Here is a 72,089-nt window from a genome sequence, read left to right on the forward strand (position 1 = left end):
CAATGTCTGGCTTTTTTGAATAAGATCACCAAGACTTTTGAAATCTTAGTACAGCATTTTTTTTTTAAGTTTTCAAAATAAAAGCAGCAAAAGTTTATGCAGAATCATCGAAATTAGTGCTAAATATTGACTTATATGTCAATATTAAGTCAAAATTTGACTTAGTATCTCCATGTGAATTATCTCTAGGTAATTCAGAGATGGGTTGGGAGAAATCCTCAAGGCTGTGGTAGCTGAGCAGAGACTACAACTTATCTCTCTAGATACCCATCTTGTACCACACTCTTCTCCCTTTCAAATAATTATTGACTGTCCACTCTATGCCAGCCACCATCCTTTATTCCATGCATTAAAAAAAAAACAATGAAAACTGCCATTTCTACAAAAAGAAAAGGAATTACCACACCATAATAAATATTTTCCAGCCATGGAAAGGTAAATAAAATCCATTCTTCCTTTAGAATGTCTTTAAGAACTCTTAAGTGTTTGGTTACATCAAGAGCAGAGCAGTTGGCTGAGTAACAGGAAGGGCCAACCTGGCAATCTGCTGGTGAATTTGATCAATGTGGACAAAAAAATTGAATCTTTTCGTGTTCAAAGTATACTTGGGACCCAAAGAGATTCAGGTCAATGGACCTCATTGATCATATTAGGCTGGGCTTTTCATGTGACTAAACACTGATGAAGGAGCCCTGGTGGTGCATTGCTTAAAGATGCAGCAATCTGCTTGCATAAAGATTTACAATCTTTGAAAACCTAAGTGGCAATTCTACTCTGTCCTATAGGGTCGCTTGAGTGGGAATCGACTCAATGGCAGTGGGAAAACTCTAATAAGTGCTGCTTTTCTCTCTAGTTTTATGGTCTGTGAATGTAGTCCTGATCTTAGACATCCAACTATCAGCTTAAAACAGGAGGGTTTGTAAATAGGTAAACTTTCTACCAGCTAGTCATCTGTCAGTTTGTACTACTGTGGTGGCTTGCATGTTGCTGTCATTCTGCAAGCTTTTCCGCCAGTATTTCAAATCCCAGTAGGGTAATCCAACGTGGACAGGTTTAGGTGGAACTTCCAGAGTAAGACAGACTGGAAAGAAGGATGTGGAAAATGCTTCTGAAAAAAATTGGCCTGTGAAAATCTTATGGATAGCAACTGAACACTGTCTACATATAATGTCAGAAAACGAGCCCCTCAGGTTGGAAACACACTTGAAATGTGACTGAAGAAGAGCTGTTTCCTCAATATTGAGTCAGCCTTAATGATATGGATGTAGGAAAGCTTTCAGGACCTTCATTTGCTGATGTGGCGCAACTCAAAATGAGAAGAAGCAGCTACAAGCAATCATTAATAATTAGAGCTTGGAAGGTAAACAGTACGAATCAAGAAAAAATGGAAGTTCTCCAAAATGAAAAGGGATGTTTGCAGATCAATATTCCAGACATTGTTATTGTTAGGTGCCTTGAGTTGGTTCCAACTCATAGCAACCTTACGCACAACAGAACGAAATACTGCTGGTCATGCACCATCCTCACAATTGTTGCTATGCTTGAGCCCGTTGTTGCAGCCACTGCGTCAATCCATCTTGTTGAGGGTCTTCCTCTTTTTCGCTGATCCTTTACTTTACCAAGCAAAATGTCCTTCTCCAGGGATGAATTCCTCCTGATAATATGTCCAAAATATGTTAGATGCAGTCTTGCCATCCTTGCTTCTAAGGAGCATTCAGATTCTACTTCTTCCAAGACAGATTTGTTCGTTCTTTTGGCAGTCTGTGGTATATTCGATATTCTTTGCCAATGCCACAATTCAAAAGTGTCAATTCTTCTTCAGTCTTCCTTATTCATTGTCCAGCTTTTTCATGCATATGAGGTGACTGAAAACACCATGGCTTGGGTCAGGCACACCTTAGTCCTCAAGGTGACTTCTTTGCTTTTCAAGACTTGACAGTGGTCTTTTGCAGCTGCTTTGCCCAATACAATGTATCTTTTGATTTCTTGACTGCTGTTTCCATGGCTGTTGATTGTGGATTCAAGTAAAATGAAATCCTTGACAACCTCAATCTTTTCTCCATTTATCATAATGCTGCTTATTAGTCCAGTTGTGAGGATTTTTGTTTTCTTTATGTTGAGGTGCAATCCATACTGAAGGCTGTAGTCTTTGATTTTCATCAGTAAGTGCTTTAAGTCCTCTTCACTTACTGCAAGCAAGGTTGTGTCATCTGTATAATGCAGGTTGTTAATGAGTCTTCTTCCAGTCCTGATGCCCCATTCTTCTTCATAGTGTCCAGCTTCTCAGGTTATTCGCTCAGCATACAGATTGAATTGGTATGGTGAAAGGATACAGCCCCGACACACACCTTTCCTGACTTTAAATCATGCAGTATCCCCTTGTTCTGTTTGGACAACTGCCTCTTGATCCATGTACAGATTCCTCATGAGCACAATTAAGTGTTCTGGAATTCCCATTCTCCACAATGTTATCCATAATTTGTTATGATCCACACAGTCAAATGCCTTAGAATAGTCAATAAAATCTGAGCTTTCCATCTGACATCTGCTATGATATCCCTGGTTTCACATCCTCTTCTGAGTTCAGCTTGAATTTCTGGTAGTTCCCTGTCAATATACTGCTGCAGCTGCTTTTGAATGATCTTCAGCAAAATTTTGCTTGCATGTGATTATTAATGATATTGTTTGATCATTTTCTGCATTTGGTTGGATCCCAGGCATTAGTAAACTGAAATAGACTGGTATTGGCCATTTTGAATTGGACAATCATGTGGTCTACTATGATAGGAATATCAAATTGAAGAGGAACACCATTGCATTCATCATTAAAAAGATCATCTCAAGATCTATCCTAAAATAAAACACTGTCAGTGATAGGAAAATATCCATATGCCTACTAGAAGACCAGTTAATTTGACTATTATTCAAATTTACACAGCTACCACTAATGACAAAGATAAAGAGTTTGACCAACTCCTTCAGCCTGAAACTGACCAAACATGCAATCAAGATGCATTGATAATTACTGGTGATTGGAATGCAAAAGTTGAAAACAAAGAAGATGGAAGAGTAGTGGAAAATATGGCCTTGATGACAGAAACTGTGTGAGAAATTGCATAATAGAATTTTGCAAGACCAATGACTTATTCATTGGAAATACATTTCAACAACATAAATGGCGACAGTGCACACAAACCTTGCTTGATGGAATACGCAGATATCAAATCGAGTACATCTGTGGAAAGAGACCGTGTAAGAGCTCTATATCATCAGTCAGAACAAGGCCAGGGGCCAACTGTAGGATAATGGTTCATATGCAAGTTCAAGCTGAAGCTGAAGAAATCCAAAACAAGTCCATGAGATCCAAAGTATGACTTTGAGTATTAAAAAAAAACCAAAAACACATTGCCATTGAGTAAATTCTGACTCATAGCAACCCTATAGGACAGAATAGAATTGCTGCCTACAGTTTCCAAGGAGTGCCTGGTGGATTCAAAGTGATGACCTTTTGATTAGCAGCCAAACACTAATGACTACACCACCAGGGTTTCCTTGAGTGTATATATCCCACCTGAATTTAGAAACCGTCTTAAACTTGACATACTGGACACTACACCAGACAAATTGTGAAATGAAATCAATGACATCATTCATGAAGCAAAAGGTCATTAAAAAGACAGAAAAGAAAAAAGATCAAAACAAATGTCAGAAGAGACTGAAACTTGCTCTTGAACATACAGTATCTAAAGCAAAAGGAAGAAATGATGAGGTTAAAGAGCTGAACAGAAGATTTCAAAGGGCAGCTTGAGAAAACAAAGTAAATTATTATAATGAAACAAAGACCTAGAGTTAGAAAGGAAAGAACACACTAAGCATTTCTCAACCTGAAATGACTGAAGTAAAAATTCAAGCCTTGAGTTCCAATATTGAAGGATTCTGTGAGTAAAGTATTGACCAACACAGGAAGCATAAAAAGAAGATGGAAGGAATACACGAAGTCACTGTAACAAAAAGAATCGGTTGAAGTTCAGCTATTTCAAGAGGTAGCATATGATCAAGAACTGATGGTATTGAAGGAAGAAATCCAAACTGCACTGAAGGCACTGGTAAAAAATGAGGTTTCAAGAATTGACAGAATACCAATTGAGACGTTTCAACAAATGGACGCAATGCTGGAAGAGCTCACTCAACTATGCCGTGAAATCTGGAAGAGAGCTAACAGACCAACTGACTGGAAGGGATCCATAGTCGTGCCTATTCCAAAACAAAGGTGATTGACAGAATACACAAATTATTCAACAATATCATTAATATCACACACAAGTAAAATTATTAAAGATAATTCAAAAAAGGCTGCAGCAGTATATCCATAGGTAACTGCCAGAGGTTGAAGCCTGATTCAGAATAGGATGTGAAACAAGGGATATCACTGCTGATATCAGCTGGATTTTGGCTGAAAGCAGAGAACACCTGAAAGATGTTTACCTGTGTTTTTGTTTTTTTCTTTCTTTTTTTTTTTTGACTATGCAAAGGCATTCAACTCTGTGGATCATAACAAATTTTGGATAACATTGCAAAGAATAGGAATTCCAGAACACTTAATTGTGCTCATGCAGAACTTGTACATAGATCAAGATGCAGCAGTTTAAATAGAACAAGGGGATACTGCATAGTTTAAAGTCAGGAAAGGTGTGCGTCAGAGTTATATTCTTTCCCCATGCTTATTCAATCTGTGTGCTGAGCAAATAATCCATGACGCTGGATTTATAAAGAAGAATGTGGAATCCGGATTGGTGGAAAACTCATTAACAACCTGTAATATGCAAATGACAAAACCTTGCTTGCTGAAAGTGAAGACGGCTTGAAGTGCTTACTGATAAATATCAAAGACCACAGCTGTCTGTATGGATTACACTTCAACATAAAACAAAACGTATGGCCAAGATGGCGGAGTAGTCAGACATTTCCTGTGGTCTCTCTTACAACAAAGACCCAAGAAAACAAGTGAATCCATTAAATATAACAATTTAGAAGCCTTGAACATCAAAGACAAAGTTGAGGAATTGGACTGAGCGACAGGGGAGGGTGAGACAGTTCAGAAGCTGCCAGGAGTTACCAGACCTGATCTGGCCAGAATAGGCATGAGGCAGGCTGGATCGGCTGGTGCGAGCAGTGAGGCAAGCAGTGATGCTCAGGACCTGTTTTCTACACTGGGACCAAGTGAGCAGCAGAGAGTCTGCTTAAACCTCCAAAACCAGGGAGATATGGCACTCAATAGGAGAAAGATAAGTACAAGTGTCTAACCTACTGCACACAAATCAAAAAAAGAAAAAGCAAAACCCTTTCGGGAAGTAACTCTCTCCCATTTACCTGCACCCTCCCTGCTCTGCTCCGATTCCGGGTCTGCTTCAGTGATTGGTGGGCCCCCTGGGCCAAAAGTAGAACCTGTCATGTGCCCTGAGCCTTTCTGTTGGCTTTGCAGAGGGAACAAGTTAACAAACAGGAAAAAATAATCTGCCATCTCCCCTAAGCCGCCGGGAACTCAGGGCAGGCATAGCTCTTTTGCCTAGGCACAGGTATAAGGGGTCCATAGACTTTGAATGCTTTTCACCCTTGAATAGACCTGGGTGGGCCCCTTTCAACAGCATAGGCCCTCATTAGCACAGTATAACAGGGTATATACCTAAAGCCTATTTTCATTTGTATCTGCTATAAGGGGGAGTGGTAGGTTTGTGATATTTGACACTGCCCTGCCCATTAAGCAGAGTCTACACCTACTTACATCAGGCCTCAGGACTCGTGGCTCCACCCACTCCACCAGGCCACCCACAACAGTGGTCCAAGAATAAGAGGTGTCTCTCAGTCCTTACAGCCAACAGCACTGGATGCCCAAAGCTGGCTGCAAAACCCACCTACCTACATACTCTAGGGAACAGGGACATGCCTTCCACCCAGACACTCAGGGGCAACAGTCTGCCCCCTGCCTTGATCAGCACTTGACCACCTACTGCAACTAGATACCTGTGACTACTCCAATCACCCCTGCCTGTCTAGGACTATAAGTGAGAGCCTGTCCCACATACTCTGTGATTGACAACCTGGGCACCTAAGCTGAATCCACATAAAAAAAAGTAAATGAACTCCTGTGCTCGCATACCTATTAACAGCTCTAGCCACCTGGAGACAGGACGTGAGAGTTTCAAAGATGCCAATAATCAAACTAGTTCACATGACAAGCTTACTGGGGCATATCAAAACAAAACAAAACAAAAAGCTAGGACACAGTAAGCAAACATTAAATAAATAATATAATAAATTATTGATGGCTTGGAGACAACAGTCAATAACAAATCATATAAAGAAGCAGACTATGATGACTTCAGCAAGCCACCAAAACAAAGAATCAAGAAACTTTTCCGGAGGAACATAACTTCTTGGAATTACTGGAGGTAGAATTCAAAAGACTAATACAAAGAACTCTTCAAGAGATCAGGCAAAATGCAGAAGAAGCCAAGGAACACATAGACAAAGCAATAGAGGAACTGAAGAAGATTACACAAAAGCATGATGACAAATTTAACAGGCTGCAAGAATCTATACAGAGAGAGCAAACAGAAATCCAAAAGATTAACAAAAAAATTTCAGAATTAGACAACTCAATAGAAAGTCATAAGAGCAGAACTGAGGCAATGGAAGTCAGAATTACCGAGATTGAAGATAAAGCACTTGACACCAACTTATTTGAGGAAAAATCAGACAAAAGAATTAAAAAAAAAAAAAAATGAAGAAACCCTAAGCATTATGTGAGACTCTATCAAGAGGAATAACCTACGAGTGATTGGAGTAACAGGAGAAGATAATAGAGAATACAAAGAGAATTGTTGAAGATTTGTTGGCAGAAAATATCCATGATATCATGAAAGATGAGATGATATCTATCTAAGAAATCATCAAACCCTGCACATAGTAGATCTCAAAAGAAAGTCACCAAGACATGTTATAATCAAACTTGTCAAAACCAAAGAAAAAGAGAATCTTAAGAGCAGCTAGGGATAACCAAAAAGTCACCTACAAAGGAAAGTCAGTAAGGCTAAGCTCTGACTACTCAGCAGAAACCATGCAGGAAGGAAGGCAATGGGATGACATATATAAAGCCTTGAAGGAAAAAAAAAATTGCCAGCCAAGAATTATATACCCAACAAAACAGTCTCTGAAATATTAAGGTGAAATTAGGGCATTTCTAGATAAACAGAAGTTTATGGAATTTGTAAAAACCAAACCCAAACTATGAGAAATAATAAAGAGAATCCTCTGGTTAGAAAATCAATAACATCAGGTAACAACCCAAGACTAGAACACAGGACAGAGCAACCAGATATCAACTCAGATAGAGAAGTCACAAAAATAAATCAAAGCTAAAATGCTGAAAATAGGGAAACAGAGACATCAATATGTAAAAGATGACACTAAAACAAAAAAAGAGGGACTAAGAAATGTAATCATAGATGTTTCATATGGAGAGGAAGTCAAGGCAATATAAAGAAATAAAAGTTTGGTTTAAACTTAGAAAAATAGGGGTAAATACTAAGGTAACCACAAAGGAAATTAACAAACTTACACATCAAAATAATAATAAAAAAAGAAATACATAAGGATTCAGCAAATATGAAATCAATGACAATGAAAAAGATGAAAAGAAAATACATAAAGAAAAACGACTCAGCACAGAAAATTAAATGGAACCAAGAAACTGTCAACAACACATACACACACACAAATATATCAAAATGACAGCACTAAACTCATACCTATCAATTACATTGAATGTAAATGGACTAAATACACCAATAAAGACACAGAGTAGCAGAATGAAGAAAAAATATGATCTGCCTATATGATGCCTACAAGAGACACACCTTAGACTTAGAAAAAAACCAAACAAATTAAAACTCATAGAGTGGAAAAATATATATCAAGAAAATAACAATCAACAAAGAGCACGAGTGGCAATATTAATCTCTGACAAAACAGACTTTAAAGCAAATACACCAAAAAAGGGTAAGGAAGGATACTACATAACGATTAACATGTCAATAAACCAGGAGGACATAACCATAATAAACATTTACACACCAAACAACAGGACTCAAAAATACATAAAATGAATTCTAACAGCATTGAAAAGAGAGATAGACAGCTCCACAAAAATAGTAGGAGACTTCAACACACCACTTTTGGTGAAGGACAGAACATCCAGAAAGAAGCTCAATAAAGACACGGATGATCTAAATGTCACAATCAACCAACTTGATCTCATAGACATATATAGAATGGTCCACACAACATCAGCCAAGAATACTTTCTTTTCCAACACACATAGAACACTGTCCAGAATAGACCACATATTAGGCCACAAAGCAAGCCTTAACAGAATCCAAAACATCAAAATATTACAAAGAAACTTTCCTGACCATAAAGCCATAAAAGTAGAAATCAGTAACAGAAAAAGCAATGAAAAAAAATCAAATACATAGAAACTGAAAAATACCTTGCTCAAAAACTACTAGGTTATAGAAAAAATTAAGGATGGAATAAAGAAATTCACAGAAATCAATGAGAATGAAAACACATCCTAGCAGAACCTTTGGGACACAGCAAAAGCAATTCTCAGAGGTCAATTTATAGCAATAAATGCATACATCCAAAAAGACAAAAGGGCCAAAATCAAATATTAACACTACAGCTCAAACAAGTAGAAAGACAGCAGCAATAGAAGCCCTTGGGCACCAAAAGAAAGGAAATAATAAAAATTAGAGCAGAATTAAATGTAATAGAGAAAAGAAAAACAATTGAAAGAGTTAACAAGACCAAAAGCTAGATCTTTCAAAAAGATTAACAAAATTAATAAAATCATTGGCTAAACTGACAAAAGAAAAACAGATATGAAGCAAATAACCCAAATAAGAAACGAGATGGGCAGTATCACAACAGACCTAAAATAAAAAGAATCACAACAGAATGCTATGGAAAATTGTGCTCCAAAAAACTTGAAAACCTAGAGGAAATGGACAAATTTCTGGAAAAACGCTACCCACCTAAACTAAACAACTAAATAACCCTGTAACAAAAGAAGAGATTAAAAAGGTAATTTAAAAACTCCGAACAAAAAAAAACCCTGGCCCTGACGGTTTCACTGGAGAATTCCACCAAACTTTCAGAGAAGAGTTAACACCACTACTACTAAAGGTATTTCAGAGCATAGAAAATGATGGAATACTTCCAAACTCATTCTATGAAGCCAGCATAACCCTGATTCCAAAACCAGGTAAAGACACCACAAAAAAAGAAAATTTCAGACTTACATCCCTCATGAGCATAGATGCAAAAATCCTCAACAAAATTCTAGCCAATAGAATTTGACAACATAACAAAAAGTAATTCACCACAACCAAGTGGGATTCATTCAGGTATGCAGGAATAGTTCAACATTAGAAAAACTATCAGTGCAATCCATTGCATAAATAAAACAAAAGACAAGAACCACATGATCTTATCAATTGATGTAAAAAAGACATTTGACAAAGTCCAACACCATTCATGAGAAACGCTCTCAGCAATATAAGAATAGAAGGGAAATTCCTCAATGTAATAAAGGGGATTTATACAAAGCCAACAGCCAACATCTGAAAGCATTCCCCTTGAGAATGGCAAACAGACAAGGAAGTCTGAAAGCATTCCCCTTGAGAATGGCAAACAGACAAGGAAGTCCTGTATCACCACTGTTATTCAACATTGTGCTGGAGGTCCTAGCCACAGCAATTAGGCTAGATAAAGAAATAAAGGGCATCCAGATTGGTAAGGAAGAAGTAAAAATATCCCTATTTGCAGATAATATGATCTTGTACACCAAAAACCACAAAAAAATCACAAGAAAACTACTGAAACTAATAGAATAGTTAACAAAGTATCAGGATACAAGATAAACATAAAAAAAAAAAAAAATTAGTTGGATTCCTCTACACCAACAAAGAGAACTTGGAAGAGGAAATCACCAAATCAATACCATTTACAATAGCCCCCAAGAAGACAAAATATTTAGGAATAAATCTAATCAAAGACATAAAAGAACTATATAAAGAAAACTACAAGGCACTACTGTGAAAAAACAAAAGAAACCTACATAAGTGGAAAAACATAGCTTGCTCATGGATAGGAAGGCACAACATTGTGAAAATGTCAATTCTACCCAAAGCAATCTACAAAAGCAATCCAATTCCGATTCAAATTCCAATGATACATTTTAATGAGACAGAAAAACAACTCACCAACTTCTTATGGGAACCAAAGAGGCCCTGGGTAAGTAAAGCATTACTGAAGAAGAAGAACAAAGTGGGAGGCTTCACAATACTTGATTTTAGAACCCATTATACTGTCACAGTAGTCAAAACAGCCTGGCACTGGTACAACAACAATTACATAGGCCAGTGAAATAGAACTGAGAATCTAGACGTAAATTCATCCACCTATGAGCAGACGATATTTGACAAAGGCCCAAAGTCTGTTAATTGTGGAAAAGGCAAATGGTGTTGGCATAACTGGATATCCATCTGCAAAAAAATGAAACAAGACCCATACCTCACACCATGCATAAAAACGAACTGAAAATGGATCAAAGACCTAAATATAAAATCTAAAACGATAAAGATCATGGAAGAAAAAATACAGACAACAGTAGGAGCCCTAATACATGGCAGAAACAGTATACTAAACACTATATATTTCTCAGAAGAGAAAGTAGATAACTGGGAGCTCCTAAAAACTAAACACTTATGCTCATCCAAAAAAAAAAAAATTTTTTTTTTTTTTCCATCCAAAGACTTCACCAAAAAAGTAAAAAGATTACCTACAGACTGGGAAAAACATTTTGGCTATGAGAAATCCAATCAGCATCTAATCTCTAAAATCTACAAGATACTGCAAAACCTCAATAACAAAAAGACAAACAACCTAATTTAAAAATGGGCAAAGGATATGAACAGGCACTTCACCAAAGAAGACATTCATGTCACTAACAGATACATGAGGAAATGCTCGCAATCATTAGCCACTAGAGAAATGCAAATCAAAATGACAATGAAATACCATCTCACCTCAACGAGGCTGGCATTAATACAAAATACACAAAAAAATAGATGTTGGAGAGGTTGTGGAGAGACTGGAACACTTATACACTGCTGGTGGGATTGTAAAATGGTACAATCACTTTGGAAATCAATTTGGCACTTCCCTAGAAAGCTAGAAGTATCATATGACCCAGCAATCCCATTCCCTTGAATATATCCTAAAGAAATAAGAGTTGTCACATGAATAGATATATCCACATCCATATTCACTGCAGCATAGTTCACAATAGCAAAAAGATAGAAATAACCTTGGTGCCCACCAATGGGCAAATGGATAAATAAATTATTCACACAATGGAATGCTACCCAATGATAAAAAGTAATGATGAATCCATGAAACAGTCCATAACATGGATGAATCTGGAAGTCATCAGGCTGAGTGAAATTAGTCAGTCACAAAAGGACAAATATTGTATGAGATCATTATTATAAGAACTCATGAAAAGGTTTAAATACAGAAGAAATTGTTCTTTGGTGGTTACTAGGGTGGGAGGGAGGGATAGGGGAATTTACTAATTAGATAGTAGACAAGAATTATCTTATGGACAACACAAAATACCAGGGAAGTCAGTGCCACTGGACCAAACCAGAAGCTAAGAAGTTTCCTGAACACAACCAAACACTTCGAGGGACAGTGTAGCAGGGGCAGAGGTCTGGAAACATGGTTTCAGGGTACATCTAGGTCAACTGGCATAACAAAGTATATAAGAAAATGTTCTGCATCCCACTTTGGTGAGTGGCGTCTGGGGTCTTAAAAGCTAGTGAGTGGCCATAAAAGATGCATTGCTCCAAACTCACTTGGAGAAAAGGAGAATGAACACCAAAGACACAAGAAAAATATTAGTCCAAGAGACAAAATGTGATAAACCAGAGACTCCATCAGCCTGAGATCAGAAGAACTAGATGGTGTCCAGCTACCATCAATGACTGCCCCGACAGGGAACACAACAGAGAGTCCCTGACAGAGCAGGAGAAAAGTGGGGTGCAGAACTCAAATTCTAGTTAAAAGACCAGGCTTAATGGTCCGACTGAGACTGGAGGAATCCCAGAATACATGGCCCCCGGGCCCTCTGTTAACCCAGAACTAAAACCATTCCTGAAGCCAACTCTTCAGAAAAAGAATATACTAGACTATAAGATATAAAATGATACTTCTGAAGAGTGCTTCTTAGTTCAAGTAGATACATGAGACTAAGTGGTAGCTCTTATCCTGGGTGAGATGAGAAGGCAAAAAGGGATAGGAGCTGGTTGAATGGAGACAGAAAATCCGGGGTGGAAAGAAGGAATGTGTGGTCACATTACAGGGATAACAACTAGGGTCACATAATAGTGTGTGTATAAATTTTTGTATGAGAAACTAACTTGAGCTGTAAACTTTCACCTAAAGCACAATTAAAAAAAAAAAAAAACTCACAACTACACCAATAAGCGACATCATGATAAATGGAGAATATATTGAAGTTGTTAAGGATTTAATTTTACTTGGATACACAATCAATGCCCACTGAAGCATCAGTCAAGAAATCAAGCGATGTATTGCATTGGGCATGTATGCTGTAAAAGACCTCCGTAAATTGCTAAAAAGCAAAGATGTCACTTTGTCATTTTGAGGACCAAGTTGCACCTAACCCAAGCCTTGGTATTTTTCAATTGGCACATATGTATGTGCAACCTGGACAATAAAGAAGATTGAAGAAGAATTGGTGCATTTGAATTACGGTGTTGGCAAATAATGTTGAATATTCCATGGACTGCCAGAAGAATGAACAAATCGGTCTTGGAAGAAGTACAACAAGAATGCTCCTTACAAGCAAGGATGGCAAGACTTCGTTGCCTATAAGGAGAAACCAGTCCCTGGAGAAGGGCATTATGCTTGGTAAAGCAGAGGGTCAATGAAAAAGAAGACTCTCAAGGAGATGGATTGACGCAGCGATTGTAACAATGGGCTCTAACACAGCAACAATTGTGAGGATGGCACAGGACTGGAGTGTCATTCTGTTGTACGTAGGGTTTCTATGAGTTGGAATCATCTTGATGGCACCTAACATCAATCATAACAAACTTCTACTCATGAATCAAGATAAACAGTACTTTCTAAACTTGCTAAACCAAAAATACATTATATTCTTCTGCCCTTAAGGTATTAAGTCATAATTGTATTCATTTAAAAATACTCACACTATAATACTAAGTATCAGTCAAATTGTTGTAAACTTCAGTTCAAAGAGTGAGTAAAAGCAGCCATGCCTCCTGGGTTCATAGAGCTTAAAGAAGAACGAGGAGACAATACCTTATTTTTACAGAAATAACTCACATATTACATTTTTTTTTTTTTGCCAACTGCAACCTCCCCCCTTAAAGTATTTTTATAAGCACACTATGCTAGTCTTTTTACAGCAACATATAAAACAATTAGCATAGTTTGCCTACAAAAATACCTCTGGGGAGGAGGTCATGTTTGGCAAAAAAACTCTAACACATACACCATTTGTGCAAAATACGGTAATCAAGTATCAAAGTAAAAAAATTAAATCGAAACTGTGATAAGTGATGTATAGCAGAAATGCAGGAAATGATGAGAACACATCATAGGGCTTTTTATTTTACTTACTTATTTTTACTGCTATAATGCCAATACCTATGACAGTACTTGGCACATAGTGGGCACTCAACAAATACATGCTAAGTGAATTTCACCTTGTCAGGCATGACCTGCCTAAGAGAATACTGCTTGATTTGAGGATGAAAAGAGTGAATTAATGGAGCAGTGACGTAGAAAAACGACAGCAAAAAGGTCCTCTGGGTCAAGAATTATGGTGAGTTTGAGGTGTGTGTGTGCATGTGAATACACTCACACACATTATATAGATTATTTGGTTATAATCTCCCTTGACTATGCTGGGATACAGTTTCTCTTTCATTCAGAGACAGACCGAACAGAAGAGATAGGTAGGAGTAAGACTGCGTGGGGCTTTGTAGGCTATATAAAAGGAAATTATCCCAAAAGTAATGGCTAGCTTTGGAAGAGTTTTAGAATGGGGTGGGAGTAGGCGACATCATCAAAATTCTCTGTTTTTTAAATTAATCCATGGGAATAAAATCCTATCTAAACTTCTAGCTTGCTTAAAGTGACCACTGCTCAGTGATAAACTGATATCATTCTGCTCGCTGATAAACTCTTGAAAGTGACGACTAGCATCTGTGTTCTTATCTTCAACAAAGGTAGGTCTTTTAGAAATGTTAAAAACGTCTCAGGAATTCTGTAAATAAGTATCAGACTGCTATTAGCTTGAGGCATTTAGGATGAAAATTGGCAGGCTAAACAAAGCCTGGACTCTCCAGAAGAAAACTTGGTCCCAGACAAGGACTGGTGAATAAAAGACTGAAGGACAGATGAAGATCATTGAGGAACCGTCGGAGCAGAGATGGGGGAAAACAGGTGGAAGAGGTAAAACAAAGGGACGTCGATGCATAGATAGAAGGATATACCCTTAGATATGGAGATTTGAGGAGCTAGGACTAGATGAATACGCATGAATGGCTACATAAAATGGAGAATCACAGACAAAATCTTGATGCCAGCCTTGCTTTTATAGAGTGGAGGATAGAGAAAGAGGCAATAATTGGATCAATTCAGAACAAGAATAACTATGGGAAGAAGATAATGAAAGAAAAACCTGGGCAGACTGGGCAATAGACCAGAAACATATATCTTCAATTGTAAACAAGCATAGTCACAAATAATACAGCCAATTATTAATAAATGTATTCGTTAAGAGTATTATTGAATGCCTAATACGCACTGGGCACAGTGATAAACTGAACACATTTCTTACTCCTAATTATTATACACTGCAGTAATCTCTGATTTTTTAATATTACCATTGTATTGAGAGTAATACCCTTTAACAGTCAAACTAACAAGCTTTATTCTATAGAACCCTGACAATGCCACAAAATCATAGAAAATGAGAGGTCTAAAACAGCCTTTTTGAGTAGGCCAAAACTGAACTCTAGGCACAGCCACAAGTCCCTGTCTCCTGTCCTCCTATGTTGTCCAAGTGTCTACCATCAAGGACCCTCTTACTTTACCCTTCTTCTGTTACGGTTTTTTTTTTTTTTTTCCTCTGCGGGAATGCTATGGCCCCTGCTTGGAAAACTCCCTGTTCCTCTTTACCTTTGTAGCTTCCACTTGTATTTCTGATGTTACCTTGGACTTTCTCCACAAAGCCACGACTCGGTTAAAAGAAAGTGTCCCATAGCACCATCTATGACCCAATTGTCGTGCTTATCATTTTTTTACCTCTCCATTCAACTTTACCTTTTAGGTTACTATTTACTTCTTTGTAAACCCCATTTTGAGAACGAGGACTCTATTATCTTATTTAACATTTTATCTGAACTGCTATTACAAAGAAAAAAAAAAAGGCAGTTGTCATGGCAAACCCATGTATGTCAGAGTATAACTGTGCTCCACAGGGTTTTTAGTAGCTGTGATCTTTTAGAAGTGGATTGCCAGGTCTTTCTTCTGGGTGAATTCGACCCACCAACCTTTCGGTGAGTAGCCGAGCACCTAACCAATTGGAACACCCAAGGACTCCAAACTCCTATTAGTAGGCCCTAAATAAATTTGTTGATGTTTTGAATAGGTTATATCGAATAGATTATATAGGTACAGATATACAAATATCAAATATTTGATCAGCATGAACTCAGTAATTACTAATATACTTTAAGACAAAAGAAGTATAATGTTTATTAGTTTTGCTCCTGATGATAAAAATAGTGATGTTTTAAATAAACTTTCAAAGAGTAGAAAAGAATCCCTAAAGTTATGACTGCCTATGTGGTGGCGTAGTGGTTAAGTTCTACGGCTGGTAACCAAAGGATCGGCAGTTCGAATCCGCCAGGCACTCCTTGGAAATTCTATGGGGCAGTTCTACTCTGTCCTATAGGGTCACTATGAATCGGAATCGACTCAACGGCACTGGGTGCTGGTTTTACGTGGAGCTTAGGATCCCAGAAAGCCAAGGTGGAAACCCCTGGATCAGCCAGGTCTCAGTTCCCTTTTGGGTACAAAAAAAATGCTGATGTTATCTTTATATGAATGAGTACTTCAAATATTTTTAAGTGTAATTTATGGGGGGGGGACAATTTGTACGTTTGCTATGTTTTTCAATTCTTGTAGTAAATTGACAAGAAGATGGTAAATATCTGTAGAGATTGTTTATGTCAATTTAAAAAGACAGTCTGCTTAATAGCTTCCCCTCCTCATAGTTTCAGTATTACACCTGGATAGTGCCTTTGCTCTTTTTTCTTTTTTGTGTGCTTTAGGTGAAAGTTTATAGCTCAAGTTAATTTCTCATTCAAAAATTTATACACGCATTGTTTTGTGACATTGGTTGCAATCTCCATAGTGTGACAGCATGCTCCCCCTTTCCACCTGGGTTCCTTATGTCCATTTGTCCAGTTTCTGTCCCTTCCGGCCTTCTTGTCCTGCGTTTGGACAGCAACTATCCTTTTGGTCTCGTATAATTGATTGAACTAAGAAGCACATTCCTCAAGTGAGTTTTTTTTTTGTTTGTTTCATTTTGTTTTATAGGCCTGTCTAATCTTTGCCTGAAAAGCAGGCTTCAGGAATGGTTTCAGGTCTGGGTTAGCAGAGCACCTGGGGGCCATAGTTTCAGGGGTTCCTCCCAGTCTCTGTGAGACCATTAAGTTTGGTCTTTTTATGTGAATTTGAATTCTGTTCTACATTTTTCTCCTGCTCTGTCCGGGACTTTCTGTTGTGATCTCTGTCAGGGCTGTCATTGGTGGTAGCTGAGCACCATCTAGTTCTTCTGGTCTCAGGCTAGTGGAGTCTCTGGTTCATGTGGTCCTTTAGTCCTTTGGGCTAATATTTTCCTTGTGTCTTTGGTTTTCTTCATTCTCATTTGCTTCAGGTGGAACGGGACCAATAGATGTATCTTAGATGGCTGCTCGCAGGCCTTTAAGACTCCAGATGCTAGTCAACGAAGTGGGATGTAGAACATTTTCTTTATAAACTACGGTACTCAAATTGCTCTTAGAGGTCAAGAGTTCACCCCCTTTGTCTCAGACTCTGCACCGACCCCTTTTTCCCCCAAAGTGGATAACTCGTGTTTGACTATCCATGGCAGGTCAAGGACAGGGGTACAAATGAACGGATTAAGAGTAGAACATGGAGAGGTAGAGCAAGCCTATGAGTACTACCTATAACAGTAGGACAATTCTATGACTAGGTGATCTGACCCTGCTTAATGTCAATTCTAAGTTTAAAATTAAGAGCTTGCTACTTGTCTTGGATCGAATTATGTCTCCCCAAAAATGTTTGTATCAACTTGGTTAGGCCATGCTTCCCAGTATTATGTGGTTGTCCTCCATTTTGTGATCTTAATTTTACATTAAAGAGGATTAGGGTGGGATTGTAACTCTCTTACCAGGTTACATCCCTGATCCAATGTAAAGAGATCTTCCCTGGGGTGTGGCCTGCACCACATTTTCTCTCTCAAGAGATAAAAGGAAAGGGAAGCTAGCAGAGAGGGGGGCCCTCATACCATCAAGAAAGCGGTGCTAGATCACGTAGATATTTCTCGGCTGCTGCAATGGAAATGCTGTCATTCTAGTTTTTCCTCTATAAATAATACCAGATATATCCAAGTCAGACTGTCTTTTTTATTTTTATTCATTTATTTATTTTTTGGCTTTAACAAAGAGAAGTTTATTTTCTCACAGTCCAGTAGACTAGAAGTCCACATCCTTTGGACCTGAGGTTCCTGCACTGAGATGCTCCAAGATCAAGGGAAGACTGATGACAAGGACCTGCCCTCAGAGCCAACAAAGAGAGAAAGCCTTCTGTTGGAGCCAGCACCTGAATTCAGACTTCTAGTCTACTGGACTGTGAGAAAATAAACTTCTCTTTGTTAAAGCCAATAAATAAATAAATAAATAAGACAGTCTGACGTGGATATATCTGGTATTATTTATAGAGGAAAAACTAGAATGACAGCATTTCCATTGCAGCAGCCGAGAAATATCTACGTGGTCTCTCTAATAACAGCTCTAAATTTTTGCAGGTGTTTCCAACAGATCAATATTGATGTGGCCTAATTAACATGAGGGAGACCTGGTTGTCCAATGGTTAAGTACTTGGCTGCTAACCAAAAGGTCAGCAGTTTGAACCCACCAGCCACTCTAAGGGAGAAAGATGTGGCAGTCTGCTTCCGTAAAAGATTATAGTCTTGGAAACTATGGGCCACTTCTACTCTGTCCGATAAGAATCGACTCAACAGCAGAGGGTTTGCTTTGAATTTGAAACTCACATGAATTTTAGCTTACCTAATTTTTTTTTTTTTTTAATTTTCTTTACCGTATAGAATGACCTATATTTTTGGTTCAGTCAAATCCACACAACTGATTTGCCAAAAGAACAATTAATTAATTTGAAAGCTTAGCATTCATTAAGTTTTATTTATTTATTTTTTTAATGCGTATGGTCATTGGGGAACACATAATTCCCTTTTTGATGTCCATTTCTTCCCAAGTATAAAATTAATGCATTCACTGATCATTGTAAGCAAGCTTTCCTAAGTCCTTTCCTAAATCAAATAGCTAACATTAAGGTTCTTCCTCTCATCATCAGCTATTAAACAGTGTCTTCCTGTTCACATTGACCTTGCTTTGTAATTGCAACTGCAGAAATAACAGCTTCCCTTTGAACAGGACTTTAGAGACCTGGATGTTCCCAGACAATATTGCTCTGTAGAAATTTCTTTAAATTGTCTCTTACATATAATAATCCAAAAAAGATGTCCATTATATTGCTACTTAGAAGAGTAAAAAACAAAACAGCATGGACCTATGAAATATTGGGAAGTATGTAAGTAATGGTTTACAAATTTTGTAATAATATCCAAAGACATTAAAATCTTAATATGTAGGTCTTTTGGGGGAAAAAAAAATCAATAGATATTCATTTAGATAAATTGGAAAATACAGAAAGGAATAAAGATAAAGAAGAAAATAAGAATCTAATACTTAATCCTGTTCCCTTATGCAAATATTTTAGGAAATCTTAGTTTCTTGGCTTTAATTTAGCTTCAATATACTTTATGAGTATAAGGAGCCCCTGGGATGTGCAAATGGTTAAGTACTCAAGTACTAGCCAAAGTTTGAGTGTTCAAACACTGCCTCAGGAGACAGCCCTATCGATCTGCTTCAGAAAGGTCACAGCCTTAAAAACCCTATTATGGGATGGTTCCGCTTTGCCCACATGTGGAAGCCACCACGAGTTGGAATCAACCTGACAGTAACTAAGGACAGCACGAACATGAAGCCTAACCTGTATCACGTTTCTGTTGTGATCTGCTTATCCTGGCTGATTTATATTGATTTTATCATTAGATAAGATCAGGCTCAATTTATAGATGGGGAAACAGAGGATTAGAAAATATTGTAGCATATCAAGGCCAACAAGTTAGTAATTAGTGGTGGATGTAATAATCCAGAGGAAACCCCGGTGGTGTAGTTGTTAAGTGCTACGGCTGCTAACCAAAAGGTCGGCAGTTCAAATCCGCCTTGGAAACTTTATGGGGCAGTCCTACTCTGTCCTATAGGATCGCTATGAGTCAGAATTGACTCGACAGCAGTGGGTTTGGTTGTTTTTTTTTTTTGGTAATAATCCAGCTCAGTTGGTTTTTGTTTGTTTTTTCCTGATTCCAAAGATTCACTTACAATTCTACATTACATTACTAGATATGAGAAGAACTAGAGGGGTTTATTATGAAACCATCTGTCTTCGACCTGATCAGAGATTAACACAGTACTCTTCCTTTGGTCATCACTAAGGACTCAGGACACAACTTAGCCATTGTCACTAATCAGGAGACCTTTGTGACTAGCCCAAAGGATAGTATAGAAGTATACCCCAATAGAGACAAAATATAAACAAATATTAGGAGAATGGATGCCTTTGAATTACAGTGTTAGTGAAGAATATCAACTATACCATGAACTGCCAGAAAAACAAAATATCTGTCTTGGAAGAAGTACAAAAAGAATGATCCTTGCAAGTGAGGATGACAAGACTTCGTCTCACGTACTTTGGATATGTTATCAGGAGGGACCAGTACCTGGGGAAGGACCTCACACTTGGTAGAGGGTTGGCAAAAGAGAGGAAGACTCTCAACGAGATAGATTGACACAGTGGCTGCAATGATAGGCTCAAGCATAGCAATGGTTGTGAGGATGGTGTAGGATGGGGCAGTGTTTTGTTCTGCTACATAGAATCACTAGGAGTCAGAACCAAGCAGACAGCACCTAACAACAACATTGTGTGTTACAGGATTTGTTATTGCTTAAATCATTAGCTTATGATGATAATGTTATGTCATGTCTTGCCAACCTATTTCAAGATGAGAAAACTGAAAAGGAGTCACATTCGATATATGATAAAACAAGGACTCAGGCTCAGTTCTTAGTATTCTACGGTTTGTGGGGTCATCCCAAGATCTTACCATGTTCAAACCATTCAATAATTGAAAAAGTACATGGGAAAATGATTTTGAAATTGGAAACTCCAAGTCATTCTGAGAAGAAATAGAAAGGAGAAAAGATTTTTCTATTAACGAATTACTATGTGAATTTAGGCATACTTCTCTGAGAGTGTTTTCTCATCAGTAACAGGGAGATAATACCACTTACTTGCAAGATAGATACAGGTAGATAATAAAAAAAGAGATTGCCTAGTAATCTTTTTTTTTTTTCTTTTAATAAAGGCTACAATGTTCACTACAATGTGCTACCCGTTTGAAATACAGCAAAGGAAAATACAGACTCGGTATGATCCCATAGAGAGCTTCCACACAATAAATAAGATCTATTATTACTTGTATCATCTTTAGTTTACTGTTATTCCAGAAACCGTTACCACAAATAAGTATACAAAAACCGACTAAAAGGCTGTGCAGAAAATGGATGGTTAAAAAGGGCAACATTTCTTTTCTAATTGTAACCCTTCCAACTGTTCACATAGATTTGTATAGTATAAGCCAGTTTAAATGACAGCAAAGTGCTAGTGATAAGGAAAGGCTCATTTAAAGCTTTACAAATTTGCAGGAATAAACATAACATGCTGTCTTGACTACTGTTGCCAGGGGTGTATTGTTCTCATGTTAAATTTCTTTTAGAACCCACTGCCTTGCACCTGGGACTATAGTTGCCAAGTAATATAAGCACTCCAACCCCAAGATTATGCTGTAGAACAAGAGCAATCCTTATTTCTAGCAGACACAAATAATTGTAAACAAAATATCCCTGTCATACATTTAATTGATATGAAAATGATTCTTGACGTAGAAGACTGAGAACAGAAAAAGCATTCCGTATGTGCAGCAGCAGATTTGGAAAATAAACTCCTACCATAGGCTTTTCCAACATCACAATGACAATTTAAACCTATACCATATCAAGTGAGAAATATTTTAACTCTCCATTCTCTACAGGCCTGAGGGTTGGGGTTATTAATTACTACATTTGGCCAATTATGCACTAGAATCTTGATGATATTTAATAAATGGTAGCATCATGGGTAAGGAGCTCCGGTGGCATGGAGGTTAAGCACTGGGCTGCTAACCGAAAGGTCCGTGGTTCAAAACCGCCAGCTGCTCCATGGGAGAAAGATGTGGTGGTCTGCTTCTGTAAGATTACAGCCTTGAAAACCCTATGAGGCAGTTCTACTCTGTACTATAGGGTCGCTACATGCCGGAATCGACTTGAGGGCAACGGGTTTAGCATTATGGTGAAGCAATAGGTTTTGTAACCAGTCAAACTCAGGTTAGAATCCTTTGTTATTAAGTGCCGTGGAGTCAGTTCCAACTAATGGTGACCCTGTGTATAACAGAATGAAAAACTGCCTGGTACTGTGCCATCTTCACAATCATTGGTATGTTTGAGCTCATTGTTGCAACCACTGTGTCAATCCACCTCATCGAGGGTCTTCTCTCTTTTACTGGCCCTCTACTTTACCAAGCATGATGTCCTTCTCCAGGGACTAGTCCCTCCTGATAACATGCCCAAAGTATGCGAGAGGAAGTCTCACCATCCTCGCTTCTAACGAGTATTCTAGCTGTACTTCTTCCAAGACAGGTTTGTTAGTTCTTTTGGCAGTCCATGGTATATTCAATGTTCTTCATCAACACCATAATTCAAATGTATCAATTTTTATTTTGTCTTCCCTATTCATTGTCCAGTTTTCGCATGCATATGAGGCAACTGAAAATACCATGGCTTGGGTCAGGTACACCTTAGTCCTCAAAGTGACATCTTTGTTTTTTAACACTTGAAAGAAGTCTTTTGGAATCCTCCCAGAAAAAACCCAGATTAACCTCTTTGTGCCTCACTTTTTTCATATTTAAATAGCCAATAAAAGTGTATGTCTCACAACAGTGTTATGAGTCATAAAAGAAACCAAACAATAATATACATGGAATACTAAACCCAATGCCTGACACATAATAAATGATGCATACATTAATGTTGTTAGAGTCAGGTGTTGTTTAGATCTATGACAATGACAATGACTAGAGAGGTTTTTTCTTTCTTTTTTTTTTTTTTAAGCCAGAGCGTGAATAAAGAAACAAAATCCGATCATAAACCTTAACTACATCTTGTCTGAATTCTCAACCACACCTCGTTTGGGCCTCATTTTCCTCAGTTGTAAATTGGAAAAATAAAAGCATCTAACAAGGTCGTCCTACGGACCAAATGAGCTGATATGTGAACTGCTTTATAAAGAGTTTGACACATACCCTCCTCAGCCAGAGATTGGACAGACCCATAAAGCAAAACAAGACTAAGGGGGCACACCAGCCCTGGGGCAAGGACTGGAAGGCAGGAGGGGACAGGAAAGTTGGTAATAGGGAGCCTAAGGTTGAGAAGGGAGAGTGTTGACATGTCGTGGGGTGGTTAACAAATGCCATAAAACAATATGTGTACTATTTAATGAGAAACTAGTTTGTTCTGTAAACCTTCATCTAAAGTCCAATAAAAATAATAAATAAAAAAGTTTGACACATAATAATTGCTAAATAATTGTCAGCTATTATTTTATTGTTAGTGTTGGCTAAAGTGTTTTATGTTGATGAATGCATTTTCTCTATACGATTAACTCCTTCCACCACACAATGACAATGGGAGAAAGAGTTCCTTCTGGATTGGAATTCTAATAGAAATTGCTCCCCAATTTCACAAAAGTGCTGTAAATACCATGTAGCACATTCATTCACCAGTTGTACATAATTCAATCACATCAGAGTCAACATCATTTGGTTTATAAACACAAGTACCCGATATCTAGTTATAAAGCTAGAGGGAGAAGAAACTAATTAACAACTTCATAAATGCAAAGAAACGTAAGGAGACCAAGGCAAAATAAAAGTTTGATGATCTGTATTTTAAAGGATTTTTTTTTTCCTTCTTAAATAATGAAGTTTTTAGGCTGATTCTTTCACACATTGTAAGTTCAAATTAGACTTTCTGTGTGTACGATATATTTGATTCTTTATACATTTATCTGGTACAGAGTTTTTTTTAGACTCCGTAGACACAGAAGGGATGAATCCATGGTCCATATCCTCTAGGGGCCACAGCTTTGTCAGGTGGGAAAACATGTGCATAATTAATGATTACAATGTGATGAATGCATTGTATAGATGTGAATAAAAGGTTCTGGAAATACAGAGGAAAGAACAACTAACAAAATTTCAGAGGGACGGGGAGGCATAAGAGTTTGGCCTTGAAAGATGAGTCAAGTGAAAATACCAAGTGGAAAAGAAAGGAGAGTTTTCCAGAAAGAAGATTCACATGAGCTAAAGTCTGGAGGAAATATTAACTTGGGGGCAAGTGGAAGGAAATGGTGAGATCGTTAAAGGTCTTCTGTACTATGCCAGGGAGCCCTGGTGATGCAGTGGTTAAGAGTTCAGCTGCTAACCAAAAGGTTGGCCATTCAAATCCCCTAGCTGCTCCTCAGAAACCTTGTGGGGCAGTTCTACTCTGTCCTATAGGGTCACTATGAGTTGGAATCGACTCCATGGCAACAGGTTTTTTTATTACTTGTTTTTGTTCGGTATGCTGTGCCAGAGACATTGCAGAGACATTTAACTTTGTCTTCTTTATTTAGGAGAACCATTAAATAGCTTTAAGAAAGGACAGATTATGACCAGACTCATCTTTACAATCATTCTGGACACTACTAGCTAGAAAGGGAGGTCCAGGCACTGCTACACTTCCTGGCCAAAGGTTAACATTTCCCAAGAATGGTGATATTCCAGGAAATGTGTACAGTCCTTCACAGTTAGTCCCCCAGATGCTTTGCATGCTTTCATTTCTTCTAAACTTGATCATAAAACTATTAAGCAGACATAGTCATGATCCCTATTTTATAGATGAGGGAACTGAAATTCAAAATCTCAGAATGTAACCCAGGACCACACAGACAATATACTTGTCTAATGGTGTCTACAATATATATATAGCACACATTTTCCGGCATGAGTATGAAAAACTGAGAAGTAGATCAAACAATACACGTGGAGGCCAAAATATCTTGTTGATTATCATTAAGGCTGGGAGCCACGTTAGAGGATATGACTTTAAATCATTTAGCCAGATGGACTTGCTACTAATTTATCCCAGAATAAGATAAATGAATTTACCTTATCTCAAGCAAATCTGGAGCAGGTCAGCTGGTCTTATCCAATGGGGGAGGAGGGCTGCCTAGATAAGATGACTTATAACCAGTTGCCAAGCTGATTCGGTCTCTTGTCGAGCCCACGTGTGTCAGAGTAGAACTGTGCTCCACAGGGTTTTCAACGGCTGACTCTTTGGTAGTAACTTGCCAGGCCTTTTTTTCCAAGATGCCTCTGGGTAAACTTAAATCTCCAACATTTTGAGTAGTTAAGCCAAGTGCATTACCATTTGCAACATCCAGGGACCCCTTAGATGGCTTGAAGGACCATTAAAACATGTAGGTTGGTTTAAACCCAAAACCAAACCCAGTGCCGTCGAGTTGATTCCAACTTATAGTGACCCTATAGGACAGAGCAGAGTTTCCAAGGAGCACCTGGTGGATTCCAACTGCCGACCCTCCGGTTAGCAGCAGTAGCACTTAACAACTTCGCCACCAGGGTTGGTGTAGGGTAATGCTATTCAGCTATATGCATCCCCTCCTAATAGAGGCAGCTTTGACCTTTCCCAAAGCATGCTGGGGATGAACTCGGGATAGATTCCGCCTAAGGTACAAGGCTGGGTGTGGCATGACTAGGCCCCTGGCCAAGGCCAAGGAACGCCTTAGCAACAAGAAGAAAAACATCTGGGTCTGGACGTGAAATCCCTGGGAACAGCTGGTTCCCCAAGGACTTGGGAGAAAATAAGCCTTAGTCCCAGCTGGAACAGTAAGTAAGCCTGTGTCCCCTGCTAGGCAGTTGCAGAGTGCTAAGCTGGTCCAGCTGCTGCCCTGGGCCGACTGTCCCATAAGTAAGCTTCCCAAATATGCCATATGTCACGCTCGCTGCTTCCGGAGATGCGGCTGACCTTGGGTCCAGGTGCCGCTGGGTTGTTACACAACAGTTGGCTTCTATCCCAAGAGGAAGAAGCAGTGTATGCAGCTGAATATTCTCAGTCTTTACAATTTTATCTGTCCAATTGTCACCCTGGTTCCCCGGGGGATAAAGAGTATAAAAAAATAGGAAGTACCCGGAAGTGTCACAACAGTGGCCTTCCCTCTACCTGAAAGGAAATAAACGCAAGGAAAGAAACATTCCCCACACTCCAACACCGTCTTTGAACCCAATTAGTTATTCTGGATAGCACTTGATTTCTCTTATACCCTATTGACCTTAACTCTAGGGCATTGGCCCTGGTTCTCCTTTTTCCTCACGCCCAAGCTGGACCTCCGAGATAAAAAGAAAGCTGAGGACTTCCAGCCACAGGACCCCTGAGTTTTGGGAAGTGAGTGCTGTAGTTAGTTTTAGAGTTTCTCCACTTACAAATTAAGGCTCTTGGAATGTGGTTCCCATGCAGGCATTAAGCTAAGCATACTGGGTAGAGAAGAATTCACTGTGGTCTTTCTGCAGAAGCTCTTTCTGAGTGAGAGCTGCCAGTGAGCATTAGCAGCAGCCAAGAGGGAATGCTACAATGCAGCCCACTGTGCCTTGCAGAGAGGGCAATTTTGACGATTCTACTAAAACACACACACACACAAGACTTTCCAACATCAGTAGCTTTGTAGTGTTAAAATCTGGGGTTATGTTTCTATGTGGACTTCACCATTTTGATGAGCCACGAGGGTCAAATTATATCATCAGTGATGTCTCCATTATTTCACCTGGGGAGCGAATCACATTGAACGACTCCTCTTCCTAAATAATTATACCTCTAAGCACATCACGTGCCGCCTTTGCTGTGAAAATGGTGTGCTTTTTTAACTTAGCCGCACAATGAACTTGATGAAATGTGCACAATAAAAGAGGTTCCTATTTTGAGCTGCTTTTTAAGTAAGAATATTTGATACTGCAGCACCTACATAGTCTTTAACACACTGACATTACGTGAATTAAATGTTAATCCCCAACTTCGTGCAATCTCCTCCCATTTAAACTTCTTTCCCCTTTTGTTATCAGAGAGGAGAAACAAAAGAAAAAAGAAAAAAAGAGAGAGGTGTAAGAAAAGACTCCTGCCAAAAATAATAGCTATGTTCAATGTTTTCACTGGTCTCTCATTGTTTAAAATGTGCTTTTCCTGCCAAGGTCCCGTTAAAGTGCATCACCTCCCCATGCTAATAGACTAGTTAAAACATGAATAAATAAATAAATAAATTCCCTGTAAACTTTTTTTCACCTTTTCTGTTAGAGTTCTTCTGAAACTTCAAGTGATCAGGAAGACCCTGTTATTTTATTGCCTTCTTGCTGAGAAGCTTCAACTCCCGCCTCTGTCTTCAGCTTGAAACTAGGTGGTGCTCTGCAAAAATGAAATAAAAATGTTACTGAGATTGATTCTGGGTTGTGCAAACTTGGTCAGAGGATCTTTTAACTTTTCTGAGCCATCATGGCTGCTGAGTAGATTCCAACTCATGGTGACACCATGTACTACAGGGCAGAACTGCTCTGTAGGGTTTTCTTGGTTGTAATATTTACAGAATCAGATTGCCAGGCCTTTCTTTCATGGTGCAGCTGGGTAGGTTTGAACCACCAACCTTTAGGTTAGTAGTCAAGGGCAAATCATTTATGCCATCCAGGGACTCTGCTTCTAAGCCATAGTTTCCTTATATATAAAATGGGTATAAATCTACTTCCATCTCAAAATGGGATTAAAATAAAGAGATAGTGGCTTTGACAAGAATTGTCTTGCGTCTGACTATCCTTGGAGTGCAAGGATTACATCTGATTTACCTTTTTTAATCTTCATCACTTAGGCTAAGTCCTGAGCATGATAGGACTTGAAAAAAAAAATGTTTCTCACATGTATAGAGCTTTGAATCTTACAGAGTAGTAAGGTTTTGTGTGTGTGAGTGTGTGTGTGTGTACGTCGGGGAGGAGCTGGGGAGGCTGGTCTGAAATGTCTAGAAGAGAAGACTTGGACAAACTATGACTTTGTCATCCAAGTAAAGAAAGAAAGGCAAACAGCAGGCAAGCTATCAGACAATCAGATGGATACAGGAAAGATATCCCTATTATCTAAATGTTGCTAATTGAATTTCATAACTACTGGGTATTCAGGGAGCACCTACAACACTGTCGTAGTCTGTACTTGGAAGCAATGTTTAAAATGTCATTACAACTTATATTATATAATAACTCAATTTAAATGAATCATTATGGGGGAAGAGAAGTTGCATTTATTAGTCGCCTACAATGTCAGTCACCATGATAAGCCATTTTCATAGGGGCATTTTGTTTCTCTTGAACTATGAGGTGTAGGTAATATTGTTTTGACTTAACAGACTAGGTAAATGGAAGAGCAGTAGTTAGAACCCAATCTGAGTACAAAAACCATTTTGTTTATGATTTGTGCTGGTTTTTATGTGCCTGAATGAATCAGTCAAAGTTTCATTACCAGAGCCCAAAGGCTGATAAATGAACAGTAACTATGATTGACAGTTGATATGAGGAAGCCAGAGAAAAGTGAACTGAGTATTACGCACCAGGATTTCCTTTTGGGAAAAAGAGATGGATTCATAAGGATCTGGAACATCCCCATCATGGAGATGCGTATCTCAGAAGGTCTTGGTCAGAGATCTGTTGAATGAGTTCTCCTGGCTATGATCTGGGGTAGGAAGACCTCCCTTCCTTCTGACCCTCTAACACCTCTAATGATCTTTAGAAATACAACAATGACAGATTTTGTCCCATGACATCATACAATGTGTCCTTTCAAAATTGACTTTAGTTTCACACAATTGATTGCAGGCCCATGATTTCATTAAAAAGAGGAATAGCACTTTTCTTAACAACACACATTCCCTATTCCTTGGTAATGCTCAGAATCCCTTTCTCAGCTAAGAGAGGTATTTGTGGCACCATTGCTAAGTATAATGCAAAGTGGTACGGCAACTCAATTTCTCTGGTATAATTGACTATAAGACCAAAGAAATAGCTGGGGTATAGGATATGTTCCTGGGTTCGTGGAATAGTAAGCAGGAGTTCCTGAGATGGGCAGAGGAAAACATGAGTGTCAATTCTTGAGCTCAGAAATAAACATCGACAACCTTAGTGTCAGGCCAGCTCTTGATATGCCATCCCCCGTATATTTCCCACCTCTCTACCCCATTGTCCTTCTCTCCTCAGTCTTCTTTCCACATATGCTGTTTCTCTTCTACTTTAGGTTCTTATGATCCCTTCCTGGGTCTATTATAATAACACTTTACCTGGTTTTCCTTTTATACCCTTTGAATGATCTTCATAAACCCAAAACCTGGTCATGTCATCTAAAATCAAACCCAATCCATTGCTGTCAAGTTGATTCCAACTCATAGCAACCCTACAGGGCACAGTAGAACTGCCCCACAGGGTTTCCAAAGAGTGGCTGGTGGGTTTGAACTGCTGACCTTTTGGTTAGCAGCCAAGCTCTTAACCACTGCACCACCAAGGCTCCAGTCATGTCATAGCCCTGCTAAAACCTCTAGTGAGTTTGCATTGTCCCATGAGAAAGTGTCAATTTCTTATTGAAACAAACAAAAAAGCCCTTATCTATCTGAAACCAGAATATTCTGATTTTTTTTTTCCTAATAATCTTCTATTGTATAATCTATCAACGAAATTTAAATCCTATTATATGGTTTTCTTAAAGATGTTTTAGCTATTTAAATAAAGAAGAAAAAAGATATTCTAATACCTACCTCTTTTTGCCTTTATGAATGATGTCCCTTTGGCCTAGAATACAGTCTACCACATTGTGTGCAAGTCATACTTCTGGTCATATTTCAGGTCCTTTTTCAAATGTTAGATTCAGTGCTTGGATGCTACCCTATCATAGCAGTTAGAACATTGCATTTCAATTACATCTTATTTGTTTTTCCTATATGACCACGATTATTTTGAATCCAGGGATTTTTCCCCTCAGCACTGCATCCTCTAACCACCTAAACACATAGTAGGTTGTCTGGTAGAGTGAGTTCTTGAATGAATGGTTACTTGAGTTGTCAGTGGAATAAAAGTCTATTTCAAGAACTACTTTCTTTTGTGATTCTGAAGACTTTAAAACAAATGGCACATATGTTCCCACAATACAGAAATCACAATCTTACTAAAACCTTAAGTCATAATTAGAGAGAACAAGTTAAATTCAAAAGAATGTATCTGAAATCAACAAGCAGAATATCTTTACGCTTCAAGGGCTATTTTCTTCTAGTCGGTATGATGAGAATAGGGATTGATATTCTCTGCTGATCTGAGAATCAGGACTTGAAATTATTAGGCTTCATTGACTGTTCAATAAGCTGTCATAGCAACAGGGCCACAACCAAAAAGTTCTGGAGTGATACAGAGGATAGGAAGGTTTGGTCTCTGACTGACTTAGCCTCGCCATTTAGTCAACATCATTCAAGGGTGCAGTGTTTGTTGAATTCCCACACACAGCTTGCAGCTCTTTAAATGACCATAGTCTGGCTTCTGTGAAAAGAAAATGGTGCTCTAATTTGTCTCTGTTGAGAACATACTAGTTCCAGGGTTGACTGGGGAGTGTCTTAGTTGTCTAGTGTTGCTATAGTAAGAATACCACAAGAGGAGGGGTTTGAAGAACACAGATTTATTTTCTTATAGTTCTGGAGGCTAAAAGTCCCAATCAGGGTCTCGACCATATGGATTCTTTTAGTGTTGGTGGCCCTGGCATTCATTGGTTCCTTGGCAATCCTCACATGACATCTGTCTTTCCCTGTGCGTGGGTGCCTCTGTGTCTAATCTACTCTTTTTCAACTCAGATGTGATTAGATTTAGAACCCACTCTACTTGGGTATGATCTAAATAACACAACAAAGAAAACCCTACTCCAAACAGAATTACATCCACAAAGTATAGGGGTTAGGATTCCAACACATATTTTTAGTGGGATACAATTCACCGTAACAGGGAGGAATGAAAAAAATAAAGAAAAAAAAAACAGAAGTCCTGTATTAAACCCTCTAGAACAATGGTGTTCAACAAGGAGCGATTTTGCCCCCAGGGGATTATTTAGCAAGGTCCAGAGACACTGTTTGTCATGACTGAGGAGGGTCCTACTGGCATGTAGTAGGTAGACACCAGGGCTGCTGCTGAACATCCTAAAATGCTCAGGACAGCACCCCCCCACCACCACACAACAAAGAATAACCCAGCCCAAAATGTCAGTAGTGTCAAAGTTTCAAAATCCTGCTCATAGTCAGTGGAATTAATTGATTCTGTGTCCTTAAAACAAGTCACTTAAAATCTCAGGGGCTCATTTAACTCATCTCTGAAAGAATGAGGTTGGGCTAGATGATTATTGAATTTTCTTACATGTTTGATATCATATGTCTTTATTCTAATATAGGATAGAAACATGAGGGTGATATAAAATAGAAAGCAACAATTTGAGTAAGTCTGAACATACAACAAAGCTGTGGATCTACTTCATTTACCTGAATTACTTGTTTTAAAACATATGAACCTAAGCAGTTGCCATCGAGTCAGTCCTGACTCATGGCAACCCCATGTGTGTCAGAGTAGAACTGAGCTCCATAGGATTTTCAACGGTGATTTTTTAGAAGATCACCAGGTCTTTCTTTCAAGGTACCTCTAGGTGGGCTCAAACCTTCAACCTTTCTATTAGCAGCAGAACACATTGCATATAGTGGACATAAAATGGAGCATGTAAGAATTTTTTTTTTTCAAACAGCTGAAATCGGTCTTCAGCAAGGTTTATTAATCCTGAGATTCTCACTTGAGAAGAATGACTGCAACACAATTAACCCACTGCCTTCGAGTCGATTCCGACTCATAGCGACCCTACAGGACAGAGTAGAACTGCCCAATAGAGTTTCCAAGGAGCGCCTGGTGGACTGGAACTGCCGACCTCTTGGTTAGCAGCCATGGCAGTTAACCACTACGCTACCAGGGTTTCCGCAAAGCAATTAAGGAGATATGCAAATATAACCTAAGGCACTTTAGAGCTTCTCTTCCAGTAGACTCTAAATGACCAAAATTTCAGTGAAAAGCTGTTTTAAGTGAGACTTTAGAAGTGGGTGCCATTGATTAAGACAGAATCAGGGAAGTGGGGATGGTTTGCCAAATGATTGAAAAGGGGTGTTTGTGTGGACAATTTCCTTTCAGTTTCAAATGTGAGAACCATGCTCCCCTTCATCCTACTGACAGTGTAATAACCGTGACTCCAATTCGCAGCTAGAATTCCCCTACACTGACAGAAGTGCATCTTGGAATAAATGGCCTTTCATTGCCAGGTTAAAAAGTGCAGGGCCGGGAAGAGATAAGGAAGAGGAGGAAGAAAGAGGACAGGAAAAAAAGACCTGCTGACTATACCTCCATTCTTCCAACCCTAGAAGTGAGAAGAAATTGACTCTTTGTTCTGGTTATCTGTTGTTGTATAATAAGCTATGCTAACACTTTTTTACACTTAGTGGCTGAAAACAATAATTTATTAAAATCACATCTCAATATTCTGAGGGTTAGTGTAATTCAGGATCTGTTTGACTCTGCTCCAGGATGCTTGAAGTCTTCCGAAACCTGGAAGAACTTGAGTGCCTCTGCCCCTCCCCCCACCTTTCTCCCTTTCTCTTCTTACCCCCATATGGCACTTCCAAGGGACTAGCTTGTGCTTTCTCACAGCATGGCAGGTTCAGAGTAGTCAGACTTCTTATGTAACAGATTGGGCTCCAAGAGAACAAAGCAGAAGTTGCCAGTGCTCTTAAAAGCTAGCCCGGAAACTGTCATAACATCACTTCCGGTATACACAATTTCTCAATGCAGTCACAGGCCAGCTTGGCTTCAAAGGGAGAGGGCTGGCAGAAATGGTTTGCTCTACTGGGCAGTCACCCTTTCACGGGTTGGTAAGGGGAGAGAAAGAAGTGAAGGGAAATAAAAGGGCAGAATGGTGAAAAAGTATATATAAATGTAAAGACTGCCTATAAGAGAACTAATTTCTTTGGAATAATTTATTTTTCATTTAAGGTCAACATCTATGACCTTGCTTGGTGTTCTCTGGTGGAATTAGTCGCACTTTCACATCTGCTTCTACAGTATCACTTCAATCTTTTTTATTATAGGCCTTACCATGGCACTTTCGTTGTCTTGGTTTCCCTGGCAATAATGTAGAGATGATGCCTCAGCAGAATCCCCACTCAGATACTAATGATGTGAGCGGATACTCTAGTGGGCAGAATAATGACTCCTAAGGATGTCTATGCACTAGTCCCTGGAACCTATGAAAACATTTCCTTATGTGCCAAAAGAGACTTTAGAGATGCTTTCAAGTTAAGGACCTTTAGATGGGGAGTCATGTGTTATTCATATGAGTTCAATGTAATCAAATCAAAAACAAAAAACAAAAATATTGCCACTGAGTTGATTATCACATTAAAAAAAAAAAAAAAAAGATCTTTAAAAGTGGAAAAGAAAGGCAGGTGAGGAGGTAAGAGTGATGTGACATGATGTGAGAAGGAGTGGACTCATTGTGGCTGACTTAGAAGATGAAAGAAGGAGACCGTGAGCCGGGGAATGACTACTGCATCCAGAAGCTGGAAAAAGTAAGGAAATGGATTCTTTCCCAGAGCCTTTAGAAAGGAATGCAGCCCTACAGATACCTTGATTTTAGCTCAGTGAGACCCATGTTTGACTTCTCAACAACAGAACTGTAATATCATAAATTTGTATTGTTTTAAGCCACTAAGTTTGAGGTATCTTTTTACACCAGAAATAGAAAACTAATGCAGTTACCTTGATTACTCTGAGTTGCCATTTCCTCATTGGCAAAATGGTAATAATACCAGTGGCTCTCTTACCGGGTTGTTGTACAAATGACATATGATAAATTTTATGAAGTTACTAAATTGCAGAAATAGCAGAAATTCTTTGAGAATTTGCTGAATTGATTTGCAACATTTTAAAATAAGGACCACACTGTAATACACAAATACTTTTGGATAGTTAAATATGTGTATATTTAGAAGTCCAGAGAGTGCCCTGCATGAAATGAACCTTTTGGTAGCTTGGGTGAATTAGCAAGGAAAGTATATTATCCATCTCCTCTTAGTCTATAAATTTTTCCTTGTAGAAATCATCTATCTCCATGATATAAATTATTATTATTTTATTTTGTGACCACTAAATTTATCTTTTTAAGTGCAAATTTTGCCTTTTAATTCCAGACTAGTAAATGGTTGCTTGTCCAAAAGGTCTTCAAACTCATCAATACTGTCTTATTTAGTGCTGCTGTAACAAAAATACCATAAGTGGATGGCTTTAGCAATCAGAAATTTATTCTTCACAGTTCAGGAGGCTGTGAGTCTGAATTCAGGGTGCCAGCTCCAGGGAAAGGCTTTTATTTTCTGTCAGCTCTGGAAGAAGGTCCTTGTCATCAACCTTGCCTTGGGTCTAGGAGTTTCTCATCACAAAATGGAGGACAACTACACTATCCTGGGAACACTGTGAAAGCGACTGTTGCACAGTAAGGGTTTTCCGCCATCTATGAAATTGTCCACGTGGCATTCTCCACACTAAACTCCCCTTCACTGTGACTTTTCAGCTTCAACACCTTAACTGACAATGTGTCTCATTCAAAGGAAAACACTATTATTATTCAGTCTATACTATATGCCAGAAGCCTGGGTAGCACAAATGGCTTATACCCCACTACTAACCTGAAGGTTGGTGGTTCAAAGCCACCCCGCAGCTCACCAAAAGAAAGTCCTAGTGATCTGCTTCCACAAAGATTGGAACAGAGAAAGTCTTTTGGAGAAGTTTTACTCTGTAACACATGGGGTCGCTGTGATTCGGGGACCAACTCAAAAGCAGCTAACAACAGCAACATGCTATATGCAGTCCCTGCAATGTTCTGGATACACTGAAGAATATTACAATGCAGTCAGCGTTAGTGTCATAACAACAAAGTTGGAGTCATAATGACTGTTGGGCGCATGTGCAGTTCAATTGTCCTATGTCATTAGAGTAGAACATTGACCCATTTTCTATTGATTATGACTCCCTACACTGACATAGACTCCATTGTAGACAAGGCCATCGCCTGCTATATGGCAGTGTTTTTAACAGTAAATCATAGCATTAAACATCTGAGAATGATAACATCAGCAAATTACATGCTGCAGCATTGTATGTAATAAATATTACTAACAATAAGATGTGCACACACAAAAAAATGGACTATCACAAGTGCAGGTCATCATAATTTGAATACGTCATGTCAGGGACCACCTGTCATTTCTTCTTTTAAGAGGTTATGAGGGAAAGGAGCATGAACCATTACATAACTGTATAGGGAATAAACTGTTGGTGTCATGGGCAAGCCTTAAAAATAGAATGAAACAAGGTGTTGAATCACGAATACAACCATGCTTTACATTAGTGTGTTTATTATATACCCATTATGCTTGAACCTTATAGTAGTCCTGTAGCAAAATTCCTTAAAAGCACAGGTTATAGAAGCAGGATTTCTGGGATCCAATTCTAGCTCTGCTAATTATTACAACTTTACAGCATCTTTCTAAGGCTTAGTTTCCATATCTGCAAACACATATGTTGTGAGAATCAAATAACAGTATATTTAAAGAACGTGGAAGACTGCCATGCGTACTCGACACTCAGATGTCAGTCAAAATTAAAAGGGAAGGGAGTGGGGGTGGGGAGGTGGGTGGTATTCAAGGAGAGTCTTTCAGATTCTGCTGAGAAATATGAGCTTTAAAATGTTAGCTGATAGGGTGCCATTGAAAGGTTTTTAGTGCAGGGGTGCCATGATCAGGCTTTAGATTTAGCAAAATCAACCAACCAATCAACCAACCAACCAACCAAGCTACCTACCTCCTACCTACTTCAAGGAGCTAATAGAACGTGTGTGGAGGCAGAACTTGTCACCGAGACACTACACCCTGAATAAGGTAGTTGTAATGGGCTTTATTTGGCACAAGTCAATGCCTAGCAGAGCTTTTCCTTTCCATTACTTACAATTTTCCACAGCCAAAATTTTCAAATGGCTATTGTGTGATTCAGCGACTGAGAAGACCTCAACTCTTCGTCATTCTCCAGGTGTGGATATAACAATTCCAAAATATATTTTGGATTTCAAACCCAGAACCAAATTTAGAAACAACTTCTAATGTAAGGAATATATAATCCAGATTATATTAATTTTTATGTTTCAAAACTCACCCAAGGTCTGAGTGCTCCATAGTATAATAAAGAATTAAAAAAAAAAAGACAATTTGCACCATTTATTTCCATGTAGCCTTCAAGTATTTGTATGTTCTTAGAAAAGAAAAAAACAAAAAAGCAATTTCTAAATCAAAGAGGCTTAATTTCCCTTATGTTCTACGTATTTAAATTATTTTGACACCTGTATTCAAGTGAGCCTTGAATGTCAACCACAACATGTGTCATGATACTTGTCAGATAATATGACAGAGTTTACAGTCTGTCACAGAAAACATCATTACTTACCCCAGAATAATTCCATTTGGCTCTCCTGCCACATAGATGCTATCTGTAAATCCATCCTAAGAGTCTCACCCAAGTGAAGCCAGTGCTATCTGTTCATGGGCAAACTGAGGGCAAGAGTTGAGTCAGTCAATATCCACCTGCTGAAAGAAATTGCAGATTTAATGAGACACAAATAAAAACAGCTAATTGTGGCGATGTGGCTGTATATGTGAGAGCTAAGGTGTGGAGCCCGTGCATGACTGAACAGGCAAAAGTGCCGCTTTCCGGTGGCACATTACCGGACTGCCCGACAAGTGTGATTAAGGCAATTTACACATGAAATTCGATTTTGAATAAAAGGATTCCCCTTCTTCCTGTGCAAGTGACGTGAGGGGAATGTGTGAGTGGTCTTAATTAAAAATAACCAGCAGCTGATTGGCAGTTGGGCATTGGTTGGAGACTGGCAGCGCTAACAGGAGAGGAAATGGAGAATTAGTGGCAAGTGAAAGCTTTGTCAGAAAAAAGGACGGGCTGCGACTGTCATTCATCCATCATGCGCTGCCACAATTGGCAATTCTCGCGAGGATGCAGCCTGCTAGACTGGCTCCTGTGATACGGCAATCAATATCACACTTCTCAAACACAGACTGTACAGTGATAGGGGACTTTGACAACGGGGTGCAGGAGTGGATAAGGCAGAATTCTGACTTTGGTCATTACCAAACGATTCAATCTTCTCCACATTTAAGATTTCCTTTGGAGGTCACACAACAAAAAATTTTATTACGCTAGTGGTCTTTGAAAGAGGATGATGAAGACAATGAGGATGACTAATGGAAATTCTCTGGAACATTTTAAAGGTCATATAACTCATTAAATAGTTTTGTCGCTAAGTGTGATAATGGATGAAATTAGAACAAAGATGAAACAGCATAAATATAAATAACCTGCACCTCTGCTATTAGCCATAAAATATTGCGATAGTATTATTAATGGGAATAAAATGAAACTCTATATTAGTATCTTTTCTTTTATTAATTCAAACTTTGTATATCTTTTTGTATTGTTCCCGCATGATTTCATCCAATTAAACCCAATGAGGTAGGTGCTATTAGTCCCGTTTTATGGGAGGGGTGGGGAAAGTTCAAGAAATAGTAGAGTTAGAAAGATTATGTAAAGCCTTTTAATTAATTTCAGAATAAAGACATGAATTGAGATTTTAGATTCTCATTTCAGAACAATTCAACATTTTATGCAAATAAGAATGGAAGATTAAATTATTTCCCTCTAATATAATGTAGAAAAATAAAGTGATGAAAGTTGGTATAAGGTGAAAGAGAGGATAATAGCTACAATTAGAGCTAGAGTAATAACTGGACTGAGGATAAATCAGACAGGGAAACCAGGATGTCTTGTCTGGAATTATACTGTCTCATGCTGGTATATAACCTTTCCCCAAAGAGCTATCAGATTCTAGCATGGCCTCAACCTTTCCATTGTGTAAAGCACAAATTCATTTAAGGAATAAAAAAAAATATGGAGTTTCTAGGGTTATCCGTTACCTAGAAAGTGCTCCCACCCATTGCTGTTGAGTAGTTGATTCAATTCCAACTCATAGTGATCCTACAGAGAAAATAAAAATAGAAGATGCAATTACAAAACAGTTTGTTGTTGTTAGTTGTCATTAGTAGATGTTTTATAAATTTGCTGAATGAACGAACGGCTAAATTAATGCAATCACCCTAGAATGTATCAATGAATTAGATATTCACTTTCTAGGTTGAAAATAAAACTGAGAGTATCCAAAATAGTCACACAGTTTCAGAGAGGCTGAATTAGCCAGGAACGTGAATGGTCTGTTTCCATGTCATTAAAGGGAAAATTGAGCCCTGGTGGCGCAGTAGTTAAGAGCTCAGGCTGTTAACCAAAAGGTCAGCAGCTTGAATCCACTAGTTGCTCCTTGGAAACCCTATGAAGAAGTACTGTCTTATCAGTTCACTATGAGTTGGAATCGACTTGACAGCAGTGGGTTTGGTTTGGATTTTTTGACAGGGAAATTGAATTCATATGAAAAAAATAAGAGAATTAGTGCAGAAATAAAAACACTTAGAAAGAAGTCCATTGGGAGAAGGAATGGTAAAGGTTACGAATCATACCTACGCCTTCAAGTTCGTGTAAGGATTAAGTACATTTCTGTACACATTAGTCTGGAAGTGCTTTGGAGTACACTGATGTATCAACAAAGTAGAACCATTTTTCACTCCTTTTCCCTCAGTCTTTTTCTCCTGCTGTTTCTTTCTTTCTTCTTCCTGTTTCCTCTTTTTCTCCAGAGTTCTCACCTGAATGATAGGCACAGTCATGTCACCTTTAACAGAAGAGTAAACCAAGTCCCAGTGCTGTTAAACAACTTGCCCAAAATCTCAGTTAGGAAGTGATAGAACTGAGACTGGTACTTAGCTTGGTCTATGCCCAAACCACACCTTTGAAAACAGCCCTTCCTGTCTCAGATTCCACTCTGTTTATCCAATTTTTTCATTTTATGGATGGAGATATCAAACTCTGGTTATAGAGTTACTGAAGAGTCCAATTTAGTTTGAGTTTGAGAATTACTGACATACAAGCCTAAATATTTCACAAAGCCTACTGCCAATGCATCAGAGCAGCCTTCGATAAAATGCTAACATATTTTTCTAACACGACTCTTCAGGGATGGAAATTTATGTGAGCCAAATCTACAGGTTTGTCACGCCCAGTCTAAGCCATTTCTTTCAGAAATTTCCTGGCATAAGAGACATCATCATACAGAGCAGCTTAAACAAAATAAAAACATGTTCCAGGAGCCCAAATGCTGGAAAGTCAGTTGGGCCTCACCTGAGCCTGAAACTAAGAAGTAAAACATTATTGGCTTTAAAGCAGCGGCCCTCTTTTTCTCTGAGGACAATGTATTCTCTCTTCTCTCTCACTAGATACTTCTCTCTCTCCATCTCTGTGTTTTCCAATCATTTACCTCTGCTTTTTTTCTGCTACTGCCAACACACAGCCAAGTATGGCTACCCCAGACCTGGCTTTATCATATCATATCCGAGTTCAAAACAGAGCCTGACTGAAACAACGGTGAGGACTAGTTCCAAACTCCTAAGAGAACATGCAATGATTAGCCCCGCTAGGGAGACAGTTGGGCCTCTGATGCAAACGGCAGTGACTAGGACAGAATCTCTCTGCCTACTCTGCTGAGGCTGTGGTAGCCACCTGAGAAGACAGTATGGGCCTCTTCTAACAAGGGGGTGAAGGGTCGGGGTAAGAATGATTAGCTTCTCTAGGTCAAATGTTGTCAGTTATAAAGGTACTGGTAAAATGCGGTCCTCACAAGCTCACAGAATATAGGGAAAGACAGCATGAGGCAAAGGTATAAGTAACTGGACTATATGGCTAGACAAATATCAACATGTAAACAAACTCTCATTCTCATTCCTCAGCACTTCTTCAAACTCGTTGTTGTTGTTAGGTGCCATCGAGTCGGTTCCGACTCATAGCGACCCTATGCACAACAGAACAAAATACAGCCCAGTCTTGTGCCATCCCCGCAATCGTTGCTATGCTTAAGCTTCAAACCTACTTAAAAGAATATAGTCATTGCCTTCACTACTGCCTCCAGTTCTTCCCTGTCTCTGCCAGATGAATTTCTGGAAAATAATGAGAATAGGGATGAAGGAGAGGAGGTAGGTGGATTAGAGGCCAGGAAAAGAAGAGAAACACAGAGAAGTTAAACTGATCTGTAAAACAGACCTGGGGGTGAGAGAGAACGAGAGAGAGAGACAGGAGGATGATATAAGGGAAAGAAAGGCCAGAGTAGGTACAAAGAAGAAACATGTAGTGTTTTCAGTTTTCAAAAATTTAATATCTTTTAGTAATTTTGAACACACTAATGAAGGGCTGGACTGTTTTGACGAACTGTGCTGTAATTGATACTGAACTTTCTGGATCCATACTTCATGTAATAAGGCTCTAACATAAAGAAGTCGCTCTGAGTGTTTTCATATATAAAGAAGGAACATCTAAGAGAAACAAATGTTTCAAGGACTTTTTGGCCTTTGATTTGAGCCTTGAAGGAGTTCAGGGGTGTGAACTCTAGAGGAGATGGATGTAGTAAGGATGGGAAAGAAGAGGAAGAAGGTAGTAGGGAGGGGGCTTTGAATCGCTCCACATACCAACACGCTAAATGCACTTCCTATATAGTTAATCCTTCACAGATCCCTCTGAAACTCTTAACCTTGTTTTACACAAAGAACTAAGGCTGGTTAACATTATATTCCACAAGCTCATAAAGTCTAGATGTTACAGAACACACTTCCAGTTTCAAAAGTCAATGATTATCCCAGTTTACAATCCTTTCTTTCAGACAGAAGATTAAACACACATACACACAGTTGTTTGTGTGTTGTTTTAACACATTTTAAAGACGTAATTAGTCAACAGTTGGCCTCTCCTTTTCCAGTCACATTTCCTTACACGGTTGGTTTCCTTGTAAAGCAATGAGTCTGGGACTCTTGATTTATATTCACAGAGATTCTATGTTTCTTGGATCATGAATCAATTTGTAATACAGAACTTTTTGGTATTCATAAGTTTTTAGCTAATGCATTCCACAATCTAAACAAAAGTATTTATTTTTAATTACTACTGAAATAGCCAAAAAAAAAAAAAAATCCTATCATTTGAGAGTAAATATTCCTTTGTATTGCTAGAGACATTTGTAGGGCTTTAGAACAGAAATGTTTCATATACCTTGGGGCATTTGTAAGTTCTTCTTTCAGAAGTAAAAGTCACAAGTCTAACAAGATGGCTAGGGTATTTTTCTGGGATATTTTGTAGAGTTTTCAAGGAAAATCTAAACTAAATAAGGAACTGTAGAGAGAAATTTACTAAGAAACTTTTCAAAAACCCCCAATTTTAGAGCAAAGAGTTGGAGCCTTATAGTCACTAAAGCTCTAGAGTAAATGTCTGGTTCCATGTATTGTTTTTATCAGTTCCTAATTGGTGACTTGAGACGAGAGACAAGCTCTCTGAATTTCCATTTCCTTATCTGTAAAATGGGATGTATGCTATTCTCATCCCATGGAGTTGTAGTGAGGCTTACATGAGTTAAAATGCTGTGAGCACTTATACCAAAGCGCTGGCACATAGAAAAGGCTCAGTAATTTTATCTACTCTTATCACTTCCTTCCTCTCCCCCCTCCATTCTATTTCTTTAAAAGGATTCTCAGGAAACCAGAGGCTACTGCATGCAGTTGAGGTCTGGGCGGGGGGGGCGGGGGGGGGTTGGTGACCTAATTTGCAACCAAGCTTTGGAATTAGAAAGCTGAGAAGAACATGGTGGGCAAAGTAATAAAGTCACAAAAGGTTTTGCTGGATTCCTGAGAACCCTAGGAAGAAGGAAGAAGTAAGGATGGAAGGGAGGGAGAGGGAGAAAGAGAGGAAAGGAGGAAATGATGAAAAGTAGTTAAAAAAAAAAAAATTAAATTCCTTGAGAGGCTACATGTTGGGCCAGTGTGTTTCCCCGATGTATTAAGATAGTAATTTAGATGTGAAACATAGATTTTTTTTTTTTTTTTTAATTTGTGTGTTTTCGGGGAGGGGGGGGAGGCATAAATAACACATCAAGCTTATGTTGTTGTTGTTAGGTTCTGACGCATAGTGACCCTATAGGACAGAGTAGACTGCCCCATAGGGTTTCCAAGGCTGTAAATCTTTAGGGAAGCAGACTGCCACATCTTTATCCCACAGAGAAGCTGATGGGTTCAAACCATCAAGCTTTCAGTTAGCAGTCAAGCACTTAAAAAAAAAATGACAAAAATGTATATAATCCAATTCTAGTACAAATGGTACCCAAATGAGTGAAGTCGGGAAAACCGACTGAGTGGTTAGGAAAAAGGCTTTAACATCAGACAGCCCTGAATTTGAATCCCTGTTCAACCATTTACTGATTGTGAACACCTATTCCAGTTACTCTGCCTCTTTAAGCCTCAGAGCTTTCCTGTATAAAAAGACCAGATAAAATAAAACTGTACATTTAAACTGCATGAAATTATACAGTAGGTGCCTGTGAGGATTAGGTGAGATTATGCATGTAAGCACATGGTGAGTTCTTCCTCTTTGGCTGTCGCTACCCATCAGAATCCTGCTTCTGTTCCCTGGTGAGCCCCGGATCCAGGCTGCCCTCACCAAATCATTTTAAGGCAATTTTGTGGCACTCACTCACTCTGCAGATGCAGCATTTTCCTCAGGTCAGAGCTGCTTGGAGAGAACTTTGCAGGGCTGCTGTGAGACCCCAGCCACCAGCTGAGTGTTAAAAGCAACTTCTGCTCTGCACAGCCAAACCAGGTCAGGCCACCTACTCGGCCTAGCACCCCTGCTTGGCAAACAGCATCCGTTACCTTCCCAATGCTGGCAATAAATCTGCATGGTCCTGGAGGACTCCCGTCCTACAACCAACCCACCATAATTTGTAGAAGCTTTCATTTCAACATCGACTTGACATTCAAATGAGCAAGAACCACTAGCTGCTTTCGCCCACGGACTAGAAACAACTCTAATGTACAACTCCTGGAGAGTCCCTGCACCTCACCTATGATGTAGGCTTCCTGAGGCCCTACCTCCTCCAAATTTAAACAAGGATAATAATACCAACTTCTCTGCTCAAAGCTCCCATGGGTCTGAAATTCACATTTAAATACTTTCTTCCTTGTTTCCTATTCTTCTGTTGAAATTATCAGCATGAAAAAAAAGGTTATTCTTTTAAAAGAAATTGAGGTCTTGCAAATTGCATCTTTTAATCATTACTAACATTGCAATTAATGATACCTTGAGAATTTTTTTTAAAGAATCATTAATTTCATTTTTCATAAATAATATATTCCCCAATTCTAGAATCTGCTATACCATAAACAATTATTGTTTAATGTTTAGAGAAGCTAAATTTATGACATTTTAGCACAAATAAGGAGTCCTGGTGGTGCAATGATTAAGCGCTTGGCTGCTAACGGAAAGGTTGGCTGCTGGAACCCACCCAGCAGCTCCGTAAATTTTATAGCCTAGAAAATTATAGCCTAGAAAACCCTGTGGGGCATTTCTGCTCTGTCACACAGGATCACTATAAGTCAAAACTGACTTGACAACACCTAACAAAAACATGGCACAAATGGATAAAGAAAAATATTATCACTGTGCCATTTTAAGGAATAATACTAAATTTATCTACCTCTTAGACTCTTACTTTGTGAGAGTAACGTGTGATAATCTAGAATTAAATAAAATAGTTATTTTTCCCCAGTTCACACACATGTAAATGGAGGATCTGGGAACTGAATTCAATCCTAGTTGATTCCAAAAATCAGCTTATTCCACCACGGTATGATATTGCCATCAAAACTCGTAGCTTTATCAAAAAGAGTCACCATTTGGGAGTGTCATTAAATGGTACAAATGCCAGGAAATTAAGACAGAAAAGGACTTGGTGATTACACTGATTGACAAGTATGGCTGGAGACTTGCTATTCTCCCATCTTCACAGAATTAAAAGCTGGAAAGAACCCAGGAGTTATTTAGTACAGAGATTATGACTCAGGTCTCTTGGGTTGTGCCCAGGAACTAAGATTTTTGGGCACCCCCGAAGTGACGTGAATGTTCAGCCAAATTGGAGAACCACTAATAAACCCCACAGGACCGGTTCTCAAAACTAACCTCGAAACAGCCTCATCGACATTGTCTCAGAACGTTAGAAATGCAGCCTTCTGGCCCTATCCCAGACTGCCTGTATCAGAAACCCCGGGAGTAAGGCCCTATAACCTGCACTTTTCTTAAATTCTCCAGGTGACTCCTCAGCCTCCTAAAGTTTGAAGACCACTGTCCAAGAACATAAAGAATGATAGAAATGTGAGAAAATAAAGAGAAAAGACTCAGTGATCTTCTCAAGAATGAAATGTCCTGCTGGTGCCAGAACAGCGAAAGGCAAACATCTTTTTTTCTTTTTCTCCTCCCACTAAACCCAGTAGAAAATAATACTGTAAGGTCTTTTTGCCCTGTTCAAGGATCTACTGTCCCCCTCTCTGCAATGTTGCTAGTTATTTCATTGTGTGCATATCTGAAGGAAGAAGCTTTAGACAGTAAGGAGAAATAGTAGTTAGATGTGCCAGCTTTGGAAAACCTGGTGGCATAGTGGTCAAGTGCTACTGCTGCTAAACAAAAGGTCAGCAGTTCAAATCCACCAGGTGCTCCTTGGAAACTCTATGGAGCAGTTCTAATCTGTCCTAAAGGGTCGCCAAGAGTTGGATTTGACCCTACGGGAGTGAATGCCTACCTTTGTCTATTCCTTGTAAAGAAAGCAATGGAAGGAAAAAAGAGAGAGTAACTGTGTGGTCTTAACAAAATGTCAGACTTTAGACTAACTTGAGTTTGAATTCTACATCAGCTACTTAAGATGGAAATGTGGGCCAACTGGTTGACATCTTTGAGCCACATCAGATAGAAATACTGCCACCTGGCAGCTACCACACTGGTGTGCTCTGCATGGAAGGCTAGTTATCGGTGTGCCATGAGGATGACCAGGAAAATCAGCCTCACAACTTCTCCTTTACTTCAAAATCCATAGGTGTGAAGGGAAGTGACAGCACGAAGCTCAGTGATCAGGAAGCCCATCATGACCCTTCAAAGCACTTTCATCGTCTTTGCCTCCATGGCAAATATACATTGTCCTTCACTAAAGGCTTATTCTAAGTCTTGAAGCACACCTGAATCAGTACAGGGGAAAGAGGGTGAGGGGGAAGAACATCTAAGAGTTGTAACCTAACTCACCCGAACTGAGTGGAGAAGGATATTGTATTTTAGGGCTGGAGGTCATCCATATGGACAGTCCCCCATCTTCTAACTCTTTCTAGCTCCCTACTCTGTTCCAACCTCTCCTTGACCCATTTCCATTTAAGATAAGACTATTTTCATCCTTTTCCCTTGGAAAATAAATCATAAGCTAAGAAATGAAGAGTACAGGATATCCATAAATCCTTGAATCAGGTAAGCCCTGCCGTCTTCAGCTTTAGCAGAATGATCACGGAGGGTTTGTTCTGCCCAGACTCCTGAGACTTTGCAGAGGGTGGTCCTGCATGGTGGGAAGGACTCAGAGGCTATACATCCAGGCGAATCTCTGCCCGTCCATGGCAGTGGTCAGGTTCTTCCTGACATTATCAGGTAGAAACCAATCTCAACAGAGCAAATATAACTTTGGGTCTGTTTTGTAGTCTCAAATAAGAAAAGTATATTGCTGCTATTTAATGTGATTTTGACTGTTCTTTTTTGGGAAAAAACAATTACGAAGGCCCTATTGACCACTTCTGGGTTCACCTGTCTGTAAGTAGGGACCTAAGCATTGTAGCCATTTTAAAAGCTCCCCAGGTGATTCTAACGTATACCAGGTTTGCAAAGTTCTATGTTTAAAGAACATTAGTCTGCTTTGTAGCCTGTTTTTTATTACAAAGCATCCAAAGGGAGCTGAGAAAGGCCCTAACTCATTCATCCCTGAATAAAATCCTTTCTGATTCCCAAATTCTTCAGATAAAAGAATGGAGTGGAAAAAATGGCCAACACATCCCATTAATTAAAGTTGTTTTGTATCTATTAAATAAATTGTCTATATTAGGAAAACTAGCTGGATACCTGGCATAGAGTTAGTGCTCAATACATTGTAAGTATATCTTCGTATCTTTCTCTCTAGCTGTACTTAGGAAGGAGAAAAGAAAATGAGCTAGTATTGAGACATTACTGGCGCAAGTACTTTGGAGCTATTTCAGGACTGGGTTCAACTGCCTCCTGTGCCTACAGCCCTGACAGTCAGTTTCCTGATCTGCAGAATGCTCTCATAAATTTATTTCATCAGTTTAAATGAGTGAATCCATTTGAAAATAGCAGGCACACAGGAGGAGCTCAGTAATGACTGGTGACCCTCTCCAATGTACCCCCTTCAGGACTGAGGTCACTGCTAAGTGCTTCAAATAGTCAATGTTAAGACTTTCATTTCTATGTATTTAACATCTCCCTGAAAACTAACAAACATCAGTTCCTCCTGGTTATTTATGGTGGCTCTAATTCTTGTTTATCTAAGCTGCCAACCAGTGCTTTTAGCACGTCCTAATAGTCATATTCTCTGCATCCCCATTAAGGGCTGTGAAATGGCTGCTGCTTTCTTTGAAGATCCCCTGTGCAGGCTGGTAAATCAGCTTTTACTGAGCTTCATTCCAGGCTTCTGGGAGGAGTTTCATATTCAAATTTTCCAACTGATGCCCCCAAATAACAGTCTGTGTTCCCAATAAAAGTCTCTATTAATAAGCTTTGACTTTCTCTAGGCCAGTGGGCCACCCGCACAATGACTTTCACTAATCAAATTGATTCCTCATCTCCACCCCAATGCTCACTCTTGTTTTGACTCTCATTTTCCCTCTGGTGATTAACTCTTAACCTGAATGTTTGCCATGGGGCTTGCAATGGCCAGGAGGAAGACATATTAGCTGAATGTTATTTATATATATTTAACTTTCATTTTTCACATGTTGGATTAGTCTACATATTTCCTCCAAGTTGCGACAAATTCCTTTGCAGGACATTGAAGGCCTTGCCTGATTTGTTATCAGCGTGCAACCCAAATCCACATGCTCCCCATGATTCCAACACAGCAAGTGTTCTCGTGACCTTAAAGGTGATGATCCCATGGATTGGAAGAGTTCTTGCTCCCATCTCAGCCTATTGAAATTATGGTTATTTTTCAAGATCTGAACCATCTATATCCATACATAATTCCCTTGATTTCCCAGCAGAGATTGTTCCCTCCTTTGTCAGATTGCACTGCTGTCTTGGGGCCTATCTCATTCCTGGCCTATGCGCCCCATGCACAGCCACCACTTGTCTGTCAGTGGAGGCTTGCATGTTGCTCTGATGCTGAACAGGTTTTGACAGAGCTTCCAGAGTAAGACAGACTAGGAAGAAAGTCCTGGCCATCTACTTCTAAATATTAGCCAATGAAAAGCCTGTGGAGCACAATGGTCCAATTGGTAACTGATGCTTGGGGTGGTGCAGGACTGGGCAGCATTTCATTCTGTTGTGCATGGGGTTGCCATGAGTCGGGGGTCAACTTGAAGGGAACTAACAAAAACAATAAGATCCCATTCTTGCTCCAGCTATAGTGTTCAGTGCCAACTGGAAGAATCTTAGACAAAGGTCATGCCTGTTAGAATCTTTATGTCTCAGCCTTTGGTACAACATAAGAATATGTTGAGTTGAATTTCTCCCCATAATACCAACTTCCTTAAAAGGCATCATCACCATGGATTTTAAGCTAGATATTCTTTGAGACTACAGAAGATTCCAATTTCTGTAAACTTTTCTCCCTTAATTATTCAAGATCTTGACTTCCAGACCTCGCTTAGCTCTCACCATATTCTCTTCCTAAAGATCTCACCGTTCCTTCTCAGCTTCTTTCAGAGATTTCTCTTCTTCTTGTGGTCTCATTGACTTCAATTTTTTTCCAGAGTTTTTTATTGGAGTTTCTCTTCCTTCTTTGCTACAAACTTTACCTGGACACTGTGCTACAATGCCATGACTAATTACATAGCTCATCGCTCCAAAATCCCTATGCCTAGCCTACATCTTCTCCCTGAGTTCTGGGAACAGTCCCAGGGCTTGGAACGAAATAGATGTTTACTTAAGTATTCTATAGATAGATGAATAAATGAATGAAAGATAACTTAAGTGATTATCTACTCTTAGGAGGTTTTAGAAATTCAGATGAAAGTTTAAACTTGAAGTTTTAGAGCAGCAATGTATGATAGAAATATAGTACAAGGCACATATTTTAAATTTTATTTGTAATATTTAAAATTTTCTAGCAGTCACATTTAAAAATCAAAAGAAATAAGGAAAATAAATCTTAATAATATATTTTCTTTAGTCCAATATATCCAAAATGTTATAATTTCAACATGTGATCTATGTAAAACTTATTGATGGGGTGTTTACATTCTTTTTTCATACGAAGTCTTTGAAATTAGTGTGCATTTTACAGCTCATCTAGATTCAGATGTTAAATTCAATTTCCCAGCCACACTGACTACATTCTAAATGCTCAGTAGCCACAGATGGCTAGTGACTACCTTCCTAGACAACACAACCACAGAAAAATGGAAGTCACCCTAGGTCCTAGAGCAGGAGAAACATGCAAGAAAATTAGGCTTTTATTTAAAGTAAGATAAAAACACATACCTATCCTTTATCCTTACTTGGGAAACCCTGGTGGCACAGTGGTTCAGTGCTACGGCTGCTAACCAAAAGGTCAGCAGTTCAAATCCACTAGGTGCTTCTTGGAAACTCGGTGGGGTGGTTCTACTCTGTTCTATAGGGTCACTATGAATTGGAATAGACTTGACGGCAATGGGTTTGGTTTTTTGTTTATCCTTACTTAATTGCCATCATTAATTTTTCCTATTTGTTTAAATAGACATTTAGCTATTTTTTGTAACACAGCAAAAAGACTACACCGGCAGGAGAAAGTAGAAATTATTAAACAAGCTGAGAATTAAGTATCATTAGAGGCTCTGTTACTTTGAGGCTGCCTTCCACCATGAACTTGAATACCGAGACTTAGCTCTTGTCCCGCATAAGTGTACATCTGACCCTTGTATTTTATTACTATCCATTTTTACGTATATGATTTAAGACACTAAAAGCCTGTTTTTCTTTCAAACTGAAATCACTTCTTTCCATTCTTATTTATCTCCTCCCCACAGTCATTTTCTATTATACCCTACAAGAGCTTGGATAGGAAGTTGAGAATCCATACGAATTGGTCTGACCTCATTATGGAAAGTCATATTGCAGGATACAATAATAAAATAAAAATCATGTCATGTAAAGTGAGTGTGCTTCTTAGATTTTCTGCCATACCAGACTGATAAAAATACCATTTGTTGTTGTTAAATAGCACTGGGCTTCAGTCAGTGACTCATAACTAGCTGAGACTCTTCCTGAGGTTTGGGCATGCTAGTCACAGGGATGCAAAATGCCTCCAGCCTTCAGCTTGCCTCTTGGTTTTTGACCTTGGCTTTGTCCTCAGTCCCAAATGTCAGATCAAGAAAACCAGGCAACAGCTTGAACGAGGCAAGGTGTGTAATATAAATACAATGAAATCTCTGCCCAGATAACTCCTATCGATCCTCTGGGGCTTTGAGCCATGCCACATTGAAAATTTTTTTTAGGCAAGCTGACTGCACACAGATTTCACAGGATTTATATGACTTTTTCAAGCCACTAGGATACCAATTAACAAAGTCGCCTGAAATAATTAATGCAGCTCTGTGAAGGCCTGAATCCTGAGGAACATTTTATCTTCTAGAAAAAGCCAGCCGGGTAGAAGGGCTGGGGCTGCTGACCCTCTCTACAAGAATGACATAGGAGGGCATGAATTTTCTTTGGCTCCTTTTCTTTTCTCTTTGCTGCTCCCTCGGTATCCCTTTGAATGCCAGCCTATTTGCCTATTTCTGATGAACCTTGGAAAAGGGAAATGGTGTGAAAATTAAGCCCCAAGCCTTGCAATGTCAGCGTGGGTTTTAGAGAAGTAGGTTGGCACAGTTAAGGATAAGAGGGACATTCTTGTCTTCTGACTTTGTCAATAAAAGAAAGCACCCCACAGCTCCTTTGAATTAATCACGATTACTTTAACCTATATTGTATTCTTGGTAGAGTCCCTGGGTGGCACAACTATTTAAGCACTCAGCTATTAAATGCAAAGGCTGGCGATTTGACTCCATCCAGAAGTGCCTGGGAAGGAAGGCCTGTCGATCTGCATCCTAAAGGTCACAGCCTTGAAAATCCTGTGGAGCGCAGTTCTACTCTATAACACATGGGGTTGCCGTGAGTCAGAATCTACTTGAAAGCAACTGGTTTGGTTTTGGTTTTTGGTTTCCTTGGTGGTTCAGTGGTAGAATTCTCACCTTGTGTGCAGGATACCCAGGTTTGATTCCCAGGCTATGCATCTCAGGCACAACCACCACCCATCTGTCATTGGAACCGAGGTATTTTTGCATTGTCACCCTTAAAACCGAACCAAACCCATTGCCCTTCCAGTTGATTCTGATTTATAACAACCCTACAGGACAGAGTAGAACTGCCCCATAGAGTTTCCAAGGAGTGGCCGGTGGACTTGAACTGCTGACCTTTTGGTTAACAACTGAACTATTAACCACCGCACCACCACAGCACCATTGTCACACTTAGGATGCTTAAATCTTCTCTAATATTTTGAAATGCAAGAATGTTTCTGTTCTGTTTTAAGCCTGACATTCTATGATTCTGAGGCTGGAGAGGTCTCTTGCTATCAGAAGTCTTAAGCCAACATTTTTAGTAGTTCGACAATCATTTGAGAAAGGAGGCCTATTGGTAACTGGATGATATCAGCAATGTCCATTTGGAAAGGGTCTAGAAAGGGCCAAATTAAATCCAAACCAAACCCGTTGCCATCAAGTTGACTCTGACTCATAGAGACCCTATGGGGCAGAGTAGAACTACCTCATAGAGACCCTACGGGACAGAGTAGAACTACCCCATAGAGACCCTACGGGGCAGAGTAGAACTGCCCCATAGAGTTCCCAAGGAGCGCCTGGTGGATTGGAACTGCCGACCTTCTGGTTAGCAGCTGTAGCACTTAACTGCTATGCCACCATGGTTTCTAGCCTAGGAAGGGCAGGGTAGTAATAAATAGGGCTGAGGACATCAGTATAATGCCCAAGGCATCCCTATACTAGTGACATGTTAAAGAACAATCATCACGTGACTCTCAGAAATTGTCCTGCATTTTTAAGATCCTGTAAAAGAGAAACAAATATGTGATCTGAAATAGCAGCACAAAAATAGCACTGTTGATGGGCCCTGCTTGCAACTTAAACAGAACAAATTAAGGTTGGCAAGGGGAAACACGCCTTTTCTAGAGCCATCAGTATCTGCTCAATCAGAAGACCTAATAAAAACAACACACAGATGCATTTTATGGCCTGGGGGTGTTTTCTGGGGAATGGAGTAGACACAGCTAATGAAGGCCAGACAGTTAGCTTAATGCTTAGACTGGCCCTGGGTGGCACGGCTGGCCAAGAAAAGCTCAATAACTAAATGGCAAAGAGAACAGATGAGTCTTGTAATTGGCAAAAGGGAAATGTATTTGGGGAAGCAGTGGGGTTGGCTGAGTTGGGGATAATAAAAATTTCAGTGTGATCTTTCTCATACACTCTTTTGTGCTAGGATTCATTAAGATGATTCTAGGTTGCCTTGAAGTGGAATTTCAGAGTTTAGGAACATATAATCTAATCCCCAGTACAGTGCTGAATTAATTCCTTAGATATCTTTGGCAAATAGTTCAGTCTGTGCTTGACTCTGTATACCAACATGGAATTCTAAATTCCACAACTGTTTGTTAGGTATCTACTATGGGACAGATTTGGCCTAGGAATGAGGGATATTATTAAGAACAATTCGTACTTCTTATTCAATTCGTAGCTTACAATGACGAAAAAAGACAAAAACAATGTTAAAAAAAAAAAACAACTAAAAACAGTAATAAATCTCCAGCCAAATAAACAAATAAATTATTGTAGCAATTAAAAATAGACCAAAGTGTTGTGAAAGAAGCCGTATATGTCTGAAATAGAAAAAAAAACATGATGGGATAAATTACCATGGATGGGTTGATCAGGAGGGACTCTTTGAGGAGGTGGCATTTGACTTTAGACTGAAGGATAATAAGGCATTGGGGGATCTTTGTGAGGAATCTATTTAATGGTGTTAACTCCTATTTGTTAGACACATTTTTTTTTTCATCACTCTTACTTTCAATTCAATAAGCATTGCACAGAGTACATCCAATGGATCACTGTTTATGTGAAAGAGACATAATCCTTGCCTTTCGAGAGCTTGCACGGTACTACTAGAAACAAAAGTTTTAAAATATTGTACACTATGGTATATATGCTATTAATTTTTTATATCAGATACAAAGTTAGCACAGGTGATGGTGGGATTCATTTTTCCCATAAAGGTTTAATAAAAAAAAAAAAGTAATAGCTAACCAGTGTACTACGGAGAGAGAATCATAAAAGGAAGTGATCTAGCTTGTGCAAACACAAGTATGCCTGGGGCATCGAAGGATTTCAGGATGGGTGCAATTGGTGTGGGACAGTTAAGGATAAGATGACACTGTGAGCGAAATGTGGACAGGAACAACTCATAATGACATATGGTCAGTTCATCAAGTAATCATAATAATTTTAAAAGTGTAAGTACACCATAACAAAGCTTCAAAACACACTGAGCAAAAAATAAACAGGGCTGAAATAGAAGACACAAAATTACAGTTTGAGATTTCAAAGCTTCTCTTTTAGCAATTGACAGACAAAGTAGATGAAAAGACAGGAGATAGAAGACTTGAACAACACTATCAGTCACTTTGATCTAAATGGCATTTACAGGGTATTCCACCCATCCAATAAAACACAGATTATTTGCAAGTACAACTGGAACCCTAAACATGATGAATCATGTGCTGGGCCAGAAAAAGTCTTGTTAAATATAAAATGATTAAAATAATACAGAACATGTTCTCTCACCAAAAAAGAAAAGAAAAAAATCTGAAGGAGCCCTAATGGTGCAGAGGTAAAATGCCCAGCTGCTAACCAAATGGTCAACGGCTCAAACCCACCAGCTCCTCTGCAGGAGAAAGATGTGTCCATCTGCTTCCCTAAAGATCACAGCCTTGGAAACCCTATGAGGCAGTTCTACTCTGTCCTATAGGGTTGCTATGAGTCAGAACAGACTCAGTCACAATGGGTATGGTTCATGGTTGGTCCCAAATGTTTAGAAATTCAACATATGTACAGATGAAGCATCATTTAGGAAAATAGAATATAAACCAAATCAAATAAAAATTAATAAATGCATTATCAAAATATGAAGGATGCAGCCAACATAGTGCTTAGAGAGAAATGTATACATTTAAAAGCTTATATTAGACAAAAAGAAAGAAAAAAAAAATCAGTGAGCTAACTTCCACACACCTACCATATGAACCAGCATTTCTATGCGTTTACCGAAAAAAAAAGAATAAGTTCATATCAATGCATGTACTTGAGTATTTCTAACAACATTGTTCATAAACTTAACACTGGAAACAACTCAAATATCCACCAGCTGGCTCATGGACAATTAAAGTGGTGGCGTAGTGGTTAAGTGCTACAGCTGCTAACAAAAAGTTCAGTGGTTCAAATCCACCAGGTGCTCCTTGGAAACTCTGTGGGGCAGTTCTACTCTGCTCTGTCTTATAGGATCACTATGAGTCAGAATCAACTCAATGGCAGTGGGTTATATTCATACAAAGGACCCTCAGCAATAAGAAGGAACAAACAGTTGACATCTGCAATAGTACGGACGAATCCCCATAAATATTGTACTGAGTAAAATAAGCTACGTACTGTAAGACTACATACTATATGCTTCTGTCCATATGACAGTCTGCAGATCATGACTGCCTGAGGCCACGGGTTGTGGAAGTACTGCCTGGAATGAGATAGAAGGAAACTTTTTGAGTCTACGAAAAGATGACATGTTTTGTAGTGGAGGTGCATACATTCGCCAGAGGCGATTGAACTGTATGCCTACAGAGCATGAATATTATTTACCTGAAAATTACACCTCAGTAAAGTTGTCTTAAGGAACCTAGGTAGCACAGTGGTTAAGTGCTCAGCTGCCAAATGAAAGGTCAGTAGTTCACCACCTACCAGCCACTCCATGGGAGAAAGATGTGGCAGTCTGCTTCCTTAAAGATGACAGCCTTGGAGAACCCATGCGGCAGTTCTACTCTGTCCTGTAGGGTCACTACGAGTCATGATCAACTCAATGGCAATGGATTTAAAGTTGTTTTAAAACTATTCTATTGGCAAGAGTAGAATTCTGGAGTTCAAAGACTTGGATTCATCTTTCTGCAAATACCAGATGTGTGGTCTAAGGAGTGTGGCTTACTGACTCTGTAAATTAGTACCCCATTTATAAAATGAAGATAATATTTACCTCCCCATTTTGAGGTAGGAACAATTGAAACAATACATATGAAAGAGCTCTGTAAACAGTTCCATCAGTATTGCCACAACACCGTTTCCCTCTTAAGTTACAGTCGGGGCTTTGGTGATGCTTGTACTCGGAAAAACTTTGAAGTGATAATTCAGCCTGCTGTTGTTGTTAGTTACATTTAGGCAGCTCCAGCTCGTGGATACCCCGTGTATAACATAACAAAACATTCCCTGATCCTGTGCTGTCTTCAGAATCATTGGTATGTTTTAGTCCATTGTTTCTAGACATTGTGTCAATCCATCTCATTGAGAGTTTTCCTCTCCTTTGCTGGCACTTAACCACTGTACCACCAGGGTTCCTTAAAACAACTTCACTGAGGTGTAATTTTCATGTAAATGACATTCACACACTGTAGGCATATAGTTCAATCAGCTTTGGCAAATGTATGCATAACATAGCCACCTCCACCATAAAAGTATACATGGTGTCCTTTTTCAGCCATCAGTCCCTCCTGACAATGTGTTCATTATAAGCGAGTCGAAGTCTCGGACAATATTCTCTGATACATAAATTTACATTGGGTAATTTTTAGAAGGAAACCCTGGTGGCGTTGTGGTTAAGTGCTGTGGCTGCTAACAAAGAGGTCAGCAGTTTAAATCCACCAGGTGCTCCTTGGAAACTCTATGGGGCAGTTCTAATCTGACCTACAGGGTCACTCTGAGTTGGAATCGACTCACCTGCAAAGAGTTTTTTTTAGAAGTAGATCACCAGCCCTTTCTTCCTAGCCTGTCTTAGTCTGGTAGCTCCACTGAAACCTGTCCACCACGAGTGACCCTGCTGGTATTTGAAATACTCAGCATCATAGAAACACAGAAGCCACCTCAGTACAACAAAGTGACAGATGGGTGGTGAATGCAACCTAAACCAAAACCCTTTGCCATCGAGTCCATTCTGCCTCGTAGTGATTCTATAGGACAGAGTAGAACTCCTCCATATGGTTTCCAAGGCTATTATCTTTACAGAATCAGACTGCCACACCTTTCTCCTGCAAAATGGCTGGTGAGTTGGAACTGTTGACCTTTCTGTTTGCAGCTGAGCGCTTAACCACTGCACCACTAGGGCTCCTCCGGATGCAGCCTACTCACCCCATATTCCATTTCCACACCCCAGCATTTACTTGAGACAGACCCCAAACCTTGCCTGGGGTCCCTCCTATTTTGCAGGCTTTAATGTGAAGGCCTGCACGTCCAGCTACTACAGATAACTTCCGTTCCTAGCAGTTCACATGCAGGACTGTTTAAACAGTCTTGAATCCACAGTCACCATTAGTGATGGCAGGTACCACTACAAAGTGCCTTGGGCAATTGTTCTGAAAGGTCAGGTATAAACACATTCATTGCTGTACTTTTTATTTCCCCTCCTCCTAGCACCAAGCCCAATTACTTCTGTTTTGCATGTCAGTATCTTCATCAGTACTGAATAGCAGAAAGCACAATATACTTAGGTGACAATTTTTAGCTGGCAGCAGACTTGATTAATGAGGCAGGGCCAAAATTAACTTTTCCTCACGTCACGTAGATTTCCCGAGTCATGTAAAATTCTCTTATTACGCTACCCATTAACATCTCCACCGTCAATAGCCATGTTGAAATATAATGTACTTTTCACTGAAAGAGGCATCCATCCATGTCCCATTATCCCTGTAAATAAAATATGACATGATTTGATATTAACACAGCAGATAAATTTGTCCATTTAGAGAGCTCTTTAGTCAATGTAATATTTCCTGATTGCACGCCTTGTGTTCGTATATACAGATAGGCATATTGTGTTAAAAATAATAATAGCCACATCTTGATGACAAAAATGGAATACAGAGTAAGGCAGAAACCTTTGACAGGTAATTATTGTGAATGGCAGCAATCCTATATACATTTAAAAATAATCAGCCGTGTAACCAAAGGCAGAATGCCTTTCCCATTTAAAATTAATTTTCCAAAGGAACTCTGTTCAGCATGCTGAAATGGTTTTCTGAATTCAATAATAAAAATGGTAAGTGCTCCAATTCCTCTCCTTTCTCTGTCTATATTTAAGAAAATCCATTTGGCCTAGATCCACAAAGCTGAGGGTAAATGTTGCACAGTATCGTGTAATTAGAAATAAATTGTACTAATAGATGTATTTATAATACAGTTAGCTGACCACAGAAATAATAGAATTTTTTTAGAAGAAGGTTAAAAACATAATTACTAATTTTCACATTGCCATATGAAAACATCGTTATATTTTAGATATCATCCTAACTAAAATTGTCAGGATGTATTTTCCATTTACAACCTAGAAGCAATTAGATAAATCCAATGAGGATATTATTTCGTTCCTGGCAATATAGTGGCAAAAGCAGTGTTTATTTTGCAGGGTTTTATGAATATCAAATGCATTTTTATATATAAGTCACCTAGGACAGTGCTTTGTCTATTGTTAATGCTCAATAAATATTAGCTGTTAATTAAAACGATTGCTATTAATATTTTCAGTCTGTCTTGTGAGGTCGTGGTGCAAGGCTTTCTAGTCTGGTTTATAGAGTGGACCATTATGCATCTGTTTTTAGTTTTGTCATTGAGTAATCTTTTTGGCCTTGAGCAAGTTAGTAATTCTCTCTAGGTGCATTTTTTTTTTTTTCCTTGTTAATAGGAGAAACTTACTGCAGATAAAAATCTTTTTCTGGTCTGACAGGCTATAACTAAGACAATGGCTGATGTACATTAAAATGTTCCCCTAATCAAAAACATATTTACACACCCATAGTGCCTCTGATGCTCTTACACAAAAAGTGATTAATTAATACTTATATTTTGGATATATAGAAGACCAAAGGCTTCAATATTTTGTGTTCAAGATGCATTCCCACATCCTCAAAATCACATCTCGGTGGGCTCCTAGTCAGCACATGGCCATCCTCCATTATTTGTTCTCTCTGTGTGAAACTAAACCCAGGGAATGCATAGTGAGTACTGACTGCATGCCCAAACCCATTGTCGTCCAGTCAATTCTGACTCATAGCAACCCTATAGGAAAAAGTAGAACTGCCCCATAGGGTTTTCAAGGAGCAGATGATGGATTCAAACTGCCTGCCTTTTGGTTAGCAGCCGTAGCTCTTAACCACTGCACCACCAGGGCTCCAAGGCTTATATTAATAACTACTCCCCTTTGGCAGATGTGTAAACTGAGGTTTACAGCTATTATGGTATTTTTATACAAATAACGCACACCTACTACATTTGTTTGCCCGCTGCAGCCTCCCCCTATGAGGTATTTTCCTAAGTGTTGCTATGCCAGTTTTTTTTTTAATGTTACTGTAAAGAATTATCATAGCCAGCTTATGAAAATACCTCATGGATGAAGGGTGTGATTGGCATACAAATATAGACCCAGTGCCCAGTTGCATACAAATATAGAAGGCATGTGTTATTTCCATAAAAATATGGTAGATGAGTTGCCTGATAGCCAAGAGTTTAGAAGTAGCAGTATCTTGACCATTTTTCTTTATAAATGTATTTTTACTCTTACTTAACAAAAACAAAGGCACAAAGAAGTTAAAGCCTTCACACTCTTGCTTTCTTTCTTCAAACACGACACTTCCACATTTTCTTATTTGCTGTTGTTATTATTTTCAAAATATGTATAAAGAGAGAGAAATCAGGCAAGAGAAGACATGCAAAGATTAAAGAAGGGAAGCAAAGCAAAACAGTTTTGTCATAATTTATTTGACTTCAGGGTCAAAGCAAAATGGAAACATTGAAGGTAGGTGAAGGAAATCAAGAGGAATTCTGATCAAAAGGGGGAAATGCAGAACAGAATTGAATATTCTCATGGACTCCAGACTTTCTGAAGCCATGGAGTCTGGATGAACCCTTGAACTACTGCCCTGAGATAATCTTCAAACCTTAAACCAAATATATCCCCTGAAGTCCTCTTAAAACCAAACGATATCTTAACAAGTAAAGAATGCCTGCCTTGAGCATTATGCTCTTTTAAGACCTATTTACATGTGATCAAATTGACATCAGCTCAAAAGATTAGATAGGAACCTTAGGGGGCAGTGATTTTTAAGTTAATGGGGAGGAACAACTCAGAAAAGGAGGGTGAGAATGGTTGCATGATTCAAAGAATATAATCAACGTCACTGAATTGTACATGTAGAAACTGTGGAACTAGTGTACGTTTTGCTATGTATATCCTCGACGACAACAACAAAATAAATAAAAATTTTAAAAAAGAAAGATAAACAACAACAAGAAAAAGATGGTAAGTTCAAAACAAACTCTCAGTTCTAAAAGCAGGGCCTGATCTGTAGTCTCTGGCATTATCTTCTTCAAGCCCTTGCATTGCCTTGTCCACACTGTCTCATACGCCACTTGACCTGGTGGCTATCTCAGTCCAGTATGGTCAGTCCCTCCTCTGAGCCCAGTAACATTCAGAACAGAATCTGACATACCAGGAGGGGAGTCTGGAACTCTGCCTCAACTACTGGCCCACAGTGTTTGCATAAGCAAGCCCTCTCCCTCTTTGAGGCTGCAAACACTGTCCTGAATTGCAAGAGTTCAAACCCAGGTGAACTCCAAGAGTTCAACATACTCTCTTTTATCTCTGATATATGGAGATTCTAAACATTTCTAACTTATCCTCCTTGGCCTAACTTTTATAAAACATTTTTCCAATGCTAAATAATTTTCCAACTAGACTAGGATCTCCTTGGGTGCAGCAATCATACCTTGGTCCTGTTGTTGTTCACAAGGCCATTTTTGATAGTGTCTGTGAGTTCAGTGGGGACAGGTGCATCCTCATACCTAGCACAGAGAAGGCTTAAGGAATTACAAGTAGATATTCCCAATCACGCTTGATTATAAAAATTCACTATTTTAGGAAAGTGAAAATTGATAAAATTGTTTAACAAACTCTGTTACCTATAGCCCTGGTCTGGGCATTAAGACAAAGGCAGACAAAAGAAGATGAAGATCCCATTTCCAGACATGGCTTTATCTTCACCAATGTGGCCGGAGCTGGGATGGCAAGGGGTGGCAGGTTAGAGTGTCAAGAGAGTCACAGGCTGGTGTGGGTAGCATGGAAGGCACAGGTAGGGTGTCAGACAGACCTGAGTTTGACGCCTCAATGGTGATTTCCCAGGCCAGTTCACTTATCCTTTATATCTTTCCTATTTTAGGCATAAAGAGGGATGAGATTTACCTTTGAGGTTTCCTTCAGGATTACCATTATTTTTATTAAAGCGTTTACACAGCAATGAAACCTAGCAGGTGATTAATAATTGGTAGCTGGAATCGACTCGACGGCAGTGGGTCAGTGGGTTTGGCTGTTATTTTTATAATTGTTATTATCACACATATACTTCATTGGTAATATACAGGTTATTGTTAAATATTTCATATGGTATTTAGATTTTAAGTGAATTAGGAAATATGAGATCGATATTTTCTCTGTAGAGACATATAGGGTAAACACTGGTGAACCATGAAATGTAATTACAACCTCCACAGGTATAAATAAAACCCTGCTGTTGGTACTGAGTGATCCCATCTGTGATAAGGAGAATGAACCCTCTAAGAATTGAGAGAATGTGTGTGTGTGTGTGTGTGTGTGTGTGTATTTTATGAAGGGAGCAGGCACTCTGAAGATTTGCACGTAATGAATACAACATTAAATGGGAAACCAAACCCACACAAGACTTAAAGTAAATCTTGCATCACAATCATATGGTCCTTGTATCAATTTCTTTCTCTTCTTCAATGCCTCTGCTTTGGTGTTCTTAAAAATGTAATAATGATAACTGTGAAAAACACCATCACCACCACCACCATCACCATCTTCTTGGATGAGTTTTCAGCCAAGTGTGACAGTCAATGAACTAAGATAGATAAGCATCCGACGTGACCTTAAAGTATCTTAAATGAATGCAGAGCCATGGATCAGTTGGGAGCCATTCGTAAACCGTGAGGAGGGACAAGGAAGAGCGGGTAGAGGTACCAATACCCTTTCAGTGCTTTCTTCAATCTTTTCATGCTTTGTTTCATTACATCCTCAAAACTACACAGAGTATTTATGCCTCCTAAATCTTACAGACATCAAACCTAAGAATCAAGGAAGGAGGAGGTGGCAGAGGCAAAATTCGAACTCAGGTCTCTGGGGGTTCCATTCTTCCCAGAGCCTCCACTCTGTCAGAGCTGTCCAGTGAGAAGATCAATGATATTGAGAATAAAACAGGAAGAATAACTTATTTTGTGATGAGTTGTGAAAGACTTCCTGAAGCAGTGGGAGTTCAAGAATGCTGTGACCTTGGACTTCACCTTTCTTGAAACTACTACCTCATCTCTGAAATCAGGGCAAACATTCTGGTGTCTAGAATATTGTGAAATGAAAATGAGTCAATGAACATGGATGTGTTTTTGAAACTCCGAAACTATGAGAACATTTTCTTAAAGGAAATAGTTTGGTGAGCTAAAACTGATGGTTGAGCCTCCTGTGATACTATTATCTGGACCAACATTTCCCATACTTTGTTCCCTGTAATATTGTGATTGGATTCCTGGAACCCTGGGTGCTTCTGGGAGAAATATTCCAGAGACAATTTTTTTTTTTTTTAATTGAAGCATTTCTTATTTTTTCTCTCCTTTTGATATAGGTAATGCATACTGGCATATTACAGGCTCTGAGATAGTTGCAATAAAAATAATTCGGGGCTTGTTTAAAGATGAAGGGAAAGAAATATTTCACTCATACATGTATATATTAAGGATCTGCTGACAACCTTGTAATTAGTAGTTCAGAGAAAACACTTTTTTTCTCATTCATTATTTCCATTCCTGACACTGTCGAATGTCAAAGCCCTAGATCCAAATCTCAGCTCTACCACTTATTAGCTATGTTACCTTAAAAACTTAGGCAAGTTATAAAATCTCTTAGAATTGATGTTTGTTCATTAGATAATTGGATAATTTTATTGCAGAATAGTGACAACTAAGGGACATATTGTTTATACAGCACCTTATGCAGTATCTGAGGAGCCTGGGTAGTGCAATCAGCTGCTAACCCAAGAGTTGGTAGCTCAAACCTGCCCAGCAGCACTGCTGAAGAAAGGCCTGGCAAACTGCTTCCATAATGGTTGTAGCCACGACAACTCTAGGGAGAGTTCTACTGTGTAACACATGGAGTCATCACGATTTGGGGGGCTGACTTGATGGCAGCTAATAGCATATTAACATGTGTCTAGTACACAGTGAGTGTTTAATAAATACTGAATATTTTTCTCCTCTTTCTTCTAAGGAAACCCTGGTGGCATAGTGATTAAGAGCTATGGCTGCTAACCAAAAGGTCGGCACTTCGAATCCACCAGACACTCCTTGGAAACCCTATGTGGCTTTTTCTACTCTGTTCTATAGGGTCGTTATGAGTCGGAATCGATTGAATGGCAACAGGTTTGTTTGTTTGTTTTTCTGGATTTTCCTCTACAGAATTCATGTGTTTGTTGCACCGAACAGATAGCTGTCCTGGAGCAAAAGCAGTGTCTGTTGATTCATGTGCCTTGCGTTAACAGAGTTTATGTCAAATCCCAGTTTTAGGAAGGAAGCAATTGCTCAGAGCTTTCTGTCTATTGGCAGGCACACCTCCCATCCTCAGAAGTTACCAAGGTAAAACAGTGTGAGTCAGTGTCTTCATGTCATTTCCTTAAAATGTTCTTTTCATTAGGAAAATAAAGAGCTAAAGAGATTGTTTCTGCGTTTCACGTTTCACACATCAGCACAAGAGAAAGATCTGATTCCAAGGCTGTCGTCTTTACGGAAACAGACTACCACGTCTTCCTCTTTACGGAAAGAAACTGCCACGTCTTTCTCTCCAGGAGTAGCTGGTGAACTCGAACTGCCAATCTTTCGGTTAGCAGCAGGGGGCGCTTAACCACTGCACACCAGGATCCCTTACCCATCCCCACTGGTTTCCCCTAAGTATTTCCTGGCTCCCTCCTCCCGCCTCCCCTCCTTCCTCGGTTCCCCTGAGATCTCCATTTGGATCTGGTTTGTGTTTACTCAATAGCTTGGAATATTTCTTTTACTTATGCCGGAATTCATTGTGTAAAGGAGCAAGGATGATCTTCCACTTCCTGTAAACACTTCGTTATTTGTCTTTGGTATTTGTAGACAACAGAACAAAGTGCATGCTTACACAGTGTCTTCCCAGCAATTGCTGCTGTTTTCACCCCCAGGCTGCCCTCCTGACTGCGTCTCAACTGTCAAGCGGAGGACAAAGGGAAGGAGTTGGCCATTTTTACTCATCCCAACCTGAGAAGACAGTCTCAAATCAACTCAGTTGCCTTTGCTCTCTGGCAAATTCCCGGGCCAAATGCACCTCTCCTGCTTTTGTTGCTAGGCCTCCTGAAGCCAGGTTTGGACAAGCAGGCCGAGAAGCCAGCAACAGAATCGAGCCAGTCATTTTTCCAAGACCACATCTGCCCTTCGAAATGCTGTTTCTCTTTAACGAGATCATCCTGCAAACCCTGCAGTTGTCCTCATTGCCTTCTCCTGGCATTTTCCAGAAAGTATTTGTTTTGTATTTATCTTCTTTGCCTCTATGTTTATCATCATATAATTTAAGGAACACATTTAACTACACAGCTTTTTTTTTTTTTTTAAATAAATGGTATTAGGCATAGAATAATTTCTTAGAATCTCCTTTTTTTGTTTGTTTTATTTTTGCTGTAGTTGTTGTTGCTTTTGTATTTCTTACACTGGTTCCACATGCAAGAACGACAACGGAAAGAAAGAGCTTATCCTTTGACATCCATAGCTCAAGGTTAAGATCCCTATGGCCACTTACTCGCTACATGACCTTCATCAAATAGCACACGTTTCTGTGCCTTAGTTTCTCCTAAAGGTGAATGGGGAAAAAAGTAATATTCATTTTCATTTTGTTTAGAGTTCCTGAGTGGTACATTTAATGCACACTCAGCTGCTAACTCAAAAGTTGGAGGTTCAAATCCATCCAAAGTCACATCGAAAAGAACATGCGGTGACCAACTTCTGAAAAATCAGGCATTGAAGCCCTATGAAGCAAGGTGGAAACTTTTTTGTTTGTTTGTTCAAGGATTAGTATGGATATTTTGAAGGACTCCTGGTTCAGATTAGATGGTATAGACCGGTTTATTCCTGTTGCTCCCCACTGAGCACAGCATAAGCCCTGGAGATAACTCAGGAAAACGCAAAGAAGAACACTGAAAAGTGGAAAGAAGAAGGCGAACTGCTTTGGGACCTGAGGCCTGGGGGAACAGCAGAGCAGAGGGCATCTTAATCCCCCCACTCACAGGAGAAGGCCGCCCAGACCTGGAGTTTCCAGACCTCATCCTCACCACAGAAGCTGGCCTAGGTAAGCTTATTCTTCCCTTGGGTTTAATAGCAATTATGACAACATTCCCTCTCAACCCAGGGGAAGAACAAGCTTACCTACACCCTCTTCTGTATAACCACCTTCTGCATAGACCACCTACAGTATAGGCCACCTTCTGTATAGGAGTCCCTGTGATAACATTAGGAGTCCTGGTAGTGCAGTGGTTAAGCACTTGGCTGCTAACTAAAAGGTTGGCAGTTCAAACCCACCAGCTGCTCCATGGGAGAAAAATGTGGAAGCCTGCCTCTGTAAAGATTCACAGCCTTAGAAACCTTACGGAGCAGTTCTACTCTGTCCTGTGCGGTCAGAATTGACTTGGCAGCAACTCTTTTTTTTTTTTTTAAATGACATTAGGCAAGCCAACATGACACCACCAGCAAGGGGGATCTATCAGGTTTGCCCAAAATACATGTCCTAGGGAAGTATTCTCCTTTCCTGTAGGGCCTGAGACTCCCCTCCTGCCCTCACTGAGGAATAATGAGACAGGAGTGTAGAACTGGGAAAAGGGGCCCAACTAAAGCAAGAAACTTGGTCTGGGAAAACCATGATTCCATGCTTTCCTACGCACAGAGGGATGCCAAGAGGAGGGCAGAACCAGCAAGAAAGACCCAGTCACAAGAAGGGGCTCTATTCTGGAAGCCTCTTTGTCCCCACAGGTCTGAGACACCCTTACCCACCAGAGACACTGTAACAACAATCTCCAACAACATATTAATAAACCAAATCCAAGAATGTATAAAAGCACACAGCGTGAGCCAGTGGGATTTATTCTAGACGTACAAAGCTGATTCAACATTTGAAAAACAATCAGTGTAATCCGTCATTTTGACAAATTAAAGGGAAAAAAATGCACGATCATATTAAATGACGATTCAATAAAGGCCTGTGAAAAAATCCAACACCCATTCATAGTAAAAAGAATTCTCAACAAATTAGGAATACAGAAGAATTGCCTCAACAGGTAAGCAGCATGTATAAACACCTACAGTTAGCATAATACTTAAAGGTGAAAGACTGAATTCATTCCTGCTAAGAATGAGAACAGGTCTCTGGGTGGCATAAATGGTTTGCTTTTGCCTATTAACCTAAAGATTGGCAGTTTAAACCCCCTCAGCTGCACCACAGAGGAAAGTCCTGGGGATCTGCTTTTTCTACACCGTAACACATGGGGTTGTCATGAGTCAGAATTGCCTCGACAGCAACAGGTAAAAATGAGAACAGACAAGGAGGGCCACTTTCACTACTCTTATTCAACATAATACTGAGAGATCTAGCCAATCTGATAAGACAAGGAAAGGAAATGTATCATGATCATGGTGACGGATACAGGAACCTGTATGTGGTATCCAGAATAACGCTTCCCCCAGAAAGATGCCCCGGTCCTAATCCGTGGAACCTGTGTGAACACGTTATGACAAAAAGGAACTTTATAGATATGATTAAATTAATAATCTTGACATGGGAAGATTATTCTGGATTATCAGGGTTGGATCAAATGTGATCACACCACTCATCCTTAGAATCGAGAAGCAGGAGTGTCAGAATGAGAAGAAGGAGATGTGATGATGGAAGCAGAGGTGAGTTGATACCATTTAGAGGAAAAAGCCAGGAAATGTAGGGATCTCTAGAAGCTGGAAAAGGCAAGGAAAGTGACTTTCCTCTAGAACCTCCAGAAGGAACCAGCCCTGCTGACACCTTGATGTTAGTCCAGTGAGACTGATTTTTGGACTTCTGTTTTAAACTAGTAAATTTTTGGTAATTTGTTACAGCAGCAATTGGAAACTAATACATTACACATGTGATAAAATTGCATAGAACTAAATAAATACACACATGCAGAATCACACATGAGTACAACTGAAAAAGATGGATGGATTATATTAATGTTATTATCCCTGTTGTGATATTATATTATAGTTTTGGAAGATTTTACCATTGGGGACATTGGCAAGGAATTTCTCAATATTATTTCTGATGACATCATATTAATCTACAATGATCGCAGTAGAAATTTTAACTAAAAATAGAAGATTTTTTAAAGGACTAGCACATAGTAGGGACTCAACAAAGCATTCTATAACTTGCTAAATTTTCATCCTTATTTATGATTCTTGTATTCACTGGAAATTGTTCCTGCCTTCTTTCACTGTTTCTCTATTCCGTATGACCATTCATGTATTTATTTACTCATTCAACAAATAATCCCAGTCAGTACACTTTAATGAATCACACAATTCTTTAGATTTGATATTTAAATAAAAGAGACAAAAACACTGTTGGAACAAAATTCAAGTCACAGCAAATTTTCTAAATCTGTAATAAGTTTTAAAAGTAGCATTCTGGGCCTCATATAACTTTATTACTGTGAAGACTTACTTGTCACCTTCTCATATTGTATTGCTCATATCACCAGTATCTGTAGAAACTCAAGTGGAATAGTTATTGAACATCTTAGTGTTTTGGCTATAGGACTTGTATCATTTTAAGAAAATTAAAATTTACTGACCAAAGTAAAAAATTATTTTTCCCCCCTCATAATTTGGTTCTCATAGTTGAGAACCAAATTATGTTATGTATTTTCTCTACCTAAATTCCAAGTAAACTACCCTGCAAAATATTTCATGTGCTCAGGTCTGTATTATCATTTTTTTTAGCTTCATACTTTCATTTATGTTGAAGTTTTTATTAGAAGGGGCAGTAAATAATGCATTCTCCTTTGAAAATACTGTTAAAATAAGTGTGCCTTATCAATAATGTACTCTGAGAAATCCATTGTTTTGATTTAAATTCTCAAACTCATTTATTATTGACCAGTTTCGAAAATAAAACCAGATTATCTTTTACTTGAATTGTCAAACGTGTCACATCATACCAGCCCTGGGTCTCTGGATAGTCAAATGGCTTAACAACTAATGGATCAGCGATGCTTGTGTGTGTAAAAATAAATAAATCAAAATCCTGGATTTTAAGCATACGCTATTGCAGTGATTGTCTATCTTTAATAATTTGTTTTTCTACTTCCCGTTTTGGGGGCTAAAGTGCAAATTATGCATTTATATGCACGTCTGTGCTGGGAGAACAGTCAAACCCCCATATGTCCCAGGCACATCACATCTCAGAGATATTACATAAAACCTCCATGTAAAGAAGGCATTGGTTTACTGCATTGCTTGACAAAAGTTCATTAAAAGAAAGTACACATTGTAATTTTAAGAAAATCATCTCAAGTAAAAGTCTATCATTGCTGTTTCTAGCTATATAATAGGGAAAAAAAATCTGTCATTGGTGTTATTATTGTTGTTTGATGCCATCGAATTAGTTCCTGCTTATAGAGACCCTATGTACAACAGAACAAACCACTGCCTGGTCCCACGCCATCCTCACAATCATTGCTATGTTTGACCCTACAGTCGCAGCCACTGTGTCATTCCATCTCATCAAGGGTCTTTCTCTTTTTCTCTGTCCCTCTACTTTACCAAGCTTGACATCCTTCTCCAGGGGCTGGAATCTTCTGATAACATGTTCAAAGATGTGAGACAAAGTCTCACCATCTTCACATCCAAAGCGCATACTGTTGTACTTCTTCCAAGACATTTGTTAGTTCTTTTGGCAGTCCATGGTATAGTCAATATTCTTCACCAACACCATAATTCAAATGCATCAACTCTTCTTCGGTCTTCCTTATTCATTGTCCTGCTTTCACATGCATATGAGGTGATTGAAAATACCATGGCTTGGGTCAGGTGCACTTAGTCCTCAAAGTGACAGCTTTGCTTTTTAACACTTTAAAGAGATCTTTTGCAGCAGATTTGCCCAATACATCGTCATTTGATTGTTGCTCCCATGGGCATTGATTGTAGATCCAAGTAAAATGAAATCCTTGACAACCTCAATATTTTCTCTGTTTACCATGATATTCTGTATTGGTCCAGTTGTGAGGATTTTTGTTTTCTTTATGCTGAGGGGTAATCTGTACTGATGGCTGTAGTCTTTGATCTTCACCAGTGTTTCAAGTCTTCTTTGCTTTAAGTATGCAAGATTGTATTATCTGCATATCACAGATTGTTAATGAGTCTTCTTCCAATCCTGATGCCACGTTCTTCTTCATATAGTCCAGCTTCTTGGATTATTTGCTCAGCACACAGATAGAACAACTACGGTAAAACCCTGACACACACTTTTCCTGATTTTAAACCCTGCAGTATCTGCTTGTTCTGTTCGAATAACTGCCACTTGGTCCATGTACAAGTTCCAGTGAGCACAATTAAGTGTTCTGAAATTCCCATTCTTTGCAATATTATCCATAATTTGTTATGATCCACACAATCAAATGCCTTTGCATAGTCAATAAAACATAGGTAAACATCTTTCTGGCATTCTCTGCTTTTAGCCAAGATCCATCTGACATCAGTAATGATATACCCCTTTCCATATGTCTTCTGAAGTTGGCTTGAATTTCTGGCAGTTCTCTGTTGACGTACAGCTGCACCTGTTTTTGAATTATGTTTGGCAAATTTTACTTTTATGTGATATTAATGATATTGTTTGATAATTTTCTCATTCTATTGGATCACCTTTCTCTGGAATAGGTACAAATATGGATCTTTTCCAGTCAGTTGGCCAGGTAACTGTCTTCCAAATTTCTTGGCATAGACAAGAGAGCACTTCCAGTGCTACATTCGTGTGTTGAAACATCTCAACTGGTGTTCAGTCAATTACGGTAGGTTTGTTTTTCACCGGTGCCTTCAGTGCAGCTTGGACTTCTTCCTTCAGTACCATTGGTTCTTGATCATATGCCACCTCCTGAAATGATTGGATGTCGACCAATTCTTTTTGTTAAGGTGACTCTGTGTATTTCTTCCATCTTCTTTTGATGCTTCCTCCACTGCTCAATATTTTGCCCATAGAATCCTTTAGTGTTGCAACTCGAGGCTTGAATTTTTTTCATCAATTATTACAGCTTGAGAAATGTTGAATATGTTCTTCCCTTTTTTTTGCTTTTCTAACTCGAGGTCTTTGCACATTTCGTTATAATACTTTACTATGTCTTATTAGCAGCTCTTTGAAATGTTCCATTCAGCTTTTTTATGTGATTATTTCTCATGCTTGCTTTAGTTACTCTATGTTCAACCACAAGTTGCAGAATATGTTCTGACATCCATTTTGGTCTTTTCATTGTTTTCTGTCTTTTTTATGACCTTTTGCTTTCTTCATATATGATGTCCTTGATGTCATTCCACAACTTGCCTGGTCTTCAGTCATTAGTATTTAATGCGTCAAATCTATTCTTGAGGTGGTCTCCAATTTCAGATGAGAAATACTCAAGATCATATTTTGGCTCTTGTGGACTTATTTTAATCTTCTTCAACTTCAAGTTGTTCTGACAGATGATATTAAGCTTCTCCAATGTCTCTTTCCACAGATGTAGTCAAGTTATTCCTGTTTTCCATCTGGTGATGTCCACTTGTATAGTTTCTGTTTATGTTGAAAAAAGATATTTTCGATGAATAGGTTGTTGGTCTTGCAAAATTCTATCATGTGATCTCCAGCATCATGTGTATTACCAAGGCCATATTTTCCAACTTCTGAGCCTTCTTCTTTGTTTCTAACTTTTGAATTCCAAACACCAGTAATTATCAATACATTTTGATTGCATGTTGATCCATTTCAGACTGCAGCAGTTGGTAAAAATATTCAATTTCTTCATCTTTGGCATTAGTGGTTGGTGCGTAAATTTGAACAATAGTCTTATTTACTGGTCTCCCATGTAGGTTTATGGATAGCATTCTTTCATTGGCAACATTGTATTTCTGGCTAGATCTTGAAATGTTCTTTTTGACAACGAAGGTGATCCTGTTTCTCTTCCAGTTATCATTCCCAGCATAATAGAACATATTATCTCCCAATTAAAAATGACCAATACCAGTCCATTTCAGCTCACTAATGCCTAGGATATTGATCTCCAAGCATTCCATTTCATTTTTTACAACTTTCTATTTTCCTGGATTCATACTTCGTACATGCTATGTTCTGATTATTAATAGATGTTTATAGCTGTTTTTTCTTGTTTCGAGTCATGCCATATCAGGAAATGAAGGTCCTGAAAGCTTTACTCCACCCATGTCATTAAGGTTGACTCTAATTTGAGGAGCCAGCTCTTCCCCAGTCACATTTTGAGTGTTTTCCAATCTGAGGGGCTCATCTTCTGGCACTATATCAGGCAGTGTTCCACTGCTATCTTTTAAGGTTCTCACTGGCCAATTTCTTTAAGAAGTAAATTGTCAGTTCCTTCTTCCTAGTCAGTTTTAGTGTGGAAGCTCCACTGAAACCTGTCCATCATGGGTGACCCTGCTGGTATTTGAAATACTGGTGACATAGCTTCTAGAATCATAGCAACACACAAGCCACCATAGTATGACACACTGACAGATGAATACTGGTAGTTCTTTTTAATCCAAAAGTTAGAGGAAGACAGGTAGCTTAGCATTTTTTTTTTTATTATTTAAGATGTACATGGGCATTCAATAAACTAGTTCTTTGCAACATCCAGAGGAATAGGTAGATCAGTGTCCAAAGTTTTCAGTTCTGGAGTTAAACTGCTTAATTTAAAACTAGGATCTTCAATTCAGTATTTGTATATCTTTATGTGAATTGGTTTAACCCCATATGCTCAATCTCTTCATCTGCAAAAAAAAAAGAGATGATAACTACCTATAAAAAGGATTTCTGCAAGGATTAAATGTGATAGGTAGATGATAGGTGGATAGATAGGTAGGTAGGTAAGTAGGTAGGTAGGTGGGCAGAAGCAGAGTGCTTAAAACCATTTGCCATCCAGTCAGTTCTGACCCATGGCGACCCCATGTGGTGTATCAGAGTAGAACTGTGCTCCATAGGGTTTTCGATGGCTGATTTTTCAGATGTAGATGATCAGGCCTTTCTTCTGAAGCTCCTCTGGAGGTACTGGACTGTCGACTTTATGGCTAGCAGCTGAGTGTATTACTATTTGTAAATCCAGGGTTATGTGCAAATATATACTGCCTGGCACATAGTCAGCACTCAATATACTTTAGCTATTACTATCACCTGATTCAATTATCACATGAGCCCTCCGAAGAACTGAGTATTATGTTCAAACTATCAATGAGGTTGAGTTACCTCCTCAAGATCAAACAGAAAATAGCAAACCTAGCTCTTAAGCCTAGGTGTATTGGGTTCCAAAGCTTCCTCTCTTCCCACTCCAGTCCGGCCTTCTCCAGAAATTGTTCAGGTGAAAAAGAAATCTCACTTCACATTCTATGTCAACCACTGTCTTGGAGTGATGCTGATTCTTTCTCGTAGCTAAATATAAACTCTGTAAGTCACCAGTTGTAAATGGTATAAGCACTATATCTTTTCTTTTAAAGTGTTTTCAATCTGCTTTGGGTACCTTTACTATTATTGAAAATTCTGGATCCCTGAGATATTTGGAAAGCCTGATAATTTAGAGTGATTGTTTTAGGGGAGTTAGTTTGAAATAGAATATTTTACAATTATTAGCAACTGCAGTTATTGGGAGAAATGTTACAGGTAACAAAGATGAGACATGGCTTGACTATTCTTCATGATTATCCTAACCTGAAAATGTCACTAGAATCAATCTGGGCTCAGAGAGAATTCCACTGTCTCTCAAAATTAAACTATAAGGACAATCTGGGTGCTTGATGGAAATGCTGATTACCAAAGATTAGATACTGCTTTTCTGGGTACGTCCTGGGACCCTTCACGCTTATGAGTACTTCAAGTTATACAGCCAAGAGTGGCCTGGAGACAAAACTTTGTCTCAAAATTAATTCCACATTGTTTCTGAATGATGCTAAATATATCAGCAATATTCAGTTGCTCCAATACCAGCATACAAAACGTTTGGAGTTCTCTCAGACGTTTGACATTCATTGACATTGCCATGTATAAATTTTATGGATCTCTTCAAAGAGCCAGCATTTGATTTCATTGATTCTCACTATTAGTATCCTGTTTTCAATTTCATGGATTTCTGCTATCATTTACATCATTTTTTTTTCCTCCTGCTTACTTTGAATTAAACTCACTCTTCTTTTCCCAGTTTGCTAAAGTGAAAGCTCAGATT

This window comes from Loxodonta africana, chromosome 21, assembly GCF_030014295.1.
Source record: "Loxodonta africana isolate mLoxAfr1 chromosome 21, mLoxAfr1.hap2, whole genome shotgun sequence".
NCBI lineage: Eukaryota > Metazoa > Chordata > Mammalia > Proboscidea > Elephantidae > Loxodonta > Loxodonta africana.